The sequence below is a fragment of the Camelina sativa genome, chromosome 5, assembly GCF_030686135.1.
Source record: "Camelina sativa cultivar CO46 ecotype springtype chromosome 5, ASM3068613v1".
NCBI lineage: Eukaryota > Viridiplantae > Streptophyta > Magnoliopsida > Brassicales > Brassicaceae > Camelina > Camelina sativa.
This window is the reverse complement of record NC_141884.1, coordinates 14,200,213-14,254,039: the sequence shown is the minus strand read 5'-3', so window position 1 is coordinate 14,254,039 and position 53,827 is coordinate 14,200,213. Positions and strand designations below refer to the sequence as shown.

Here is a 53,827-nt window from a genome sequence, read left to right as displayed (position 1 = left end):
CGAACAAGAAGACGACCCTGCAATTGATTGCCTGATCGAAGACATACATATGGATACGTTTGTTAAAGGCTTTTGGGATGTTAAGGGGAGTGATAAGAAGAAAAATAAAAAGAAAGCTGTAGCAGTTGTTGATTCTGAATCTCCTCCCGCAAAGAAGCGGAAAGTCCAGAAGATGGAAGTTTCCAATATTCAGGGTTGTGAAACTAGTGAAGGAGCTGCACATGAGAGGAAGAAGAAAGGAAAAAAGGTAAGTGAGGAGGAAGATGCTGGGGAAGATGTGTTGGTTAGAACTATCTTCGAATTGATCTCTAAGTTAAACTCAAGGTTTGACACCGTTGATACAAACATTGCAAATGTATCGACGAATCTGGAGAAGAAGATTGAAGATAAAATAGAGAAGAAGATGGATGAAAGGATTGGTACAAGGGTTTTCGGCTTTGAAACCAGGCTTGGATCTTTTGAGACAGACTTCAAACAGATGAAAGAACACGTGCTTTCAATGGGTTTAGGGCAAACTGGTCAAAACACGACTGACCAACAGGAACTACGGACATCAAAAATTCCACCAGCAGTTCCAGGAAAAATGCCAGAAAACTACTCTAACAACAATCCTCCGGTAATGTCTGATTTATCTTTAATTTATGGCTGAATTTTCAGAATGTTTAGGCTGAGTTATCATAATTTTAATTGTCTTCGCTATGATATACAGAAAAAGAAATCTGTTGATGGCAGTGGTTTGGATGGGATCAGTAAGAATCTGATGGATACATTTGATAATCCTAATGATTTCCTTCAGAAGTCTCCAGCTGCTAATAAGTCTCCAGCTGCTAAGAAACCAGTTGATACGAAAACACGGCCTTCCACGAGGAGAAATGCCAAAGAGTTAGAGGCGGCAGAGAAGGCCAAAGAGTTAGAGGCAGCAGAGAAAGCCAAAGAGTTAAAGGCGGCAGAGAAGGTCAAAGAAGTAGCTGCGGCAAAGAAGGCCAAAGAAGTAGCTGCGTCAAAGAAGCCCAAAGAAGTAGCTGCGGCAAAGAAGGCCAAAGAATTAGCTGCGGCAAAGAAGGCCAACGATGTAGCTGCGGTTGGAGACATTCAAGAAAAGAAAAGAGGTAGAGGTAGACCGCCTAAAAATCCTACTGCTGTTAAGCCGTTGAAATTTGTACTACCTGGAGGTTTGAATAAGGGAGAAGCTGGTGCAGAAGCTGGTGCATAAGCTGGTGCAGAAGCTGATGATATTTGTGATATTACAGACCAGTTTATTGCTGAAGCCAACTCACTTGAACCTGAATCTGACGATGATGAGGAAAAGATTAAACTTGATAGAATTAAAGCTTTAAGGCTGGAGAGTGTTAAGCTGTCAGCGGATGGGAGTGCATTGAATACATAACAAGCTCATCCAAGCAGGATTTTTCCTTATATTGGAGAAAACGGACTGACGTGCATGAGGAAGAACTGTTCACCTGGACCTGGAATATATGATCCTCTGACACCTGCTGATCCGGTCAAGTTGCAGAAACTTTTAGAGTTCCTAAAGAGAGCCGAGTATGACCCTCTAGACCCTTTTTCTTAACAAGTTAATAACAGCTTGTTAACATTATATTAACTTGTGTTTATTTGTTTGTTAGGAATATTCCGTTAGGCAAATGCAAAATCGAAATTGAATTCTATAAGGAGCTAATCACCGAACGAAAGGACTGGCCAGTGAGGCCAGAAGATAATGGTACCTATGGGTGGCTTACTGATGAAGTAAGTTTATCTTAATGTCCTAGTTATTGTTGTCGTTGTCTGACTTATATTACATTATGGCTGCGTTGTTGTTTACTACTCAGTTTTCTGTTGTACAGCACATGGGCGCGTTTATGAGACTCCTTATGGGTAGGTACAAACGAGATCCCTTCCCATTCCACAATAAACACATTGCGTTTATAGACCCGTGGTTCACCAGTATAATGGTTCGTGATCATCATCAGTTCCAGATTAAACCCAAGCTGTTTAAATTAACTGTTAATAGTTATGAAGATTTAGTTAAAGGTTTGTTAACTTCAGATAAACCGACCAATTTGAAGTGGATTGAAGATGTGGATCACCTGTATATTGCTCCACAAACTGGAGGCGATCACTGGGTTGCGCTGCACGTGGATTTGCTTAGGGCGCATATTGATTGCTATGATAGCATCGTGGGACAAGTAACCGAAGACAGTATTAAAATACTGAATGCTTGTAGGGCGTTTACGCGGATGATTCCAGCAATGATGAACGAGAACGTTCCTCACGAAATTCGTACACCTACTTTCAAACAGTTTACCTTCAGGAGGAGGGCAGACTCCAAGGTCTCGCAAAACGTACAGGTTGGTGACTGTGGCGTGTACGCTTTAAAGTTTATAGAATGTCTAGCGCTTGGTGTGTCTTTCGATGGAATTTGTGATCAAAATATCCAGGCTATACGTGTTAAAATGGCAGCAGAAATCTACAATGAGTCACCTGATTTTATGAATCAGTTCACATAAAAAACATTTGTATTTCTTTTGGTAGGACTTGTACTTAAATATGTAAAAAAACATTTGGATTTCTTTTGGTAGGAATTGTACTTGAATATTAAAAAAAATTTGGATTTCTTTTGGTAGGAATTGTACATGGATAAGAAAGTCCTTTGTTTAGTATCTTTTCAATGTTACGACTGAGTTATGTACTTCACACGGCTGAGTTATAATTAAATATTAAATAAACATATATGTTATGGCTGAGTTATGTACTTCGAACGGCAGAGTTATCTACTTCCTACGGTTGAGTTATGGCTGAGTTATGTACTTGGTACGGCTTCGTAAAGTCTTTCGTGCCGTGCCTCAATATTACAAAAAGTGTTGTTGGGGAAACCCAAACAATAATTCCGTGCCTGCTCAGATCCACATGCGTAATAAAGTTATAAAGTTAGCTTTGTCACAATATATTATACAAAATAATTAAAAAATTGAACTCAAAATTGGAATAAAAAATCTAAAAATTTCGACAAAGTGACTAAGTGATGGCTGAGTTATTGACTTACACGGCTGACTTATGAAATATTTGTAAATTTACATTATTATAAATCAACATTTAAATGTCCAATTGAAATATGAATATTACAATTATTATAACCAATAAAAAGTAATAATTATAGAGAAATATTGATTTTTACACATTCTCACCAAGAATGTGTAAAACATACAACACATGATGTTTAGGGGTTAGGGTTTGAGATGTAGGGTTCAGATGAGTAACATTATTTTATTTTTGGTTTTGGTTCTAATGTGTTTTAATGTGTTTGCTTTAAGGTGGTAATATGAATATACTAATATTATTACCATTTGAATATTTTTTAAAAAAATCAAAACTTTTTTTGGTTATTTCCGGTTATGGGTCGGTTATATTAATATATAGCCATAAATAACCTAAAATATATTGTAATTAAGTAGATTAGCCTAATATAACCGAAAGTAAGCTGGATAAACATACCAATTCAAAAATACCAAATTGGAAAATTTATTTTATCGGTTCGGTTTAGTCGGTTATTTAGTCATTCTAATTTGAGGGTTGACTGAGTTATAATTAATCATGACTGAGTTATTAAAATAGATTGATAAAACACCACAACATAGAAAGTTCATATCAATTCCAAATAAAAAATAAAACAACGGAGCTTGACTAATCTCACAGATACTTGTTCAAGCTCTCAAACTTCTTCTCCAGCGCATCATATTTCTTTTCCAAATACAACATCATTTCTTCTTGAATCTCGATGAGCTTCTTGGCTGCATCCAAGTCCTGCTTCATCTCATTCTTCTCCTCCTGAATAACCCTAAACTCTTCGCGCACTGCATCAGTCCACCACTTCTTGAAACCGCAGCCTTGACCGGGATCCTTACAAATAGTACATAATCCATATTACACTAAAAAAAAGTCAGAAGCAGAACACAAAACTCAAAAATAAGAGTACAAAATCTTTACATCTGTGATGTCATACGGACAACTGAAATAACGTTCTCCTCTCATGGTAGGATCATTAGAAGTGGCAACGAAGCACCGCACCGCAATTACACCCGACTGGAACGCCCTTGTCACGCCTCCGGATTTCGCCATACCTCATTTTCATATTTATTTCATTACGATTCAGCTCCTACAGTTCCACAAACGCAATATTAAGATAATGCTTTGAGATTTCAGATAGTCCAGAGATCTACCTCAGCTAGTGCTTCAGAAGCAGTTTTATCATCAGCCCTGGAGTTGCCGCCGTAGATATCTCTATGTGCCATCATCTTGACTCGATCTCGATTACTGAAGCAATAAATCACAACAAATCCCATAATTTATACTAAAACAATATATCGAACAACATTGTTTCACAGTGATATACGTGAAGGCTGATTTGTGTTCTTTACACGACTGACTTAGGATAGTCAGTTAAATTAACAACTATGTTACGGCTGACTTATGCAATGGCCATAATAATGGTTTTACAGCTGAGTTATCCAACAGCCATATTAATTTATTATATACCCGCTCGGGAATGCAAAAAGTGTTGTTGGGGAGACGCAAACAATAATTATGTTTTTTGTTATCATCCATACGCGTAATAAATATATTTTAAACGATTTATTATTAAAAAGGAATTCAAAAATTTGAAGATTTTTTTTTAATTAAAAAATGGCTCAGTAATTTGACTAAGTAATGGTTGAGTTATTGACTTAAACGGCTGAGTTATGAGATATTTGTAAAATAAGATTATTATAACTCAAAATTAAATTTTAGAATGGAAAAATGAATATTACTATTATTATAACCAATAAAAATAATAATTATAGACAAAGAGTGATTTTTACACATTATGATCAAAATGTGTCAAACATACCAAAACATGACGTTTAAGGGTTAGGGTTAGGGTTAGGGTTTAGGGTTTGATATGTAGGGTTTAGATGAGTAACATTATTTGTTTTTAATATAACAGTTTGGTTTTGGATCTAATGTGTTTGGTTTAAGGTGGTAATATGGATATACTAATATGATTACCATTTGAATATTTGTTAAAAATTTTGAAATTAATTTTTGGTTATTTCCGGTTATGGGTCGGTTAGATGAATATATAACCATAAATAACCCAAAATATTTTGTAATTAAGTAGATTAGCCTAATATAACCGAAATAAGCCGAATATAACCGAAACTAAGCAAACATACCAATACAAAAATACTAAATTGGGAAAAATTATTTTTTCGGTTCGGTTCGGTTTAGTTGGTTATTTAGTCATTCTAATTTGAGGGTTGGCTGAGATATCGTTTATGACGGCTGAGTTATCTTTCCAGAATCGACAGTTTCTTTGTTTATTTCAATGAGAGGGAAAGTAAACAGTTAAAAACTGTTCACAAACTGTGAAAAAAAAACACTCTGTCCCTCTTGTCGGCGAAATCTTTCTCTCTCTCGACGAACCCTAATTCCGCCGGCGATAATCTGTCTTTCTCTACTCTCTCGCCGTCATCTCTCGCCGTTATCTCTCGCCGTCCTCGCTCGATATCCTCATTCGCCCTTTCTCTCTTCGTCGTCGCTGTCTTGTTCGTTTCCATCTAAGCCGTCTCGTCTTTGAGTTCCGGTATGTGTCTTCCTCTTTATTTTTGAGTTATGCGCCTGATTGAGGGTTTTTGTCGATAGTTTACGGCTGATTGTCGCCGTCGTTGATGGCTGAGTTTGGACTGAGTTATGTATTTTTGGCGGAGTTATTATATGCATTGCGTCTGAATTTGTCAAATGTTATGGCTGATTTATTTTATGCTTTACTGCTGAATTATATTTATCAGATGGCTAAGGATATTTCTGAAGACCAAGCAAGGGATTACCCCCCAAGACTTTGGCCAGAAATGAAGTCTATTCTACATGGTAAACAAATTAATACCAATTTCAAGATGTTATATTTCCCTCATATTAGGGAATTAATAGGACATGATGCGTGGGATGAAACGAAGAAAGTATCTCTTGGTATAATCTCTAAGCTAGTTGATAGCCAATTCGTCTGGTCTGGTAAGGTTGTACATTTCCTACTATGTAACGAGTTAAGGGTACATAAGAAGGAGCTTTGTTTTGTCGTCGGCGGTCAACCTATCATGTTTGGGTTGAATGAATTTTCTCTTTTGACGGGGTTAAACATAGACCCAATGCCTACTGAACGGCTTGAACTTGAAGAGGAACATAAAGAGTTCTTCAGACTTTTGAAAGTGCCTGGTGGAGAAGGTCCAACACTACTTGAACTCAGGGAAGCATTAAAAGTGTGCCGGGGATGGGTTAACCCTGATCATCGTAAATGGTTGGGGCTGTCGTGTTTTCAATCCATTGGACTTTATGCTATCCATCAGAACTCTAGAATAGCATTTGAAAGTGCGAAAAGAGTTTTTGATGATGAAGCCGTGAAGACTTATCTGTGGGGTTGGTCAGCATTTGAAGCTTTTGTTGATTCTATAAAGATGTTGAAGCCTATGGGAAAGTCGTACACCCTTAATGGTTTTACACCCGTGTTACAGGCTTGGAAGTATGAGTCAATCAAATGCTTTGGAGAAAGGTTTGGGAATGCATCAGCTGAACATGGTGGCATACCGTTGCTTCAATGGGGTGGAAACCGTACACGTTCAACGCTGGAAACCGTAATTGCTGAAGAGATCAAAGCGCGTGGTGAGGTAAGGTTTATATCTGGTTGAGTGATTGTTTAGTAATGGATGAGTTATGATTTAGTTATGGCTGAGTTATGATTTAGTGATGGCTGAGTTATTATTTTGTAATGGCTGAGTTATGATTTAGTGATGGCTGAGTTATTATTTACTGATGGGTGTCATATTCTCTTATGTTACAGCTGCGTGTGACTAAAATGGTTATGAAGGATGATGTAGACGAGCTATTTCATATGTGGCCAGATCAAAAAGATGACCCATCAGTTGATCGCCTTATCCAACACATACATGAGGATAAGTTTGTTAAAGGTTTTTGAGATGTTAAAGAAGCTATTGATTCTGAATCTCCTCCCACAAAGAAGTAGAAAGTCCAGAAGGTGGAAGTTTCCAACAGTCAGGGTGGTGAATCTGGTGAAGGAGCTGCACATAAGAGGAAGAATAGAAAAGAGGATGAAGTCTCCAACAGTCAGGCTGGAACTCTCATTGAGTTGGTGTCTAATTTAACTTCAAGGTTTGACACCTTGGAAAAAAACATTGGAGATAGAATAGAAAAGAGAGTCAGACATATGAATGAGGAGAATATAAAGGCAAAACAATAGGAAAAACGAAAAGGTCGCATCTATTATTAGGTTAACTTATGGTTTCCCGCCAAAGTATCGCTTTACGGCAGAGTAATAATATTTACGGGAAAACGAAAGGTCATTTGACGGCTGAGTTATAATGCGATATGGCTGAGTTATTACAAGAAACAATCTAAAAGTAAATGGCTGATATATATGACTTGACAGCTGAGTTATAATCATTACGGGAAAACGAAATATCATGTTACGGCTGATTTATAGAGAGTTATGGCTGAGTTATCAAAAGAAACAATATGAAAGTAAATGGCTGATATATATGACTTTACGGCTGAGTTGTAATATTTACGGGAAAACGATATTCATCTTTCAAATAAATTTCTTTTATTCTGGCCCAACCAAATAATATACTTTTATGCTATCTCTGTATATATACAAGTATTTCCGTTTCTTTAGTCTATTACCTCTCAACTACAAACTAGAATAAAATTATTGTTTACAACACTATGTCCGCTCGAGCACCCAAGATGTCGGATCTCCGCGACGATGTTTTCATAAAAATTGTTTCCCTTGCTGCAGAAAATCGATGGTGGTCACTTGGTTCTATTTTAAGGGCTGGTCATAGGGGAAAAAATGTAGTATACAGTAAAGAAGTTCTAAAGACAGCTGCTATATATTGCCTTCGTACTGATCCATCATAAATCAACACATCCAATGCCCCTGATGGTGGCCTCCAAATTGAAGGGCAGTACAGGCCTTTCTTCGTCAAATGCTTTGACGCCGGCAACCCCATTGCCATTTACTACGAAGGGCTAAGGGTTGTGGCTGAGGATAGAGATATCCAGCGAGGGATTGATATTCTCAGTCGTAATGTACCGGCCAATGTTGATGCCACCTTAGCATGTGGGGTACTAAGTATTTGTCAAGGGAATGAGGTTATGGCCGTCCATTACCTCCAGCTGTTTGATGCACATCATTATCCTCTGCTGTCTGCGGGTGTCAGGGCAACCGGTGATGATTTTCTGTTTGAGTTATCTCGCTATAAGACGGCGTGGAAAAACTCATACACAGCCTCCCTTTGCTATCCTGACAGCCCGTTACTCCCTTCACCCGCTTGTGCTGTGATGTGTTATTTGGATAACGGTCTCTATCCTCTCGGCTATGGAGACCGTTTTGAAATCATGTGCAAAAACTTTTACCTTTGGTGGTTGTTCCTCAAAAACTCTAAGATCCTTTAGGGTTTCCAGCAGTGATTTCCAATTTTACCTTATCAACTCGTGACTCTAAAGTCTGTTTATTTTACATTTCTTAGGCGAGTATCTTTTTCATGTATAAAAAGTCCCTGTTGTTATCCACCTTTTATGCTTCCACAATTTAGTATCTTCTCTCATTTAACCGCTGAGTTATAGTAAAGTTATGGCTGAGTTATCACAAGAAACAATCAGAAAGCAAACGACTGATTTATACGACTTTCCAGCTGAGTTATGGTATTTAAGAGAAAACGAAAGGTCTCGTCGATTCATGTAACGACTGAGTTATAGTGATTTATAAATCCGTAATGGCTGAGATATCGTAATACCGGCTGAATTATAAATCCGTAATGTAGGATTTTTAAAGACTTAGAGTGATTTTTACACATTCTATTTTTAGGTTAACTTATGGTTTCTCGCCAAAATATCGCTTTACGGCTGAGTTATAATATTTATGAGATAACGAAAGGTCATGTGACAGCTGAGTTATAGTGAGTTTTGGCTGAGTTATCACAAGAAACAATCTGATATATATGACTTTACTGCTGAGTTATAATATTTACAGGAAAACGAAAGGTCTCGTCAGTTCATGTGACAGCTGAGTTATAGTGATTTTTTAGGGACGCGTGGCAAGAAACATTGCATGTTTGCATGGTCTTTTAGAGTTATTCTCGGGACGCAGTGGAATCAATGTCGGTTGCGTTCCAAGTTTTAGTATAAATAGGGAAAGGGTTGAAAATGTTCAGAGCATTCCAAACAAGAACGAAATTAGCAAAGATGCCAGTGACTACCCGATCTGCATGGTTGAAACGAGCCCGAGAACTGATAGCCGCTGGAATTAGCGGTTTCGATCCGAATGCGTCAGATAATGCCCACCCTCAAGAGGAGACGGAGACGTCTCGATCCTGTGAACTCGTTCCGACACGTCGTCGAGCTGGAAGGGGATCCTTTGCAAAAGGAACTCCGGATGTACCGAGCTCGCCGCAAGAGACTTGGCGCGTATATTAAAGCACTTCGTCTTAAACTCGAGCAAGTCTTTCGGCTCTGCCGATTGGAAGGGACTATCCGAGTCCTGGATGAGCTTATCGCCGAAGGTTTTTTTCTTGCGAAGTGGCGCATGACTCGTCTACTTGCTGAGCATGCCTCGTTGAAGGTGATTATGAACCTTTGGAAGAGTCTGACTTCCCGCACATCACGGATGTCTGGGCCTACCGAGCTTGCCTGGAGAGGCTGAGGCAGTACGTCAACCACTTGGAGTCAACGGACCATTTATTCCGCGAAAGCCATGAGATAGAAGGTCCATGTGCCTTCTTGGAGGAGATGGTGTCCAAGGGCTCCGAAGTTCCGATGGAAAGGCTTGAAGCCTTAAGGCGAGATCGTCAGATGTGGCGGTCTGAACTGAGCAAGCTGGTGGTGGAAGAACCGTTGGAGTCCGATCTATCCAGTCCGTCTCCCATTTTTGAGACTTCAGGACTGTCTAGAATGCTAGAAATGATAGCCTTCCCATGGGAACTAGTACGCTGATAGGACACTTGTTGCTTTTTATTTTAATTTTTTTTTTTTTTGGCGAATTGCCGAACTGAATGTAATCAATTCAAATTTAATGGAAAATGAAAGCTGAGTTATAGTGACTTGACCTCTCTGGTGTATATAAGACTTGACGGCTGAGTTAAAATATTTACGGGAAAACGAAAGGTCATGTGACGGCTGAGTTATATTGAGTTATGGATGAGTTATCACAAGAAACAATTTGAAAGTAAATGAATGATATATATGACTTGACGGCTGAGTTATAATATTTATGGGAAAACGAAAGATAATATGACGGCTGAGTTATAGTGAGTTTTGGTTGAGTTATCACAAGAAAAAATTTGAAAGTAAATGAGTGATATATATGACTTGATGACTGAGTTATAATATTTACGGGAAAACGAAAGGTCATATGACGGCTGAATTATAGTGAGTTTTGGCTGAATTATAGTAAATTTATGGCTGAGTTATTAAAAGAGATTGATAAAACACCATTAACAACAACATTAGTTTGCTTGGAATCCATAACCATTAACAACAACCTTATGGGAACATAATCCCATCATACAACCAAACACAAAATCCTGCTACACTGGCTCATCCTGCTATCTTAAATACACCAAACATGATCATATAACCAAAAACTATCACAACTATCATTATCTTCATCCTTGCTTTCAAATCTGATTTTGCATCTTCAACCCTCTCAAATGGCTATTTCTCAAGCTCCATTTGCATCTTCTTCTCAATCTCCATTTCCATTTGTAGTTTTACAGTTTGAACAGAGAAAGACTCTACCTCATCCAACAGTGCCCTCGACCCACTTGAAGACGTGGTCATCATTCATAAGCTATCAAGATGATGGAGACAACAATTGGAACAATAACAGATACAACATAAACCAAATCAACAAGAACAGATTCAACATAAACAAGAACAGACTCTACCTTCTTCGCAGTTCCATACCCACAACAGAAGTATCGTCGACAAGGATTTGACTCCGATTTCAATTTTTGGCCACGATTGCTTCTCCACACCAATACCTCTTAGGCACGCCAACAACTGTACCTCGTCCTTTCTCTCAGACATTTGATGCACAACTCGAATCTCGAGAAACATTGCTCATGATTCCCAGAACTTGATTTACGAGAATTTGATTTTTTAGGGTTTAAGCATTCGACATTTGGGGATTTTTGTTTTTAAGAAGAAGAACATCACTCGGGTCAACAATTGAATATTAAAAATATTAAGTTAACTTATGGTTTCCCGCCAACAATTGAATATTAAAATTATTAGGTTAACTTGTGGTTTCCTGCCAAAATATTGCTTTACGGCTGAGTTATAATCATTACTGGAAAACAAAAGGTCATGCGATGGCTGAGTTATAGTGATTTATGGCTGAGTTATCACAAGAAACAATTTGAAAGTAAATGAATGATATATATGATTTGACGGCTGAGTTATAATATTTACGGGAAATCGAAAGGTCTTATCGATTCATGTTACGGCTGAGTTATAGTGAGTTATGGCTGAGTTATCACAAGAAACAATATGAGAGTAAATGGCTGATATATATGACTTTACGGCTGAGTTATAATATTTACGAGAAAACAAAAAATCTTGTCGATTCATGTGACGGCTGAGTTATAGTGATTTATAAATCCTTAGTTGCTGATTTATCGTAATACCGGCTGAGTTATATTAATATGCAACATTACAAAAAGAAATGAAAAAAAAACAAGTTGAGAGTTCATAAAGAAGAAGACACGATATTACAATGGAATTCACTTCTAAAAACCAATTAAAAGGAGGAGGAACCATGAGCTTTTAGTTTATCCCAATCAAGAGGAGGAGGAACCACACACTGGTCGGCATCGGCCTCCGCAATCTCTCTCATCTCCTCTAACCTCTTGTGCTCTGTCTCTAAGTCGACAAGTTCTCCACCCAAGATTTGATTCAGTTAGGATAGCTGAGCGTCGATTAGTTCCACTTGATGCACAAGGACGGTCTTCTCTTCCTTCTTCTTCATATGCTCATCCATCATACGCAGAATTTCTGTGTAGCGACGCTTTGTCTACGCTTCGGCCGCGACTCTTGTCTAAGTAAAAGCTTCGGACATGGCCAATAGTGATTCCTCTTCCCACTCGTAATCTGCATCTCTTGCTGACGATATTACTTTGTCTGCCTTGCATTTTTGACGTCTACTGGAACCCTCTCCATTCATAGCTCGACTATCAAAATAAAAACAACCGTCACCAACTGATAGGTGCAATGATCGGAAAATATGCAATAGATTGAGAGGGGATGGAGAGGAGACTTACATGTTTGCCAAAAAAAAAAAAAAAAAGGAGAGGAGACTTACATATGCAATGATCAAAGGAAATACAATATATTGATATTGGATGTAGAGGAGATTTGTAGGTGCAATATATTGTGAGGGGATTCAGAGGATATTTATAGGTGCAATGAGCGGATAAGAAGGAAACGATACAATGAGTAAGAAACCGAAACAATACAATGAATTAAGAGAATATAAAGGAAAAACAATATAAAAATGAAAGGTCGCGTCTATTATTAGGTTAACTTATGGTTTCCCACAGAAATATTGCTTTACGGCTGAGTTATAGTTTTACGGGAAAGCGAAAGGTCACGTCGATTCATGTGATGGCTGAGTTATAGTTATCAAAAGAAAGGTCGCGTCTATTATTAGGTTAACTTATAGTTTTCCGCCAAAATATTGCTTAACGGCTGAGTTATAGTTTAACGGAAAAACGAAAGATCTCGTCGATTGATGTCATGGCTGAGTTATAGTAAGTGATGGCTGAGTTATCACAATTAACAATCTGAAAGTAGATAGCTGAAATATATATATGACTTGACGGCTGAGTTATAGTATTTATAGGAAAACGAAAGATCTCGTTTATTCATGTGATGGATGAGTTAAAGTGATTTAGAAATCCGTAAAGGTCTCGTCGATGCGTCTATTACAGGATTAACTTATGGTTTCCTGCCAAAATATTGCTTAACAATAAAATTATTAGTCTATTTATTAGCTCTCAACTACAAATAGAACCAAGTGACTGAGTTATAATATTTCCGTTTCTTTAGTCTTTTACCTCTCAACTACAAACTAGAATAAAATTATTTTCTACAACACTATGTCCGCTCTAGCACCCAAATGCCGGATCTCCCCGACAATGTTTGCATAAAAATCGTTTCCCTTGCTGCAGAAGATCGATGGTGGTCACTTGGTTCTATTTTAGGGGATGGTCATAGGGGAAAAAATGCAGTATACAGTAAAGAAGTTCTAAAGACAGCTGCTATCTATTGCCTTTGTACTGATCCATCACAAATCAACACATCCAATGCCCCTGATGGTGGCCTCCAAATTAAAGGGCGGTACAGGCCTTTCTTCGTCAAATGCTTTGAGGTCGGCAACCCCATTGCCATTTACTACGAAGGGCTAAGGGTTGTGGCTAAGGATAGAGATATCCAGCGTGGGATTGATATACTCAGTCGTATTGTACCGGCCGATGTTTATGCCACCTTAGCATGTGGGATACTAAGTATTTGTGAAGGGAATGAGGTTATGGCCATCCATTACCTCCAGCTTTTTGATGCACATCATTATCCTCTGATGTCTTCAGGTGCCATGGTAACCGGTAATGGTTTTCTGTTTGAGTTATCTCGTAATAAGACGGCCCGGAAAAACTCATACTCAGTCGCCCATCGCTATCCTGACAGCCCGCCACTCCCTTCACCCGCTTGTACTGTGGTGTGTTGTTTGGATTATGGTTTCCATTCTCTCCGCTATGGAGACTATGAAATCATGTGCAAAAATTGTTACCTTTTTTGGTTGTCCCTCAAAGTCTCTGAGATCCTTTAGGGTTTCCAGCAGTGATTTCCAGTTTTACCTTATCAACTCGTGACTCTAAAGTCTGTTTATTTTAAAATAATTATTTTCCATTTATTCGACTAGTATCTTTTTCCCATCTTTTTCATGTATTAAACGTCCCTTTTTCTTCGGCTAATTCTATGTATCCACCTTTTATGCTTCCACATTTTAGTATCTACTCTCACTTTGAGGCTGAGTTTTAGTTTTACGGGAAAACAAAAGATCACGTCAATTCATGTGACGGCTGAGTTATAGTGAATAACAGATGAGTTATCAAAATGAACAATCTATATAGCTGAGTTATCAAAAGAAAGGTCGCATCTATTATTAGGTTAACTTGCCAAAATATTGCTTAATGGCTGAGTTATAGTTTTACGGGAAAACGAAAGATATAGTCGATTCATGAGATGGTTGAGTTATAGTGAGTTATGGCTGAGTTACCAAAAGAAACAATATGAAAGCAAACGATTGATTTATACGACTGATTATATGGCTGAGTTATATTTTATGACGGCTAAGTTATCGTGATATGGGACAAAATGTCTCGTCGATTCATGTGATGGCTGAGTTATAGTGAGTTATGGCTGAGTTATCACACAAAATAATTAGATAGCGGAAAACGAAAGGTCACGTCGATTCATATGATGGACGAGTTATAATACTTGACAGCTAAGTTATTACACAAAATAAAATAAATCTCCCTAACTATAGAGCACAAGTTTTCGCATTGTGCCCAGCTTGCTTACATCGCGAACATGCGTGTTGCTTCCTAGGGCATTTATTTTCAGTGGCAACTTCCAAAGATGATTTAATCCTACGCTTCTTTGGCCTTCTTGGCTGGTTCACAACAATCGGAGGCAAGCACTTCTGATTATCCACAACTTCAGGAGCAGGGAATGATTCATCCGGAGGCATGATTGAACCAGCCCATCCGTTAACCAAATTGACACTCCTAAATTTCGGATCGCACATGGATATACGAGACACATTCATATGCTCTGCAGCTGTGATTGCATGGATGCATGGTATTTTCTCGTGGTCGAAACGGCGGCATGTGCAACTTTTTATTTCTAAATTTACAACATGCAAAGATGATCCATATTTTACTTTCACACGTACAGCATGAATCGTTTGTACCTCCATAAGTCTTGCTGCAGTGACACGGTCCTAGTAGGGAGTAGAACAAAAAAAAAAAGTTTTAGACTGAGTTATGAAAACAATTACTGTTGAGTTATTAAAACAACAATGGCTGAGTTATGAAAACTATAATGGTAATGGCTGAGATAAGGAAACAATTACGGCTGAGATATGGTAACTGTTATGGCTGAGTTATCAACGTTGACGACTGACTTATGTAAACTGACCTGTAACAGTTTCTCAACACCTCGAGTGAGCGTTGTTAGCTGCGATTTCGCATATTCTCTCCGTTCAGAAAACCATCAGGTCATCATATCCCGTATCGATTCTAGAAGTCGAACTATGGGAAGACTTCTAGCATTTGACAGTGCATGGTTGACTGATTCTGCAATATTCGTTGTCATTAAATTGTATCTTTCACCCGGGAAATGAACACGCGCCCACATTCGGACACCAGCTCGTTGGAGGTATCCATGTAGTTCGGGATGACGTGCTTCAATCTCATTGAAAGCCTCATTAAAATCGGTTAGCCTAAAACACCTTGCCGCTTTTTTCACCAGAGGGAACAAATATTTTCCTTTGAACTTCAACAAGATGTTCTTATACAAATGGTAAGTGCAAATTCCACGCGAAGCCAACGGATACACTTGACCAATCACTTTCCCTATTGACTTATTTCTGTCGGAGATTATCGCAAGATTCTTTTCGTCTCGAATGGCAACTTTGAGTTGTGTAAAGAACCAACGCCAAGACTCATTATTTTTAGTGTCAACAACAGTGAAAGCTAATGGGAAAATTTGAAAGTTACCATCTTGAGCTAGGGCTGTTAGAAGCGTCCCTTTGTAACTACCATGGAGAAACGTTCCGTCGACAACAACAACTTTGCGCATGAAAGCAAACCCAGAAATACTCGCACCAAAAGCAATAAAAACATATTTGAATCTATCTTCATCACCTATTTGAAGACACGTGACTGTACCCGGATTTTCCCTTCTTAACTTGTATATGTATGAAGGCAACTCGCTAAAACTTTCCTCAGGAGTTCCCTAATTGATCTGCCTTGCATTCAGCAGCATTCGATATGCCTTCCAAATAACCCATCTATTGACACCAACAAATTAATAAATCAGCCATAATATATATATAACTCAGCCAATACATTAAAATAAGTCAGCCGTAAATAATCAATAAAGGAGCCGTAAAATTTAAATAACTCAGCCTATACATACCTATAACTCAGCCATTATTATCAATAAGTCAGTCGAAACATAGTAATTACCTTTAGACTAAATTGCTTATTGAAAATGATTCCAACACTTTTAGGTTTAACGTCCGGACCAAGATCACCAAGATAGTCCGTGTAAAGACCTGCCAATACATCAGCTGTTGATTGGCGGCATCTAGTAGAACGTTCCGTCACAGAACATGTGTGTTCCGAATCGTATACACGAACATGAAAATCCGGGTCATCCCCTTGTACAGATGCACGAACTCTCCAAAGACATCCTTCAACCCAGCACCTAAAAACCACTTGTCTCGGATTTGATACTGGTACATTAAAATCAAATCCATCCCTAACCGAAATAAGTTTCACGTGATTCTTGAACTGCTTTTTGCTCATGTATCGTTGTTCTACAGTAATTTTTAGCGTTGACACCTACAACCTAATAGCCTCCGGATTCATCTTCGATCCTGCAAAGTTATCATCTTTATGAGCTTTCTTCTGAGGAGGCGGAGTAGGTGGGTCTTCCTCTTTACTCTGAGGCTCGCCCAATACAGAAAACTTCTCGTCATCAGATGAGTCACCATCGGAGTCGTCGAAAACATCAAATCGGGTTGAAAATTCATCGTCTTCTTCTTCGTCAGATGCTACTTCGACAGCTTCTTCTTCTTCTTCGTTTTCTTTGTCAACGATCTTACCATAATCAAAACAAGTGCCTTCAAATCCCCCACCGTACACTTCGTATGTAGATTCTGCTTTTGAGTCTCTGCTTGGCCGAATCATACTTCCTCTAGCTCCACAAGTTTCTGTAGACTCTATCGCCAAAAACTCTACACAGAGACATAACTGATCGAATTTCCATAGCCCCAAAAAACATTGCAACTGTCGATCATTGGAGACAAAAACTGGTGGAGTATCATGCGCCATATGTTTCATTGCCCTGTTCAAGAACATGTAGCTCAGCTTTAGCTCATGGCTAAACGCGTCAAATCCGTAGTCTTCAAGAACAAACTCTACAAGCTTGTCGTGTGTTGTGCCTCCATCTATCTGCATAACTATACACCCTCTATCGTTGGTGTTAAATACATATCTCTGTGTCTTTATCCAATTACCGGACACAACTAGTACCGGAACTGAATCCATGAAAGATAATGAAGAACAAGGTGAAGAAGAAGTAGAAGAACAAAGTGAAGAAGAAAGTGAAGAAGAAGTAGAAGAACAAGTAGAATAAGAAGGTAAATAGTTCACTTATTAACAAGTTGAAGAACAAGAGTCGAATGATGTTTCGTATTTCCGGAGAAAAAAAGATGATGACATGGAATGCTGACATGGATGTTGCGTTCAACGTGGCAAGTCAGCCATCAAACAATTAATAACTTAGCCTAAATAAAACTCAGCCATCAAACAAATTATAACTCAGTCACAACATGAAAAACATTACAGTAATTAAAAAGCAAAAAAAATTGCTGCCAAATTCAGCCGCTTCATCAATTGAAAATATGTAACTCAGCCGTATTGTTTAATAAGTCAGCCATAACTGAATAACATTCTAGTAATTAATCTTTTGCTTATAAGTCAGCCGTCAAATGACTGAGTTGTACGATAAGTCAGCCTATCACGGCTGAGTTATAGTTTTTTTACCATAACTCAGCCGTAACAACATCTCATAAGTCAGTCGTTTTTCATAACTCAGCCAGTCGAAAAATGGTAACTCAGCCGTGTCATAGTGATAACTCAGCCAAAATTTTGACAACTCAACCATCGGGTGAAAACTCAGCCGTAAGGACAGCTGAGTTAGAGCATAACTCAGCCAGATTTTAATAAGTCAGCCGTCACACTTGGCTGAGTTATGCTCTAACTCAGCTGTCCGCTCTTACTCAAATGTTTTTTCGATAACTCAGCCACAACATACCTATAACTTAGCTTAAACATACCTTTGTAACGCGTTACGGCTGAGTTATGGTTACACGTCAGCGATTTCTGACGTGGTGTCTAACGTGGCAATGACATTTTTGTAATTACGTTTTTTCCGGTAACATAAAACAGGGGCACGTTGGGTATTTTGAAAGTGTCCAAAATATTCTAGTAATAAAAAAGTTTTTTGTAGATTCTGGTAATATTACCTAAAATGAATAAAATTTGAGTAATTCACCCTTCTTAATTTGGAGGGTGTTCTTTTTACCACCTTATCATTTAACTTTACTATAGCGGAAAAGTTAGGAGATTTCAAAATAGTTGAAATTTCTTCTTGTTTTGTTTGTTTATCAATTTTTGTTTTGTGATTCTCTTAGTTTTTCAGTCATGTTTCCTAGATCTGATTTGTATTTGAATTTCTATACCCTATGCATAACTCAATAATACACATATCTTAAAATTATAGTTTTTCTTATTTTTTATGATTAACTAATATACTTTGGGGATTTGAAGACAAATTTTCTTATATTTTTGATAGTTTTCTATTTTAACCAACTCTATCTATATTGTAAATTGTGTAGTTTAAAAAAAAAAAAGTTTGAATGCTTTTATGAAACCCAACTTTCAAAGATAGGAGTCATATGTGAAACACAAACACTTTTCAAATCAGTCCATGATTTCGTTTAGAAGTTACAGTTTCCAATAGGATCCGTTCTAAGTAATCTTTGCTAATAAATACAAAACAAATATTGACAATCAATAAAAACCATGGTAGTCCTACATAAGCGAGAGTGTCAATATTGTACCAATCATAGGCTTCACCAGTCAACCCGTGTCCAACAATGACTGATCCAACGATCACTGGTTCATTACAAGATCCTCAAAAGTAAATATTTAAAGAAATGGCACTACAGCTTTAACGTCCTGATTCAGATTTAAGCTAGTAAACGTCCCGACTCCCGAGTCCAAAGGTTTAAGCAAAGGAATGATAATATATGAATGTCCCGTACCTAAGAAAAAGGTTAGAGAGGTAGTTACATAAATCTTGAGGAGCAAATCTCAGAATTTCCTACTAATTCTCCAAATGATGTCCTAACAGTGGTTAATTTCTTTGTCAACGGAGTCTTTTAGATTATCTGGCACAACTCACTCGCTTTGTTTCTGAAACACTTCTTTGAACGCTTCGTTGAACTGCATCAACCACTCTTTCGCCACATATTCTTCGAGCATTTCTTCGTCAGAATTTGAAAGTGATGTAATCACTTCTTCCCAAGTCATTTTCTCGTATTTTCCCAGGTATTGCAAAACTTTACCTTGGTGATTTGTCACCCATTCATCGCCTAATACAACTCTCAGATTTGATGTACGTACCTTGGAGATCACATAATGGAGATTGTTGGCTAAGAAGCGATACGAAAGAGCCATGTGGCTGTACATTCGAGATTAGCCACGCAACTCTTGTGGCTACCAGAAAAGAAGAAGAATTGTAACATCCGCGAACTAAATAATCGGTTTTGGGGTGGGTGTCGATCAACACCATTAATTCCGGTTCGTTTAGGTTGAATTTTGGTTTGGTTTGGTTCAATTGAAAATCCCTAACCGATGTATTTAAGTGAGAATCGACTTGAGGGTTTGGGGAGAAGCTGCTTATTGTCGTTTTCAGAGAGTAACAGAGGGAGAAAAGAGAATCGCTTGAGAATTTAGAGTTTTTGTGAGTTTCTTGGCTTGTATGCTGAGATCTGTTGCTGTGGAGTGAAGATCTTGTGCTAGGAACAAAGGAGAGGCCTTCTAAGGTGTTGGATTCGTCAGTTTGGGTTATAAACTTCCTGCAAAGGAGGTGAGTGCATGACCATAGCAGATCTAAGCCTGAGAATCCTTTGTTTTGCTTGTTTTGTGGCTGTTCGTGTTGTTTTCTTGTATGTTTGTGGTTGGTTGTTGTTTCTCATGTGTTCCAAGACTTTTGGGAGAGTTTCAGACGATTTGGAGGATTTGGGAAGCGGATCTACGACTTTCAGCTTCGAGCAGAACGTGTCTGCGGAGTCAGTGTCGATCAACACCAAGGTGTTGTTGGTGCGGAGACTTGGCGAGTGTCGGATCGAGGGTTTTCGGGTCGAGGAGGGGTGTCGGTCGTCACCAAGGGGGTGTGTCGGTCGTCACCAAGGGGGTGTGTCGGTCGTCACCAAGGGGGTGTGTCGATCGACACTAGGGGCAGTGTCGGTCGACACTAAGGGGCAGTGTTGGTCGACACCAAGAGCCATTGTCAATTGACTCCAGGAGGGTGTCGGTCGACACCAATCCTTTTCAGCAGCGGCTGATACTTATTTCCCTGGTTTGTTTGTTGCTTGTTTAACATTGGATTCTCAGTTTCTTGTGTGTATAGCCCAGTAGATAGGAGAATTGCCTCACTGAATGTTTATAAAATACTCACGCATCTCATATGTGTTTTGGTGCAAGTAAAGGCAAAGTGTAATCATGGAATCAAGGCGATGAAGAGGAAGATGTTCTAGTGGCTCGTTGATGTGTTGTCTGACTTCTGTTAGGTTGCTGGAGTTGAGTCATTAGAATGTTGCTAAGTTGCCGGTTATTTGGTTTATGACTCTGTTAGATTGAATCATTGATTATTGGTTATTGGTTTAATAGTATCTTTTGGTTTTTCAGCTATTTGGTTTGATTGTGATTTGGTGAATAGTGAGTATAGGACCACTAGTAAAATAATATTAAATATTAAAAAAAAATGATTAGATCGTTTCAAGAATCATCGATCATTTCCAAATCCTGCATAACAATATTTACTTCTTCAGAATAAATGAAAACTTCGATTTAGGATCACGAATGGTAAAACTCCTTTTCAAACTGCTTCATTGAGATTACCAAAAGATTATGCGCTTGAGTGAATTTTGGTGATTATTCATCAACACTACTCCTTGAATCGCGTATTGTATGTTGTTAATAACCTGCACTGGCAAAGTCTCTCCAGTTCGATCCTTAAAAAAAGGGAAAATTGGTTATTGAATTCTGCCTGTCAAAAACATTTTAATCCTAGTTTTTTTAATGGTTTTCAGAACACAAATGTTTAATAATAACTCTTAATTTTACGCTTTTATCATAACAATAGTTTAGGGGGTTATTGGTTTAGGATTTAGAAAGAATTTTAATAACTTTAAAAGTTATGTAAAATATGTTGTTATTCAATCAAGACTTTTTAAAACTCTTTAAAAATTTGGTGTCATTGGTTATGGATTTGTAAAAAGTTATCTAAAATCTTGATAAATCTAGTGTTATTGGATTAAGAGTCTTATAAAGTCATGAAAAGTTTTATGTTATTCAATTAAAACAAAAAAATCTTGGATTGTTAATGAATTCAAATTTTGTGTTATTGATTTAGGATTTTATATCATTTCCTTCATAACAAAAGTCATGAAAACTCTTTCATCAAATAGAAAGATTTTGAAATTAATGTTCTATATTATGTTAGTCTTGACTTTTCCATATACAGATAAAAAAAAATTAATAAATTAAATATAGTATTATCATGTTATTGAAAACTAAAGATTTTTTAATATTTTTAAGAAATTGTAGTGGATATTAATGGATTTACTTAGGTTAAAAAGGAATATTAAATCTTGAAACAACCGACCTTTTTTTTTTCTTTTAAAATAAATAATAATTATAATATAATAAATAAACTACAACTAGTGGTCCCATATCCACTAGCCACCTAACCACAATTACAACCAACAGCGGAATAACCAATACCAATCAATATCCAAATAATAATCCACTAATAACCAATAATCATAACATCAACAATATCCAATAATCAAATAGCAGAAATCATAGAACCAGCAACCTAGCAATCTTCTAATGACTCAACTCTAGCAACCTAGCAAGCCAGACAACATCAAATCGAGTCCCTAGAACATCCTCCTCTTCATTGCCTTCATTCCACGATCACACTTTGCCTTTACCTGCACCACAAACACATATTGCAATGCATGAGTATTTTATAAACACTCAAAAAGGCAATCCTCCCATCTACTGGGCTATACACACAAGCAATAGAGACATCTCTAACCATCAAACAACATTCAACAATCAACAATAACAAACTAGGACTCTGCATCGACCGATACCAACATGCATCGACCGACACCAGGTGGAGGTTGCGTCGACCGACGCAAGATCTGCGTCGACCGATGCAAGGTTAACTTGCATCGACCGATGCAAGATATGCATCGACCGACGCATGCTCGACATAACATGAAAACCATAGAGTTTACGCGCCGTCCTCGCATCTGCATCGACCAACGCACAAAGTGCATCGACCGATGCAATGCCGAGCATCGTTTTCCTCCGAAGCTTCTCGCTGGATCTTCGTTCCTGCAACCACAAAACTCGATCCCAAGCCACAAGAAAGCTTCCCAACGTCCCAAATAACAATCTAACCAGCCTAACAACACATAACAAGCAAATCAGAGAGATCTCTAGCTTAGATAAGCCATGGTCATGCACTTACCTTTGCCACAGAAGAATCTGAACCTTAAACAAACAAGAACAAGCCTCTAGGAAGCTCCTACAACGATCCCAGCTACAGATCTCTACAGGAACGCCTCCAATCTCCCAGAATTCTCAAGAACACTCAGGAACAACTTTTCTCTCTTTCTCTTTTCTCAAAAACGGCCACACCACCACGAATGAGACAAAAACTCGCATCTAAGGGTTTTCCTTAACCCAAAACGCAGCGTTTGACTTAAGTCAAAACGCACAGAATTGAACATGCATCGACCGATGCACCATCTGCATCGACCGATGCACCATCTGCATCGACCGATGCACCATCTGCATCGACCGATGCACCATCTGCATCGACCGATGCAACTTCCAAACCGGGATTCCGGTTCACGGATGTTACAATTCTCCCCCACCAAACTAGATTCATCCTCGAATCTCGAACAACCATCAGCCAAGGACTCCCGTGCAACTGTCTCCACGGCCTGCACTCCTCCGACTGATCCACAGAAGGTCACCTCTAGGCGATATACTCACGCTCCAGGCGTCATTTGCTCTTGACTTCTGGACTTTCCTTTACTCATAGGCCTAAATATTGAGTTTTTATTGGCTCCTCATCAGACCTAAGTCTGCATGCCATAATGTTGGCTCCTCATCGGGCCTAGACCCGCATGCCATAATATATAAGGAAAATCCAACTCGTCTCTCGGGTTGCCACCCTACAGCGCGCCTCCGGATCGTCATCTGAAGTCGATATACCAACCATATTCCCAAGTCACAAAGTCTCTGAATATGGCAGTATTAGGAGAACCTAAGTCCCCCAAGAGTCGCGAGCAAACGATTCTAAACACGTCAGAGTCCTATCCCTATCCAAGTTTCCTTCCCGTGGCTCGCGTAAAACATCTCAATGTCCTACCAACCACATATCCCCTCACTGGAATACCACATGACCACACAAGGATCATATACATGCCACAAGGGCCGCCACAAAGGCCAGACAAATGTCCTAAAGAGGACCGCCACCAAGGCCAAACAAATGTCCTAAAGAGGACCGCCACCAAGGCCAAACAAATGTCCTAAAGAGGACCGTCACAAAGACACTCTGGCTAAAAAGCCCGTCACAAAGACCATCTGTCCCGAAGGACCGTCACAAAGACCATCTGTCCCGAAGGACCATCACAAAGACACTCTGGCTAAACAGCCCGCCACAAAGGCCAAACAAATGTCCTAAAGAGGACCGCCACCAAGGCCAAACAAATGTCCTAAAGAGGACCTCCACCAAGGCCAAACAAATGTCCTAAAGAGGAACGCCACCAAGGCCAAAAAAATGTCCTAAAGAGGACCGTCACAAAGACACTCTGGCTAAAAAGCCCGTCACAAAGACCACACAATGTCTAAAAAGACTGCCACACACGGCACACTGACTCAAAATTCCGCCACTAAGGCCACACACAAGCCTCTCCAAGGCTCTCCACCGCTAAAATGGACAAATTCCAACTCCCGTAAAACTTTCCATATTTATCACTTTCCATTTTTGGAAACTTTCCACTTTTGGAAACTTCTATTTCAGGAAACTTTCCTCCAAAACCCCGCCTCACGGAAACTTTGTACCCCGAACACCACCTCATCTTGTTACTGAGTCGCACAACCAACCATCCCAAGCAACCGAGTAACAAGAGAGATGGGCTGGAATACTCCATTCCCGCTCCAGCCACGGATTACAGATGGGACCAGGCTAAACAAGCTCAAGTCGCGGCTTGCTTCTCATACCACTTCTTGAACCTTGCCTTCATCTTTGCCTCAGGCTTCTAAGTCTGCTCCTCAACACCATCACAGTCCCACAGGACTCTCATCAAAGGAATCTTCTTCTTCCGAAGTTCCTTGATCTTCCTCTCGAGAACCCTCACTGGTCTCGCCTCCAAAGTCATGTTAGGCTGAAGATCCTCAGGAATCTTAGCCAACACCTGCTCACCCGCACGGAGACACTTCCGCAACATAGACACATGGAAAACCTTATGGAATGCACGCATCACCTCAGGTAACTCCAATCTATATGCTACTGGTCCAACCCGCTCAATCACTCTGAATGGACCCATATACCTCGGACTCAACTTAGTCACTGCAAATGACCTGTTCGGACCCCGCAACATGGCCATCTTAAGGTACACTCTGTCTCCTACCTGAAACTCAAGATCTCTCCTCCTCTTATTAGCATAACTCCTCTGCCTATCCTGAGCCTCCTTCATGTTCAGCTTGAGAACCCGAATCTTCTCTGAGGTCTCCTGAACAAAACTAGCACGAAACATGCTCCTCTCCCCCACCTGAGTCCAGCATAATGATGTACGACATGGTCTCCCATTCAAAGCCTCATAAGGAGCCATCTTAATACTCGCCTGATAACTGTTGTTGTAAGCAAACTCTACCAGGTTCAGGTGATCTGCCTAATGGCCACCCCAATCCAACACACACATCCTCAACGAATCCTCCAGCGTCTGGATCATCCTCTCAGACTGTCCATCTGTCTGGGGATGATAAGTTGTACTCATATGCACCTTAGTGCCCATCTCTGCCTGAAATGCTTTCCAGAACACCGAAGTGAACTTAGAATCCCTATCAGACACAATGCTCGCTGGCACCCCATGCAATCTGACTATCTCTCTCACATACTTCTTAGCCAAGACCGCTTCTCCATCAGTCTTCTTAATGGCCAGAAAATGTGCTGACTTAGTCAACCGGTCCACAATGACCCAAATAGCATCAAAGGTCTGTGACACTGGCAATCCTACCACAAAATCCATGGTGATCATATCCCACTTCCACTCAGGAATGGGTAAACTCTTCAGTAAACCGCCAGGAACCTGATGCTCAGCCTTCACTAGCTGACACACATCACACCTCGAAACCCAACTAGCCACATCCTTCTTCATCCCGACCCAATGATAGTACCTCTTGAAGTCGCGGTACATCTTAGTCGCTCCTGGATGAATGGACAACTTGCTCGCATGAGCCTCTCTTAGAATCTCCTGCCTTAACTCCTCATTCTTGGGCACACAAACCCGACCGTGCACCAAGATATTACCATTATCTGAGACCTGATACTCTGAATCCACATCCTTAGAGGCATTCACCAGCCCCAAATCCTTCTCCTGAGCCAACCGCACCCTACTCAGAAGATTTGCTCTATCTACTGCTTCCAAGCCCAACGGTTCCTGTGAAACAGCACATAAGCTCAAAGCACTGATCTCCCCTACCAGAGACTCCATCTCCTGCTCCTGAGCCGAAGCCACCCTCTTCCGACTCAGAGCATCTGCAACCGTGTTAGCCTTACCAGGATGATAGGCTATCTCCAAATCATAATCTGCCACAAGCTCCATCCACCGCATCTGTCTTAAAATCAACTCAGGCTGAGTGAATATACAATTCAGGCTCTTATGATCTGTGAACACATGTACCTTTGCACCATAAAGATAAGATCTCCAAATCTTCAGGGCAAAAACTACAGCACCCATCTCCAAATCATGAATAGGATAGTTGCCTTCATGCACCCGCAACTACCGCGAAGCATAGGCAATCACCTTCCCATGCTGCATCAGAGCACACCCCAAACCAACTCTAGATGCATCTTTATAAACCACATAGGGTTCTCCCTACTCAGGCAAAGCCAACACTGGCGCAGTAGTCAACATCTCTTTCAGGCTTGCAAAGCCTTCCTCACACTCTTCTGACCAGACAAAAGGAACATCCTTCCCTGTCAACTTAGTCATAGGACGTGCTCTGCTTGCAAACCCCTGCACAAATCTCCTATAGTAACCTGCCAATCCAAGAAAACTCCTGATCTCTGTGGCATTCTGCGGTCTAGGCCAATCCCTGATAGCCTGAATCTACTCTGGATCTACTCAAACCCCCTCAGCAGAAACAATGTGACCTAGGAAGCCCATCTCACGCTGCCAAAAACTGCACTTGCTCAACTTAGCAAACAACTTCTGCTCCCGCAGCTTCTCCATAACTGCCCTCAAATGCACTGCATGCTCTTCAGGACTCTTAGAATAAACTAGGATATCGTCGATGGAAATGATGACAGACACATCCAGAAACTCCTGAAACACACTGTTCATCAATCTCATAAACGCTGCTGCCGCGTTAGTCAACCCGAAAGGCATAACCACAAACTCATAGTGCCCATACCTCGTCCTGAAAGCAGTCTTCCTCACATCTGCCTCATCTATCGGTATCTGATGATAACCCGATGCCGGATCTACCTTAGAGAACCAAGTAGCACCCCTCAACTGATCCAACAACTCATCGATCCTAGGAAGGGGGTACTTGTTCTTCACAGTGACCCAGTTCAAACCCCGATAATCTATACACAACCTGAAACTCCCATCCTTCTTCTTCACAAACAACACCGGCGCTCCCCATGGTGATACACTAGGACGGATGAATCCCTTACTCAACAAATCCTCTAGCTGCTTCTTCAGCTCTGCCATCTCTGCTGGAGCCATTCTGTAAGGAGCCTTGGATAACGGTGTCGTCCCCGGTTCCAGTTCAATGGTAAAAGGATCCGACCGAGATGGTGGTAATCCCTGCAAAGACTAAAACACATCCTCAAACTCCTCCACTACTGGAATACCGCTAACCGTAGACTTCCCCACTGACTCTGGCATATATATAGTAACCAGATAAGCCTCACGGCCCTTCTCGATCATCTTCCCAGCCTGAATGGCTGAGATCACGAGACTCCCCGAAGTCGGTCTAATACCCTGAAAAACCAACTTCCCTCCTGAACGCTCAAACTCCACTCTACCCCGATAGCAATGCAAATGCACCCTATGCCGATGCAACCAATCCATCCCGAGAATAACATCATATAGCTCCACTGGACTGATAAGCAAATCCACTGGCCACGACTCTCCTGCGATCTGAATATCAATTCCTCTAGCCCGTCCAATCACTCTCAGGAACTCACCTCCCGCAACCCTGACAACTCCTGCATGCTCTCCAGGATCCCTGCTGATCCCCGCACACTCTGCACACTCCGGAGTAATGAAGCTATGAGAAGCTCCAGAATCAAACATAACATGGGACTTAAACCCGCCCACCAACAAGGTCCCTACACAAACCTCATGTGTTGATAACCTAACACTTTATCACAGGAAAACATAAAATCTGACCCTACTAAATTCACAAAGATTAAGTACCAGAAATTATACCTGTGATCGCCCCGGCACTGGTTCCACCAGTCTCTACTGTCGTGTAAGCACGTGGCGTCTGCTCAATCCGTGCCACCTGCTGACCTCCAGGCTGCACTTGCTGCAACGTTGCCACTGCTGCCGACTGCAACTTGGGACAAAAAGGCTTGATGTGCCCTGTCTCCCTACAATGATAACATACCCGAGGTCCTGTCGTCGGAACACTCCTCTTGGGACAACTAGCAACCCTTTGATCCTTGCTCCCACAACCGAAGCAACCCGCACCACTCGGCTTCTGCGTAGCCTCCCACTTCCTCTTGGTTCCCTGAGCATGCCTACCGCCCCTGCTAGAACCACCCTGCTGCTGAGCCTTACTAGGCTGAACTGCTGGAGCTACCGCCACTGACTGTGCCCGGATATCCTCCTCAATCTCTGCTGCAGTCTCAACCAGCTCTGCACGCGTAGCATAACTCTGCCCTCTACAGTGAACTCTCAACTCATCACGTAGAGCCCTCAAAAACCTCCTGATCTGAGCCTCCTCAGACTCCAAAGCCCGACCCCCATAACAAAGAAGTCGACTGAACTCCAAGTCCAGCTCCTGCACTGACCGTGTCCCCTGAGGCAACTGAAGGAACTGCACCTCCAACCGATCCAATGCCTCTCTAGGAAAATACTTGCGGTTGAACTCCAAGACGAAGTCAGTCCAAGTCATCTCCTGCTGCACTCTCCTAGCAGCCACTGATCTCCACCACAACTCAGCATCACCACTCAAATAGTAGACCCCTATGTCCACCCAAAACTCCTCAGGACATCTCAGAATATGGAAGTTACGTTCCACACTCGTCCTCCATGCATCCGCAACAGTAGGATCTGTACCACCCGAAAACCTCTCAGTGAACAGATCCGTCATCTCCTTGAGCATAGACAAATAATGTCTATGTGCTCCCACATCCGCAACCACTGGCTGCCGCTCCTCCGCCACCACTGGTGGCACTACCTGAGCCTGAGCCGGTACCACTGGTGGTAACCGCTCTAACACCTATGCTAGCATAGCCGCAAAGTCAGTACCAGGGACTCCACCCGTTGGGACTCCCACACCCACAACCCGAGCATCACCGGCTACTGGAGCATCAACACCGCCCCCTCCTGCCACACTCACGAATCCCCCGGAACACCCTGCGACTCGCCAACACCCTCAGCTGTCACACTCTGGTCCTCGGTCTCACTAACCACTGGGACTCTGCCCCTACCACGACCACGTCCGCGTCCACGACCTCGACCAGCCACAGCATCCTCTCTAACCATCTGCACTACCATGAACAGAAGGCTAAGCAAACAATTTCTATTATAACACAGAAACATAAACTCACCGTGGAATCACACACTCGGCTCGAAGAGGATGTTCTAGGACTCCATGCCACACACAATTGACTAACTCACATAATCAATCAAGACATGCAATCCCAAACATCTACAACAGAAACCTAGTGAACCCAAACCTAGAACCGTAAGGGCTCTGATACCAAAATGAAACGACCGACCTTTTTTTTCTTTTAAAATAAATAATAATTATAATATAATAAATAAACCACAACTAGTGGTCCCATACCCACTAGCCACATAACCACAATTACAACCAACAGCGGAATAACCAATACCAATCAATATCCAAATAATAATCCAATAATAACCAATAATCATAACATCAACAATATCCAATAATCAAATAGCAGAAATCATAGAACCAGCAACCTAGCAATGTTCTAATGACTCAACTCTAGCAACCTAGCAAGCCAGACAACATCAAATCGAGTCCCTAGAACATCCTCCTCTTCATTGCCTTGATTCCACGATCACACTTTGCCTTTACCTGCACCACAAACACATATTGCAATGCATGAGTATTTTATAAACACTCAGTAAGGCAATCCTCCCATCTATTGGGCTATACACACAAGCAATAGAGACATCTCTAACCATCAAACAACATTCAACAATCAACAATAACAAACCAGGACTCTGCATCGACCGATACCAACATGCATCGACCGACACCAGGTGGAGGTTGCGTCGACCGACGCAAGATCTGCGTCGACCGATGCAAGGTTAACTTGCATCGACCGATGCAAGATATGCATCGACCGACGCATGCTCGACATAACACGAAAACCCTAGAGTTTACGCGCCGTCCTCGCATCTGCATCGCCCGATGCACAAAGTGCATCGACCGATGCAATGCTGAGCATCGTTTTCCTCCGAAGCTTCTCGCCGGATCTTCGTTCCTGCAACCACGAAACTCGATCCCAAGCCACAAGAAAGCTTCCCAACGTCCCAAATAACAATCTAACCAGCCTAACAACACATAACAAGCAAATCAGAGAGATCTCTAGCTTAGATAAGCCATGGTCATGCACTTACCTTTGCCACAGAAGAATCTGAACCTTAAACAAACAAGAACAAGCCTCTAGGAAGCTCCTACAACGATCCCAGCTACAGATCTCTACAGGAACGCCTCCAATCTCCCAGAATTCTCAAGAACACTCAGGAACAACTTTTCTCTCTTTCTCTTTTCTCAAAAACGGCCACACCACCACGAATGAGACAAAAACTCGCATCTAAGGGTTTTCCTTAACCCAAAACGCAGCGTTTGACTTAAGTCAAAACGCACAGAATTGAACATGCATCGACCGATGCACCATCTGCATCAACCGATGCAACTCCCAAACCGGGATTCCGGTTCACGGATGTTACAAATCTCATGACTTTATGTGGTGCTAGAGAGAATTTTACTATTAATCATAATTATTTTCTTACAAATTCATCCAAAATCATTAAAATCATATAAAACTAATTATTTAGTGAAGTGACCTTAGTGCAGTAATAGTCAGTAGTAAGTCCAATTGTAGAAGATACCATCAAATCAAGGATTGAGTCATGTTCCCTACGAATGTAGATATTTGACTAATAGACCAGTCTTTTGAGCTCTAGTAGTTGACAAACAAAAAAATTAATTATTAAAAACTCAAACCATATTTAGCACGTTGCTCAAGACAACTTGCATCTGAAGTTGTTTTTGTAAACCTTTTTCCTCCCGATTGGATTTCACATCACAGAATTATATTCTAATAAATGTATGGTTTACAAAAAAAATCAGCCAAATACACTTCTTCCTAGCTAATATAGTATGTATCGAGTTCATTCACAAAATAATTTGCTCTAAGAAAAAATAAGTACCAATTTTTTTGGTGAGTTATATAATACCATTAATATTTTGTGAACTATTATTTGGTGACAATATTAATTTAAGAAAATTCAGAATCATAAAAATGCAGGACGTTTTCATAAGTTTTTGTGATCATAGAAGATCTTTTATTTTGCTAGATTTTTATTATAAATGCAAAAAAATTCATCTATCTTTGTAAAAGAAATCATAGTGAAGAGTGAAAATAATGGCTCTACTTTTTTAAATAGATATTTTATAAGAATCAAAGTAACACTTATTCTTTTCATGTGTATCTTTTAAAATCCAGTTTTGGAATAACTTTTTAACATCTTGTCTACATTTTGTTACAGTGAAAAAGACTTTCCCTTTGTAAATTGAGATTATCGCACTTGGATTCCTAATCCTTGCACTGAATTCACGGGAAATGATTTTACTGGAACCCCATAATTTCGACAAGACAATTAGAGTAGAAATCACTCTTTATAAAAACTTCCACAAATACAGACTATGTCTAACTAACCCATACTCCGCATCCACAGAACATAGTCATACAAACGTACTTCAACTCCACAAGCACCTTACATTTGTAGACTCCAATCACTCTGCATCAGACTCCTTCGACATCCGACCGAGCAAGCCATTTGTTTCTACTTCCTGGACCAAGTTTCACTTAACCACGTATTCCAAAAACCATCTCATCTAGTTACTGAGTCGCACAACCAACCATCCCTAGCGATCAAGTAACAAGAGAGGTGGGCTGGAATATTTTGTTATGTCTAGTCACAGACAACACTTCTCCATGAATACTCTGATTAACCATCAAATCCTCCAGTGTCAATCAGTACCGCCACCTGGTGTCGATCGTCATCCATCGCACCACTTGGGATCCAACACACATGGTGTCAGTTGACACTGACGCCCTCGACATTACCTTTGTTGATCCTCCCTACACAAATCCTAATTCCATCCATTTTTGTACGACCCAAACACACATCAACATGCTGGTGTCGACCGATACCACCTTGGTGTTGCTCCACACCCCGACATTGTCCCAACACGTACATGGAAAACGTCCATATTAACCATCGGTTAATTTACATAATAACTGTTGGATATGAAGCCTATAGCACCACGAAGCTTCCCACCAAATTTCAGCCAAATTGAACTCTATTTCATCTTCTAAACGTTGCTCCAAAGTATCCATTTCGAACCAGTCCGCGCGGACCATCCGCATGTGCTTTTCTTCTCTTTCAAAAATGATTTGACTTCCATCTCTTTCTTCTCCAGCACGAACTTTGGTAAGGCAAAGAAATCGTCTAAGAAGCCACGAGTCATCTCAACTGATGGCCATACCACTGGTGCAGCTTCATTTGGACTGAAAATGAATATACAAGCCCATACATCACACAATATAGTTAGCTCTTTCACCTTTTTGAGTAATACTTCTCTTCTTTGCTTTAAACTTCGTGCTCTTGTCTTGTCATTCTCTATCCATGCAAGTTTTACATTCACTCTTGCCATGGTCACTATAATTTTAATCTCTCTTTTCAATTTTCTTGTTTTTGGATGTGATGAAGAAAAAATGCCCTAATTCATTTAAATAGAAATGAAGTAAAGAGATATGATTTCAGACACTGATGATAGTCAAAGGTGGATGATTTACTAAAAATGTGTTGACTGTTTCTTGGATTAGTTACGATAAACCGAACCAGTTCGAGCTAAATTAAATTGAAAATATCAATTCAGAGAACCGAAAATATGCCTTTGATTAATGGTTATTTTTTAATATAATAAAAATACTTTAACCGATATGAACCAAAATGAAATTAATATTTTTTTCCTATATTGATAGTAAATATAACTTGCTTAAAAACTACTTCAAGTCTTCAAAGCTAAATCAAAATTCTACTAAACTATATTAGATTCGGTTTGGTTTTACAATGATCATTTTTTTTAATACCAAATCAGTCAACCAAAACTAAAATCCGGATTAAACCACTTGCATGTTAAAATCTTGAATTGAACTATTTTGCACATGAAAGTTATATTTCTTTCCAAAGTGGTTCTAGTCAATATAGTGAATTAATGATTTAATTCATTGAGCTTTCATTATTTAATGCTAGACAATAATTAATTTCACTATTGTGCATCATATTAATTAGTAGTGTTTGAAACTTATTTTGGAAAATGTTGACTACACATTTGAAATAACCCTTCCTGTTTTTTTTTTTTAAAGTTTAATAAATCTCTAGTGGTCCTATACCCACTAACAACCTAGCATCAATCAACAACAGCGGATAACCAAACAATACAATTAAACAATTAAATATCTAACAATGAATAATCCAATAAACCAATAAATTCAATAACCAAATTCCAACATCCTACGATGTTCTATCGACTCAACTCTAGCAACTTAACAATAGCTAGACTACAATCAATCAAGCCTCTAGAACATCTTCCTCTTTATCGCCCAGATCCCACGATCACATTTTACCTTTACCTGCGCCACAACACAAAAGAGAGGCGTAAGTATTACCACAAAATACTTAGTGAGGCAATCATTCAATCTACTAGGCTATACACATAAGCAGTAAGAACTCCAAGCTCAAACAACAAACACAATACTACAAATCAACCAAATTGCAAACGGTTGGGGTCTGCATCGACCGACACACGCCTTGTGTCGACTGATGCAGCTTCCCTTGCATCGACTGATGCTCGCCTTGCATCGATCGATGCAATCTTCCAAATTCCTAGATGCGTCGACCGATTCACACCTTGCGACGACTGATGCAGATCTCCAAATCCCTAAACGCGTCGACCGATGCACTCTCTGCATCTGGCAATTAATCCTGACGCCGTCATCGTCCCGATTTCGACCTCCAACTCCGAGATTCGACCAACAACATCACAAAGATCATAGATACAACGAGAATCATAACAAACAATGCAAAACCATTCCTAAATCACATAAAACACAAAGAACTCAGAGATTTCATGGTCAGATAAGCCATGGTCATGCACTCATCTTGAAAATGAAGAATCTGATGAGAAACAACGAGAAACAAGCTTCCCATGACCCCTACTCGACAGCCACGTTCAGATCTCCTTCTCTACGCTCTAATAACAACAAAAACTGACCCAGAAGGCTCCCAAAACTCACAAAACTTCTTAGAAACTTTTCTAACTCTTTAAGAATGCAAAGAACGACCAAAACTCACAATTTTCAACTTTTCCCCCATAAATACCCGACCCAAGGGTTTTCCACAAAGCAAAACGCAACAAAATGAGCGTTTAACTTAATCGCTCTGCACAAACCAACACTTGCATCGACCGATGCAAAGCCTAAATCGATCGATGCATCCCTTAAATCGGGATTCCGGTTCGTGGATGTTACAACATTTCTTTCAATTTAAGCATCATTTTCATATAAAATTTTTAAAAATTATTTATTTTACCATATTTGTACAATTTTTTTGGCTCTTGACTTTTGTTTTCATTAGATGTAAAATCAAATGATAAATTATGTTTATAAAATGACATTTATATCTTAAGAAGTCTAATACAACATTAATTTTAAATCCAGAGCAAATTATATTTTAAAATAGCATAAATCTTCTTTTTATATATGTGAAAACATACCAGTTTGACACAAATTTGGCAATTAATTGCTAGATTAAACTCCATCCTATCTAATAATTAGAGTGACACAATTTTAGGTAAAAAGAGTAAAAATCCAGAATTTTTTTTTAAAATTTTTTTTTAAAAAAAAAACGAAAAACCAAAAAATTATACTCCCTCCGTTTCATAATATAGGATGTTTAGAGAAGTATTTTTGTTTCATAATATAGGATGTTTCCAATTTTCTATGCAACTTTTAGATTAAATCTATATTTTATATTATGCAGTCTTATTTCTGATTGGTTAAGCTGTTTAAAAGTAACTTTTCCTTAATATGTGTGTTTTAACTAAAACATCCTATATTTTGAAACGGAGGGAGTAGTATTTAATATTTTGATTTAAAAATATGATTAGTGAAAAATAGAAAATGGTTTAAAAAATATGATATTTATTTTTTTAACATAATTTATAAAAATAAAATATGATTTAAAATATAATGTATAAAAATAATATTCAAAAAATTGTTTATAAAAATATTATGTATAAATATATGATTTAAAAATATGATGTTTAAGATTATATAGTTTAAATAAGTTTTATAAAAAATATAATGAAATTATAACTAAAATATTGTATATAAAAAATATTAAAATAAGATTTATGAAAATATTATATAATATATAAATATATGATTTTAAAATATGATGCTAAACTTTTTAATATGATTTAGGAAAATTAAAATGTATAAAATATGTTTTAAATATAGGGGCATTCTCAAAAATGCCCCTTTTTCCATACCTCTTTTTAAAAATACCCCTTCATGTTGACCATTTTTAAAACTACCCCTCTTTATATACAAAATGACCAAATTACCCTTTTTTGATTGACAGCAAGAATGTACAGTCATCAAAATCAAAAATATTTTCCTGCCAAAAAAATTTTCCGCCAAAATTTTTTTCCCGCCAAAATCAAAAAATTTTCCCGAAAAAATTATTTTTTTCCCGCCAAAAAAAAAAATTTCCCGCCAAAATCGAAAAATTTTTCCGCCAAAAATATTGAAATTTATACCTTTTAAAAACATTGTAAACGCTTTTAAAAAAACTTTTAAAAGCGTTTACAAGGTTTTTAAAAGGTTTTTAAACACATTGTAAACGCTTTTAAAAACCTTGTAAATACTTTTAAAAAGCTTGTAAATGCTTTTAAAAGGTTTTTAAACACCTTGTAAACGCTTTTAAAAACTTTTTAAAAGCATTTACAAGGTGTTTAAAAACCTTTTAAAACCCTTTTAAAAATCTTATAAAAACTTTTACAAGGTTTTTAAAAACATTGTAAAAGTGTTTACAAGGTGTTTAAAAACTTTTTAAAAATCTTTTTAAAAACCTTTTAAAAACCTTTTAAAAACCTTTTAAAAACCTTTTTAAACCTTTTAAAAACCTTTTAAAAATCTTGTAAAAGCTTTTACAAGTTGTTTAAAAAACCTTTTAAAACTCTTTAAAAAATCTTGTAAAAGCCTTTACAAGGTGTTTATAAGGCTTTTATAAAGTAGAAACCTTATAAAACCTTTTAAAAACCTTGTAAATTTTTTTGGCGGGAAAGCTTTTTTGTCGAAATTTTTTATCAAAATCTTTTTGACAAAAAAATTTTTGATAAAAAATTTCGACAAAAAAGCTTTCCCGCCAAAAAAATTTACAAAAATTTTTGGCAGGAAAATTTTTTCGAAAAATTTTTGGCGGAAAAATATGTTGGAAATTTTTTTGGCGGGAAAATTTTGTTTTTCTTTTTATTGAATAAAATAATTTTCATGTAAGGGTAAAATGGTCATTAAAAATTAAAAGAGGGCAAAAATAAAAATGGCCAGAAAATAGGGTATTTTTGAAAAAGGGTATATCAAAAGGGGCTTTTTTAACAAATTCTCTTAAATATATGAGTTTAAAAATATGATTCATAATATGATTTATAAAAAATCTAATTAACAAAAATATGACTGAAAAAATATAACTTAAAACAAATATGTTGTCACTATATTGACATTTTACATCTAATGAATCTGTTATCAAACACCAGATTTTTGGAAGCAAACCAAAAAACTCTCATAACGTAAACAAATCTACCATAACATATGGTGTTCACATAGGTCATTTTAGCAATTTTTTAAAAAAGTTATAAATCTGTTATGAAACGACAGATTTTTGGTTAAATTAAAAAATATGTTGTAAAAAATCTGTTATCACTAGAGGTCAACCTAGTAATTATTTCTCTGTAAAAAAATTTGTCATGTTACAACATATTTTTAATCAAGAAAATAAATCTGAAATAACTATGGAAAATAAATCTGCCAGACATTATATCAAATATGTCATATATTGTGAAAGTCTGTGGTGTCTTTATAAATAATTCTGTCGTAAAAAATAAATTTGTCATCAATTATAAATCTGTTATAACTGTAGTTAAAAAATCTATCGTCCGAAATAATGTCTGTCATAATAAATCTATCATACAAAAATAAATCGGTTGTGCAAAAACAAATCTGTCATACACAAATTAATCTATCACAACTAGTCCGGCAGACTTTTGAAAATATTTTGATTTTTGAGAAAAATTTCTGGGATGGTAAATTTGACTTTATTTTTTTTCCTAACAAAACAAAAAAATAGTATTTTAGGCAAAAAAAATAATTTATCTAACCCTTACATTTTATAAGTTACTTTAGTAATTAACCCCTTAATTTAGGTTAATCTAGTTTTTCTCCCTTTATATATTTAGTGATTTTTTTAGAACATTTTTGTAATCGGTCCGAGATTTCGTTTCTTCAAAGTACTGTTTGTTAATTACTCACAAAATAAATATTGACAACTAATAGAAACAATTATTATCCTACATAAATCGTCCACACAGCCACAAATTTAAACGCTTATCATAAATGACATCTTCTAAACTGGGCTGCGCCGTTTTGTGAGCTATACAAATATTGGTCATGTCACATACAGTACTGAATACTAAACACTCTCGCTTGCTAAACCAACCAATCATAGGCTTTACCGGCCGTAACGTATCCAACAATGACTGATGTCCAACGATCTCTGATCCATGAAAAGATCCAAAGTACATACTGACACAAATGCCACTACAACTTCAACGTCCTGATTCTGAGTTAAGCGAACGTCCTGAGTCCGAAGGTTTAAGGGAAGGAACGATGATACACGATCGTCCCGTACCTAAGAAAAGGTCAGAAAGGTAGTAACCTAAATCTTCAGGGGAAAATCTGACAATGTCCTCCCAATTCTCCACCTGGTACTTTCCATAAAACGACGTCGCAACCGTAGTTAACTTCTTCGTCAAGGAACCTTTTAAATCGTCTCTCAATTTCGAATCAGGTACAACCCACTCGCTCTGCTTCTGAAACGTTTCCTCAAACGCCTCGTTGAATCGCATCAACCGCTCTTTGGCCACATGTTCTTCGAGCATCTCCTCGTCACGATCGGAAAGTGACGTAATCACTTCTCCCCAAGCTATTTTCTCGTATTTTTCTAGGTATTGCGTAACTTTACCTTCGTGATTGGTCACCCATTCATCTCCCAAAACGACTCTCAGATTCGATGTACGTACCTTGGAGACCACGTAATCAAGATTGTTGGCTAAGAAGAGGTACGATAGAGCCATATCATTGTAGATTCGAGATTTTGTGTCGATTTTACAAAGCAGGACGAGGATTAGCCACGCGAATCTTGTCGTTACCGGAGATGAAGAAGACGAAGTTCCGGTTTCTCCTCCTTCTTTGTTGTCTTCATCATTGTTCCCGAAGTAATCTTCCGGTAATGGCAACGTCGATTCAGTGAGAACTCCAGCAAGACACTCATTATAATCGGCAAGGAAGACTATAAAATTCATGACGTACCTGTTGTGATTATGGTGAATTAGAAGATTATCTTTTAGTTTTAGGGTTTTTTTTATAATGAATGTGTGACTATAAAATATGAAACTTCTATTAGTATGAGAATTTATATGTTCAAGGTCTCATATTACCTTGTGAGCTGATGAACTCCACCTCCAGGGATTAGCGATTTCGAAGCTTCTTTTGTAATGGAAGCTTCGAATTCGGCAACCATTGAGTTAATCGCCTCACCAAGATTGTTGAGAGAATCAGCAGCTTGTAAGCGGACCGAAGAAGTCGAATTATAACTAAAAATCTCTTCGATTTGAGGAAGAAGCTGCGAGATCGTTTGGTAAACGTCGAGAGTCAAGAAGATCTTCTCTACGGTTTTTTTACATCTTGCAACACTCACGGGGAAGACAAAGAGTGTTAAAGCGTTATCTAACGTAATCTCCGTGAAGCAAGACTCCGCAACGGAGACAGATGGCGAGAACACGTGATCACATAGGATACGTTCACCATCGAAGAGATTTGTTATGACAACTTTCGTAGCTTCTAACCACTTCTTGATGTTCCTCTCCATACTATCCCAATCCAATTTCTGAATCTTGCCAAAACTAAGATTCTCAAACCCTAAGTTTCTCAACGCTTCGACCATGATTGATCTTCTTATTTTCTTGTAAATCTTGACACATTCGTTTTCGTAACCGGATGATATCATACAATCAGCGATCATTTTCAAATCCGTCATAACATCAGCTTCTTCGGATTTAGGAACTTGAGAATAAATAGAAACTTTTTTCCTCGGGTTGAAAGATGGGGAAGATCGAACGGAGACGGATTCATGATCAAGATTTCGTCGGTTCGATTTTAAAACACGGTAAAACTCTTTTTCCAACTGTTTCATAGCGATAGTTACAAGATTATGCGCTCGAGTGAGTTTTGGTGAGTCAGGATTCACCAAGACCACTCCTTGAATCGCGTATTGTAAGCTGTTGATGACTTCGATAAATCTTCTTCCTTCGGCGCGATTATCTGTGGAGAAAATGGAAGAGAGGGAGCAAGAAGATGAACGAGATTGATCCGGAGAAATCCATTTTCGGGTGAGAGATTCAGCTGCTTCAATACTATCCATTAAAAGAGACTCAGAGAAGCTTTGGTATGGACGTGGTTTTGACTTTTTCCCTAGGGTTATAGACGGTTTAAATAGTAGCATCATTTTGTTTTTGTTTTGTTTTTTTTTTCCGTTTTCTTAGTTTTGTAAAATATGATAGAATGTGAAGAAAAGATGTTTGATTTTTGTTTTGGAGGTGTTCTAAGGAAGTATGTTTTTGATTGACTATTTTTATTTTTGAGGTCTTTGATTCAATTTCCTTAAAGCATGTGGTTATCCTCCATTTACTCTAATTTTTTTTATTGTAGTTTAAGAACTTTAGACAATTTTTTATTTTTAAAATAGCCGAGAATCAGGGGATTTGGAAACGTTAATCTATTTACGATTTTTGTCTTTTTCTTTGTTTGAACCTCAGATATTTTGAGAATGTTGTCAATTGTGGAATTTAAAATTGAATTTTTTATCTTTTTGAGAAAAAATAATAAGGTCGAGGAGAAAAAGTTTGTTACGAGGAGAGACTACGAGTTTATAATAATTAATAAGTAGGGTTTATAATAAGAATTTTGATACTTCTTCGGGAACCCTAAGTGGATTTTCTTCCTATATAATCAATGAGGAAGGAGACGTAGGGTTTATAATTCCAATCATTGTTGCTGATTTTGTGAGAGAGCTCGTTTGCTGCCACCACTGATTAGGAGAAGATCGCAGTAACTTATTGACACTTGAGACTTCCAAGTCTACCGAAAACTCACTGATCCAAACTATGAGATTTGTAAATAGGTCCAGACTCCAGTTTGATGCACAAATATTCATAACACGGTAAGTCAAACTCATTTCCAACAGTCAACATAAATAACACAACGAAATTGAGAGCAATGCAAAATATCAAATTCCATAACAAGGTTAGTCACACTCATCACTAAACATAAACAAAACTTAATGAAGCAGATGAGATAGTAATACTGACACAAGTACGACCGACTACTAAAATTATCAGCATTACTACGAAAAAAAAGAAGAAGAAAAAAACCAGATAATATATCGAAATTTTGAGACGTTATACCTCTTTCTTCTTGTCGGTTTTCTCTTCACCTCATGGAAGGATAATAAATCACATCATTCAATAGTAGAACCAAATACAGTCCAATAAATCGTACAAGTTTCATTTACTGAAGAACATGATCGATTCAATGATTCTGTCAAACTAGAGAGGGAGAACTACGTACGTCGTTGTAAAGACGAGACGGTGCAGCATCATTTTTAAAAAATATATATATAAAAAATTATAGCTGTTTCCGTTTACACGTATCGGCAGAGGGCAATTGAAAAGTGTATTTCTCAAGTCTAAGTTCTAAACTATATTTAAAGTCAAAATATCAATTCTTGCATATACCAAAATTTGTCGACCAGAAATACTATAATATCTCTGCAATCCAAATTTGACTATTTTTTCAAATTCTAATACGTGTATGCGCTATTTCATACACAGAATTAATATTTCTGATGGCTTAATTTAAAAGGAGGTTTTGTTTTTTTCCCCCGAAAGAGAATAGACTTTCTCTTCGTCTACCACCAAACAAAATTCTATTTTATTTGATTTCGACATTGTTGTGAGCCTTAAAAGGAAGTCGTTAGTACATTCTAAATGAAGCTGAAGTGTGAGTCGATTCAGTCCGATAAAGGTTTTGGGCATGAAATGAAACGTTTAGGCCTTTTGGTAGGTGAAGGCCCGGTAAGCTTCTTATTTTCATTCAAGGTCCAGTTGCAAGTTCAGGAAGACTCTATTGTTGTGTCTCCTTGTGGACGTGTCATCGTATACAAAACCCTGCTCCAAGGTTTGTTGCTCCAAAGGTTGAATGTGAGCTATAAAGAGAGCTATTCAACGGTTATAAAAGGAGAGCACAGGGTGAAGACAAAAGAGTAAGAGGAGTGTGAGTATCAAGCAGAAAGATCTAGAGAGAAAGATAGAGGTTTTAGAGCTTATCTTCTTCCTTCTCATCTTGGTGTAAATCTCTCTGGGGTTGTTCATCTTTCTGGTTTCTTGTACTCTGTTTAACACTTGATATAAACCTTGAGAGCTGGTTTTAGCTCTCCAAGACGTACCTTGGTCACCTTGACCTTGAGAACTTGTAAATTCTCGTGTCGTCTCTCTCTCTCGTTCGATCTTGTTTCTACACACACAAACAAACAAATTACTAAACGTTCTGCGTCTAAATCGGTTTGAAACACAACAAATGGTAGCTTGGTTGGAGGTCATAAAGTTGGTGTCTTTCAACTTGAGATATTCTTTCGTGAAGTTCATACATCAGAAGATCTATTCTCAGCAGATTTTGATCAAGTCTAGTGATAGGAGTAGATGGAGCCTACTCTGGGAAAGTTCAAAGTGGATAAGTTTGATGGGGAATGTGACTTCTCGATCTGGAAACATAGGATTTTAGGCCAACTGGAAATACTTGGTCTGGAGTCAGTCATCAAGACTGAGGACTCACCCAAAGCTTCAGGAGAGAAAGAAAGTGAATCAGATCCTAAGTGGCTAGCTAAGGACAGATGGGTTAGAAATCTGCTGGGTATGAGTGTAACGGATCCAGTGTTGAGAAAGCTCATGAAACACACCACTTCTCAACGTATGTGGGAAGAACTGGAGTCTCAGTATCAGGATAAGTCTCTACCGAACAGATTCTACCTCAAGCTGAGATTCTACAGTTTTAAGATGGAGGAAGATAAGAATCTGGACAAGAATCTGGACGTGTTCAACAAACTGGTTCAGGATTTGGGAAGTCTAGATGTGGAGCTAAGTGATGAGGATCAGGCTGTTATTCTCCTTAACAGCTTACCATCGAAGTTTGCTCAGCTGGTTCATACTCTCAAGTATAGAGGGGGTAAGGAAACCATTACGTTAAAGGAGATAACTTAATAAGCCTACTCCTTGGAGACAGAGTTGAAGCAAAGCGGAAACTATTTGACTAAGTCCAGCGGTGAAGGTCTCTACGTTAAGTACAAAAAAACTGATAAGATGCCTAATCAGAAAGGAAAACAAGCAAAGGGAAAAGAGAAGGCTAAGGGTAAGAAGACTTGCTGGATTTGTGGAGCAGAGAGACACTTTAAAAAGGATTGTCCCAAGAAAGGTCAAACAAGTAACGCTGAAGCAGGTGTCGGAGAAGGCATATATTCTGAACCCGTGGTGCTAACTGCGTCTGAAAGAACAAGAAAAGGGTGGATTCTGGATACATGGTGTTCTTATCATCTAACATATAGGAAGGATCTAATGTTCGATGTTGAAGAAGTCGATGGAGGAAAGATCCTAATGGGAAACGATTCGTCCTGTGACATTACAGCTATAGGGAAGATCAAGATTGTCAATCATGACAACACCACTGTCATATTGACAAAAGTCAGGTACTCACCAACCGCAAAGAGAAACTTGATCTCTATGGGACAGCTAGAATCAGAAGGTTGTTGGTTCTAGTCTAAAAACTTTAGACTGCAAGTGTTCTGTAAGGATAAAGAAGCTTTGGCTGGTGACTACAAAGACACCCTATATATACTTGATGGAAAACCGGTGGTGGAGCAAGCAAACTCAGCAATTAAAGACGGAGATAGGACCATGCTATGGCACAGCAGGTTGGGGCACATGAGCGAGAAGGGTCTACAGCTACTGGCAAAGAAAGAAATGTTAAAAAAAGAAGAAATCTCAGAGCTGAAAGACTGTGAATTTTGTGTCCTCGGAAAATTTTACAGGTCATCGTTCAAAGGTGGAAAGTATACTTCCAAGGATCGTTTGGAGTATGTTCACTCCGACCTATGGGGATCTCCTAACGTCACTCCGAGTCTGTCAAAATGCCAATATTACATCTCATTTGTTGATGATTTCTCCAGAAAAGTTTGGGTCTATTTTCTAAAGACAAAAGATGAAGCATTCAGCAAGTTTGTGGAATGGAAAACCTTGGTGGAGAATCAAAGCGGTAAGAAGCTGAAGACACTGAGGACAGATAATGGTCTTGAGTATTGCAATAAAATCTTTGACGATTATTGCAAGTCTCATGGCATAATGAGACACAACACCTGTCCCTACACTCCACAACAAAACGGAGTGGCTGAAAGGCTAAAGAGAACTATTCTAGAAAAGGTGAGAAGTTTGTTGAGTGAAACAGGGCTAGGAGAAGTTTTTTGGGCTGAAGCAACCTCCACACTGGTATACATGATAAACAGGTTGCCGTCAACACCTCTAAATTTTGAAGTTCCAGAGGAGATCTGGACAGGTTCAAAGCCTGAGTACGATCATATGAAGAGGTTTGGCTGTCTTGTGTATTATCACGTTGATCAAGAAAAACTGAAACCACGAGCAAAGAAGGGAGTATTCATGGGGTATCCACAAGGAGTAAAAGGATACAAAATTTGGAGTTATGAAGAGAAAAAATGTGTCATCAGTCCGGATGTAACATTTTGGGAAGAAACTCTCTACAAGGACATTGGAAAGCTGTCAAGGGAGTCGAGTGAGGCTGAAGAACAAGTTCCGGATAAAAGAAAAGTTGGTGTCACTCTCGCAGACAGTAATCAGGAAGGTGTATTGATTAGAGAGCAAGGAGAAAGTTCAGTTGGAGGTGGAGCTACCTCAGAAAGGAACACTGAAGAAGGATCAGAGTTTCTGAAGGAATATTTTCACCAACGGGTCTTGATTCATATCTTCTAGCAAGAGATAGAGAAAGGAGAACTATTAAACCGCCTAGCAGGTTTGATAATGGTGATGTAGCAGCTTATGCTTTGACCATGTCGGAGATCATTGAGGTTGAAGAACCGAGAACATTTCAAGAAGCAATGAACAGTAAGGATAAATTGAAATGGGGAGGAGCACCAGATGAGGAAATGGCATAAGATGATAAGAATCAAACCTGGAGATTAATAGAGAGACCAGAAGGGCAGAAGGTTATTGGCTGCAAGTGGGTATATAAGCTTAAACCAGGATTATCCGAAGATGAAGAACCAAGGTTTAAAGCCAGGTTAGTAGCAAAAAGCTATGCTCAAGTTGAGGGTATTGACTACAATGAAGTGTTTGCACCAGTCGTGAAACATACTACTATAAAGTTGATGTTGTCGATGGAAGTTGATCAAGATTTTGAGCTGGAACAGTTAGATGTGAAGACCGCCTTTCTCAATGGTGATTTGGAAAAGAGAGAATACTTATGGAACAGCCAGAAGGATACGTTAAAGGAAATCAAGTTTGCCTACTTCAGAAATCACTATATGGTTTAAAACAGTCTCCAAGGCGATGGAATTTGAGATTCGACAAGTTTATGAAGTCACAGAAGTTTTCAAGAAGTCAGTTTGACACTTGTGTGTATTTCAGAGATTATGGTGAAGGAAAGAAAGTTTACCTACTTCTATATGTGGACGACATGCTAATAGCAGCTAAAGATTCGCATGAGATCAGTAAGGTAAAGGCGTTACTAAGCAAGGGGTTTGAAATGAAGGATCTAGGACCAGCCAAGAGGATCCTAGGAATGGACATTATCAGAGATAGACAGAAGGGAACTCTAATTCTGTCTCAAGAAGCCTACATTGATAAATTTTTGAGGACCTTTGAAATTGAGGATTCAAGGTTGGTTCAAACACCTATGGGTTGTCAGTTCAAGCTCGCTAGTACAAGGAAAGAAGAAAAGGTAGAAACCGAGTCAAGGATGAGGAACATACCTTATTCAAGTGCAGTCGGAAGCATCATGTACGCGATGGTAGGCTCCATACCAGACATCGCTCACGCTGTAGGACTGGTGAGTCGGTTCATGAGCTCCCCTAACAAGACACATTAGGAAGCAGTTATCTGGACACTCAGATATTTAAAGGGAAGCTCAAATTGTTGTCTGACATTCAAGAAATCAGACAAGTTTGATATTGTAGGTTACTGTGATAGTGACTACGCTATTGACCTGGATCGGAGAAGATCCATTACTGGATATGTCTTTCAATTTGGAAGAAACACCGTTAGCTGGCGTTTTGGCCTACAACAGATTGTTGCACTATCATCAACAAAGGCAGAATACATGGCCTTAGCCGAAGCAGTAAAGGAGGCTCTATGGTCAAGAAGAATTACCTGTGAGCTCGGATTCAAGCAGGAGAGTGTTGAGATCTTCAGCGACTCTCATAGTGCCATCTGCCTAGCGAAGAACAGTGTCTTCTATGAGAGGACAAAACATATCCAGACGCGATACCATTTCATCCGAGATGTGATTGCAGACGGGGATGTGATCATGTCAAAGATAGACACAGAGATCAATCCAGCAGACCTTCTTACCAAACCTCTACCGGTGAAGAAATTTGAGGATGGGAGAAGGGATCTATGTGTGTACAGGAACTAGATCTAGCTCGTGAGAGAGCTAGGGTTTTCGATCGGGATGATCGGGACAAAGAAGAGAATCGGACAGGGTTCTCTTGGTTTGTCGGAAGAATCGAGGTGGAGAATTGTGAGTCAATTCAGTCCGACAAAGGTTTTGGGCATGGAATGAAACGTTTGGCCCTTTCGGTAGGTGAAGGCCCGATAAGCTTCTTGTTTTCATTCAAGGTCCAGTTGCAAGTTCAGGAAGACTCTATTGTTGTGTCGCCTTGTGGACGTGTCATCATACACAAAACCCTGCTCCAAGGTTTGTTACTCCAAAGGTTGAATGTGAGCTGTAAAGAGAGCTATTCAACGGTTATAAAAGGAGAGCACAGGGTGAAGACAAAAGAGTAAGAGGAGTGTGAGTCTCAAGAAGAAAGATCTAGAGAGAAAGATAGAGGTTTTAGGGTTTATCTTCTTCCTTCTCATCTTGGTGTAAATCTCTGTAGGGTTGTTCATCTTTCTGGTTTCTTGTACTCTGTTTAACACTTGATATAAACCTTGAGAGCTGGTTTTAGCTCTTCAAGACGTACGTTAGTCACCTTGACCTTGGAAACTTGTAAATCCTCGTGTCGTCTCCCTCGGTCGATCTTGTTTCTACACACACAAACAAACAAGTTACTAAACGTTCTGCATCTAAATCGGTTTGAAACACAACATGAAGGAAAACGAATCCTAGTTGCCTAGTGATTTTGGTGACTCATTGACTCGTTTCCAATGCAAACGAAGAAAAAAGACCAATATTATAGAAATACTCGTTGATTAAAAAATAAAAGTTGACCGTTCGTGTAACTATTTGGTCATATATTGTCTGAAAAGTACTTACGTTTGCTCTCAAAATCACAGATACCATTACACTGGACGGGTACACGAGGTTGATTCGTACTCAATATATAGTACATGTGTTTGTTGAGTTGGATGTTCTGAACTTTTATATGTATTGATATTGATATGTTTAATGCAGTTTTAACGTAATCAATCATGATCATCAAACTTAATGTCGGTACTCTTTCAGTTAGTTTTATTATTGAATGTGATAGTTTATTTAATATCAAGATTCATGACGGGAACATGACTCAATAGAACTAAATAATAAAAATAACAAGAACACAATAATTCAACATTGTAAAATATATAATATAGACTTAATTAATAAAAACATCACTTACATACCCGAAACAAAAAAAAAAAAAAAAAAAGTTTAGCTCCTTCGAGGACATGGTAGCGATGATGATGTTTAGACACAATCCTCTGTTTTGGAAGTCTGAGTTTCCAATGACCCATGCATTGATGTTTAAATAAATTGTATTAGCAATACATTAATTAATAAATAACTAATCTACTGAGAATGTAATGAGTTTAGTTGCACATAGCGAGTTACCTTCTTGATTATATACTCTGAGCCTCTTTGTTTTTGGGCCTCAGATAATAATAGTATATGCCGACACTAACACAAATGATCACAAGGAGAACAACAATTACTACGATGATATCGACAAAGATATTAACATCCAATGATCCTATTTTCTTGCTCTTATGTTTCTTCTTCGAACCTGCAATTTATTTAAGTCTGTTTATCATATAAAATTTAATGATTAAAGGATTAAGAATCTCTATTGAAGGAAAATAAAATGAAGCAATTTTATTTAATTTAGAACCTTTTTTACTTTTGCTTGAAGAGCTCTTAAAAACTGCTGCATTCTCAACCACTTTAGAGCCATCGAGAGCTTGAGGACCTGAAGCTTTGACTACATCTTCAACAACGGTCGAAACCGATCCATAATCATTCGTAGGCATAACATAGGTTTCATCTTCATGTCTAAAAACAAAGAAAGCAAAATGATATATGTATGTATTTAGTTGCAAGTTGCAACCAATATCAAAAAAGTGAACGATATGACTATGAGATGTTCTTACTTTGACACATCAGATGTTGTTGAATATCCGGAAATTAGAGCGAGAGAGACGAGTACGAGGAAGATGATGATAGGAAGATTGGAAGCCATCAAATTCGTACGTCGCTTTGTGCTTAATTTGCAAATGTGAAAAAATAATATGAACAAATGTGGAAGATGACTTGACTATATATAGTCACTAGTGAATGTCCACGCATGGGTTTGATATGTTGAATTGCTTTTAAAATTGATTATTTGTGTTTTGCATGCTACACAAATTTAGTGTTTATAGTATCTTGAAAATTAATGTTACGATATGTTTTGCAGGTTTCAGAATTGATTTAAATCTTTTTTTTTATGTAGAGTTTTGTAATTGTTTAAATTTTATGGGGTGTGTAACATACTAACTATTTTCGAATAAACATCTAAGTTTTCACTTTTCAGTAAGCATTTCTCTATAATGACATGTAGTTTTTTTGTTGTATGGAATTATATGAAAATAAAAATATGAAAAACTGTATGATTCAATAGATAACATTTATTTTTATATGTAATTATTGAACATTTTTGTAATTTCATTTTTTAGTATATGGTGATAGTATATATTAATTATTAAAAGTCTGAAGTTTAGACACTAGCTATATTATTAGTTTACTTCAAAAAACATTTAATATTTTATATGCTATTGGACATGAAATCGTTTCTTCAATTTCCTCACACAGGTTTCACAGCAAAACTTTAATCATCTCTTAAATTTTTGATTCTCTATAATTTCCTAAGCAACCAAAACCAAATCTGCTATATAGATATATCAAGATGTTGTGGATTCAGTTCATATTAAATAAATAAAATAAAAAAATAAAAAATAAAAAACATTTCTGAGTTTGTAGACAGGTTGAATTTTTCAGTTGTAGTAATTTAAATTTAAGAAAATATGTAATCTTTTCATTTAGTGAAAGTCTCGTTAACACATTTTTTTTATGTAAATAAAAACAAATTATTTCTTCAAAAACAACTTACCTCGGTTTTCTACAAGAATAATCAAATGATGTTGCATTGGCGTCATCGACAACGTGATTACCTCTTTTTTCTAGAAAAAAAAAAAAGAAAATAAAATAAATGATATTAATACGCTATTGCAAAAACATAATTGCAAAAACAAAACCTAAAAACACATACAAATTTCTCTATAAACAACAAAAATTTCAATGGATTCGTTAGTGATAAGATATGGTACGAGTTTGATTTTAAATTTCAGTTCAAAAGCTATGAGACTGATTGAAAATAGATGCAGGGAGCTATAGAACGCCATAATTTATTTCTACAGCCAAATAGTGAACCAAGAATTATTATGGGCTGTGAGAACCAAATTTTCTGTAGCTAAAATTGAAAAGAAAATGACATTGAGTTTTGGCTTTTGAGCATGTACAGATTTTAGTTTCTGGATGCGAAAACATATTTCTATTTTACAATTTTGGCTTTTAAGTATAGAACACCATAAACAATTCAATAGAACAATTGGTGTTAAGCCTTTTATAGAAGAAGAAAAAGAAATACCCGTTAGTGTAGTTACTGCGTTGCATGTTCCGAATGGCATCGTTCTCATGGATGACATCAAAGCAGCCGAAACATGATGAGACTTTATGTTAGAGAGATAACCTTAAGCTATTAGAATTTTTATCATTTAGAAGCGAGAGATAACCTCTCTGTTTAAAGAAATAGTAGTAATAGTCATCCGTGAGTAATTGACAAATGATTTGCTTGTCAACAAAATAAAGGGGCAATTATTTCATCATTTTTTTTGCTCCTCTTACCATTTTGATAGGTAACTAGTTTTCAAAAGCTGGTAATCTCGTATCAGCTTGTTGGAATTAGCGTTAGCCTACTCCGAAAAACACACAATGTGCATCAAACTTTTCGAACATCTTGGACTTTACTCTAAACAATTTACTTTTCTCGAACAACTCGAGCCACTAAAACTGAACTTGAATTTACAATGACATCTCATCACAAAATCAGAAATCTTGAACACATATGTCTTCGTTACAGGAGCATTCTGAATGCGTGAAGTCAATGTGAGAGAGATTTCTTCTTTGCCTGCTCTCCATAACACCAAACGTGTCTGAATGCGTGAGTCTATGTGCGATCATCAAACAGTTAATTAGTTGCAGAAAGGATAACTCATGTATTGTTTAACACATGTATTAGTTGCTGAAAGGATAACACATGTCTTCGTTACAGGAGCATTGAACACATGTATTGTTTAAGACTTGAAGAAGCTAAAAAGAAAACTCATTCATAAATGTTTTTGGATAAAATAACAAAAGCAAGACCAAAATGATATAGAACCACTAACACTAACATCAAGACCTAGAAGAAACAACAAAGTGGCTCAAAAGTACTAGAGACACTAGAGAGGTGGCAAATAAAACACTTGGGGGGAACCATTTAAAAAACCCAAACTTTGAAGCCAATGTCTCGGGAACAGAAAATGCAGAAGGAAGTGACACCAAATCTTCGATGAAAGGAGACAAAACACAAATCTCAGAAGCAATGCAACGGAGGACGCGTGTCTCAGGACAATACTTGAACAACCTCTTCTCACTGTCACAGAAGAAAAGATTCCCCTTCCTAGAAACCGCCAATGGCCTGAACCAGACTTGCCATGGCTGAGAAGGAACAACCGTCTCAAGACCGATGGAGTAAGTCAAACTCCAATCCATACCTTGTGGATCAAAACACAATATCTCTAATCTCCAACCACAGCTATTATCCGTTTTGGCAATAGCTAAACGGTCATCAAGGTTAACCAATTGGTCAGACACGCAACAAACAGGAGGAGTTGGGAGATCACGAAACTCTTCAGTGTGAAGATCCAAAGCTAGTATACCATGACGCTCCATCATTTCTAACCAGTAGATTGAACCATTGACAAACGCAGACTTCCTCCTAGCTTCAACATTGTAAGGAGGTGGATTCAGTGATCTCTTCCATTCACCAATATTCAATGAGGATGGTTCTTGATTGAAAAACATCCTCACTACTTTATAGCTCCCATTCACTATGTCTCTACCAAATCCCATCACCCAATATGCAGGAAAAGTATTCCACCAATAACCTAAAACGATATTCACCATTTCTTCTAAGTCACATTGAGATAGAGAGACTATGACTATCTAAGGCTTGTGAGAAAGAGAGAGAGAGAGAGAGAGCTTACACGTGGAAAAGCGGCGACCATAGCGGGTATCAACAGGATCTGGGCCGGAAGGGAAACTAATGGAAGCTCCGGTACAAGGATTGTAAACATTGACGGAACCTGGTACGGGGATGCAAACCAAACCTTCACATGTGAGGGAAGGTCGTGTGGTGGCGTCGTAGCTGTTTAAATAGACCAGATTGATCTCTTCGTCGATTTCTTCGAATCGGGGCGAGTCGGACCGGTGGTGGTGGTCTACGGCGGCTAGGAATTTCGGCTTCTTCTTCTTCTTCTTCCTCTCAAGTTTGATACGCCTCTCCGCGAACCTCCTTGTCCTCATAATCGATTTCCATTGTTTGGAGACTGTGGTGAATTTGAAGATGGAATTCAACGGCAGTCGGAGGAGAATCTCTTCCACTAGATCGGGAATTAAGTACATCGTCGGCTGCGGCGGGTTTGGGGTTTTTCCTTCTTCTCTCATTTTTTTTTTTTTTTTTGTTCGTTTTCCTTTTGTGTGTAGTGTGTGAGTGTGACTGTGTGTATCAGTATCTCATCATCTTTCGTATTTTTTTCGTATCTTTCGTATATTCTCGGATTTTAATTTAATGTATAATAATGTTGGGAATACTGGAAACAAATGATTTTTAAAAAAAAAAAAAATTCCATCTATATCTTTATTTAAAAAGTTTGGCCATCTAAATTTTATAATAATCAAAAATCGTTTATAAAATTATACCTTAAATTTTACAGAAATTTAACTTTTAATTTATTAATTTACCAAAATTAAAATAGAAATCTCTTGACTATACAAATCTCTCTAATTGGAAAAGAGACTTCTACAAAACTTGTGTCATAATGTTGGTGTTATTGATAAATTTGTGTTATTTTGCATGTTTGCTAGTGTTAGTAGTGAATTGACAAATTCTTTATTAATGTGAATATGTGAATATGATGAAGTTCAACCTCTTCTTCAGTTCTTCTGTTGACTTTTTTTTTTTCACTAATCTATTGATTTTCATTTCTGATTTGATTGTTATTTGAGTATAATTTTATAAAGTTGTTTTTTCTGTGTTTGATTGTATAAGATAGGAGGCACGACAAAAAAAAAAGATTGGAAGCTGAATGAATATTATTAGAGTGAATGATAACAATATATATAAAGTGTACATGGGACATTAATGTTACGGTTCTGATTGGTAATACTGAATTATTAAAATTAAGTTACAGTAAGTGTTATAATGTGATGTGAGTTGCAGTAAAAAAGGTAGTCTTATGTAGACATGTAGTAAATTTGCTGTAAAAATATGAGTTAGCATTTAAAAAAAAAACTACTGACTGGTAACATTTGTGATGTATCAATTGCAGTATATATATATTATAAAACTAAATTAAATATAAATTATTCTTAATTATGACATTTTCAAATTTAATAATAAAATGTTACTTTTAAAATAAAAATATTTAACATATATATTTGGTACCATAATATGTTTTAATAAGAAAAATTAAAAATAAAATTCAGTTTTGTTTGAAATAGTCAACCATAACTTTTAAAAATTGAAAAATAGTTGACCAGATTGTTGAATGCTAAAATGTGTATGAAAATGTAAAAAGAAAATAAAAAATCTTATAGCTCAACTTTAATGCATGAAATTTTCTACGATGTTGAATTATCGATTTTACAAAGAGCATAATTCAAAGTTGTACATCAACTATAACACATTGTAATTCAACTTTAACTTCAACTTCAAAAAAATAAGTGTTTTATAAGTGTGGCAAATGAACAAATTTGTATTATTCAATAGCAACATCTAGATGCATAAAACTGGCTTTAAACTAACAAACATCTAAAAATTTGTGAAGATGGATGGCATCCATATATATACAAACATCAATGTCTTTCAACAATTCACGTATTGTTTTTGTTTGGATTGTTTTCTACATGCATTATGAATAAATTGGTCAAGAACTAATCAGTTCTACGTTTTAGCCCCCAAAAAGTTGTAGACTATCCCATGAATAATAAGTACACCACATCGTGGCCCGGAGTTACATTTTCGTTTAGCAATTTTAGCTTAATCTTAATTGCGTTCTCAGGAGGACTTTGGTCAAGTCGTTTCTCAGTATAGTTAGTTTTTAACAAAACTTTTGGTTTTTGGTCTTTTTACTCCATCCTCGAATTTATTTTTAGCTTGGTCTTTTATTTCGCCTCTCATAACTTTTGGTTAAATCGTTTTAACAGCCATTTAATTGTTGGGTTGGTTTTTGAAGAACCGAATAAAAATGAAACCGCGTTTCATTTAGTGATTATTAGAAACGTACTTCATTTTGATGTGATTATAAGTTTCTTTTTGATGTGATTATAAGTTTTTGATTGCAAGTTGCACAGAACTTGGGTTTAGTGCAATTGGTGTTTGAAGACCTCGTAATCACATCAAAAATAAAGAAAAAAATGAAATTGCATACTTCAAATCAGATGCTATAGAAATGTACTTGTGCAACTTGAAGTATGCACAAGTACTTCAAGGTTCCAACTTGGGTTTCATTTTTTCTTTATTCTTATAGAAACCCAAGTTCTGTGCAACTTGCAATCAAAACCCCAATTTCATTTTTTCTTTATTCTTCTG

The 53,827-nt window shown here is 38.0% G+C and overlaps 3 protein-coding genes and 1 long non-coding RNA gene across 4 annotated transcripts; all 4 read right to left on the bottom strand.

The window, feature by feature from the left end:
* Positions 1 to 32,312: 32,312 nt before the first annotated feature.
* On the bottom strand, positions 32,313 to 32,654 carry LOC147943741 (agamous-like MADS-box protein AGL80). Its single transcript, XM_087512345.1, has one exon. It carries the CDS (start codon positions 32,652 to 32,654, stop codon positions 32,313 to 32,315), a length of 342 nt encoding a protein of 113 aa, XP_087368471.1.
* A 4,907-nt stretch (positions 32,655 to 37,561) lies between these two features.
* LOC104786837 (exocyst complex component EXO70H1) lies at positions 37,562 to 40,017 on the bottom strand. The gene is made up of 2 exons (XM_010512295.2): positions 38,781 to 40,017; positions 37,562 to 38,652 (listed from the first exon to the last, which is right to left on the bottom strand). Exons 1-2 carry the CDS (start codon positions 39,845 to 39,847, stop codon positions 37,890 to 37,892), a joined length of 1,830 nt encoding a protein of 609 aa, XP_010510597.2. The 5' UTR covers positions 39,848 to 40,017; the 3' UTR covers positions 37,562 to 37,889.
* Positions 40,018 to 41,309: 1,292 nt separating this feature from the next.
* LOC109133097 (uncharacterized) lies at positions 41,310 to 46,258 on the bottom strand. Its single transcript, XR_015556945.1, has 4 exons — positions 45,828 to 46,258; positions 45,664 to 45,735; positions 45,431 to 45,529; positions 41,310 to 41,913 (listed from the first exon to the last, which is right to left on the bottom strand). It is a non-coding gene; the product is annotated as an uncharacterized LOC109133097 (long non-coding RNA).
* Positions 46,259 to 50,192: 3,934 nt separating this feature from the next.
* On the bottom strand, positions 50,193 to 51,739 carry LOC104786835 (F-box/LRR-repeat protein At2g43260). Its single transcript, XM_010512294.2, has 2 exons — positions 51,222 to 51,739; positions 50,193 to 51,122 (listed from the first exon to the last, which is right to left on the bottom strand). The coding sequence occupies exons 1-2, from the start codon at positions 51,679 to 51,681 to the stop codon at positions 50,368 to 50,370; spliced, it is 1,215 nt and encodes a 404-aa protein (XP_010510596.2). The 5' UTR covers positions 51,682 to 51,739; the 3' UTR covers positions 50,193 to 50,367.
* Between the last annotated feature and the right edge of the window lie 2,088 nt (positions 51,740 to 53,827).

Bases quoted from the DNA above. Each gene is read 5' to 3' on its own strand.
- LOC104786837 (XM_010512295.2), bottom strand. From the start codon at position 39,847: ATGATGCTACTATTTAAACCGTCTATAACCCTAGGGAAAAAGTCAAAA. The intron at 38,653-38,780 runs GTAATATGAGAC...TAATCACAACAG, and splicing joins GGAGTTCATCAGCTCACAAG to GTACGTCATGAATTTTATAG.
- LOC104786835 (XM_010512294.2), bottom strand. From the start codon at position 51,681: ATGAGAGAAGAAGGAAAAACCCCAAACCCGCCGCAGCCGACGATGTAC. The intron at 51,123-51,221 runs GTAAGCTCTCTC...ATATCGTTTTAG, and splicing joins TGGTCGCCGCTTTTCCACGT to GTTATTGGTGGAATACTTTT.
- LOC147943741 (XM_087512345.1), bottom strand. From the start codon at position 32,654: ATGGCAAGAGTGAATGTAAAACTTGCATGGATAGAGAATGACAAGACA.